Source organism: Podarcis raffonei, chromosome 2 (assembly GCF_027172205.1).
Source record: "Podarcis raffonei isolate rPodRaf1 chromosome 2, rPodRaf1.pri, whole genome shotgun sequence".
NCBI classification, from domain to species: domain Eukaryota; kingdom Metazoa; phylum Chordata; class Lepidosauria; order Squamata; family Lacertidae; genus Podarcis; species Podarcis raffonei.
The window spans coordinates 6,323,414-6,378,418 of NC_070603.1; the positions used below are offsets into that span (position 1 = coordinate 6,323,414).

A 55,005-nucleotide genomic window follows, 5' to 3' on the forward strand; every position below is an offset into this window, starting at 1 on the left:
CCCGGGCATCCAGCTGCCTGGCCAGTAGGTTTCCAAAGCCAGAGTCACACCCCGTGATGAAGACATATTTCTCCGTCAGGTTCTCCACCGTCTGTCTCTCCTTGTACCATCGGCGAAGGAAGTAAAGCCCCAGCAGGGCAGCCAGGTAGAGCCACATGGCTGAAACCAGCAGGCAATAAGCTTGCAAGAGTGGGGCACACAGGGACCTAGCAAGCCTTGGAGAAACAAATCCCAACCCCTGCTCCACCATGAAGCTCGCTGCTCTATTTATCCTCCCTCGCAGTGTTATTGAGGGCATCAGAGGTAGAAGCAGAGAAGAAATCTGAAATCTGAAACTGGTACATGCCCCCAGCCAATGGGAAAAGGCCTCCAACACTTCCGGACTGAAGGTTTAAAAGTCCAAGCATTGGTTGTGTAACATAAAGGACATCCAAGTTCAGGAACAACACCCCATCAACTGCCAGCAGTTGAAAGTTCTACAGAGGGGGTAAGAAACTCATAAAAATAATTGTTCAGTCTTTGATTTTCCATTGCTATGTTTAAAGGCATCTTCTGACATCTGTGCAAGGACCAAGGTTTGTGCTTGTCCTCCAGCACACTCTTTCAGGGCAGCGATGATGAACCTATGGCTCAATGGCTGTGTTGCTTAATCTTGTACAGTCATACCTCGTGTGGAATGCGCTTCGTGTTGAGCACATTCGAGTTGCGCTCTGTGGCAACCCGGAATTAACGGAGCTCATTACATCCGTGTTTTGCCGCTTGCGCATGTGCAGAGGCTCAAAATGACATCATGCGCATGCGCAGAAGTGGTGAAAAACGGTGTGTGCGCAGACGTGCCATCACTAGTTATGTTTGATTCTAGATGCAAACGAGGTACTTTCTATCACCTTTGGTGGACGTGCCCAAGGATTAAGGCCTTCTGGGAAATGATTTATAATGAAATTAAGAAGGTGCTTAAGTGTACCTTTCATAAGAAACCAGAGGCTTTTCTCCTGGGCATGGTAGGCCAATTGGTGTCAAAGAAAGATAGGACGTTTTTTATGTATGCTACAACAGCAGCAAGAGTCCTCTTAGCAAAGTATTGGAAGACACAAGAACTACCCACGCTGGAAGAGTGGCAGACGAAGGTGATTGACTATATGGGACTGGCAGAGATGACGGGCAGAATCCGTGACCAAGGGAAAGAGACGGTGGAAGAAGATTGGAAGAAATTTAAATTTTATCTTAAAAATTGTTGTAAAATTAGTGAGTGTTAAAATGTCATGGGTAAAGCATAGCAGATTTGCAGAGATAAATGATTGGACAAGAGGAAAGAAAAGGGTTATAGAAAGGAATTTATAAGTAATTCAGATCAGGGGTTGCTGAAAAAGTTTAAAACAGGGATGCAGAAAATGGAGGCATGGGGAAGTCGTTGAAATTGGGCACATGAAAAAATTCAAGAAATTATACATGTTTATATGTTTGTTTGTTTGTGTTTGTTGTTTGTAATGTCTTTTAATATATGTTGAAAAGCCAATAAAAATTAAAAAAAAAAAGATTCTAGATGCAAACGGGGCTCCAGAACGGATCCCGTTCGTATCCAGAGGTACCACTGTATTGGCTTAATTTAATGTGTGCGCGTGTGCAGACACAAGTTAATGCGCAAAGCCTGAGGGAGAGGAAAGCAGACAGGGGAAATCCGGGGGGGGGGGGGGGCTGAAGTGAACAGAGAGTGAAGAGTGGAGAGAAAAGGGTGGCCAGCCCTCAGCCAGAGGGTTATGCTTTCCCTGGCAGTAATCTGGACCTACAAACCTACAGAGTCTCTCCTGTGTCAATCAGAGTTGCTTGATCCATGATCCAGGGAAGAACGAAGATGCTTCTTGAGAGCTTAGAGTGAAGAGGGGGTCCCATTGGTGTTTGTGAGCTACCCAACATTAAAAAATGTGTGGGTTAAGTATTCTGCTCCAATGTTAACCTGCAGAGAAGGGAAGGTTCTTTTTGAATGAGTGAGTTTCATAGCACTTTTATGAAACATTTATTTAAGTGACATTAAGCACTTTCCTACCATACTTGTGCATTTTTATTATGGATACTCCACAATAGAGACCTTGATTGAAAGCAACACAGGCCTGTGGATCCTGATGCTACTTCTAAATAAAAAAGGTATTGGGAGATCTAATTGGGGATTCCTCACATATGTGTCCTTGACTATAACATTCTGCATGCTTCATATTCTCCATGGAGATTTTAGCTGCCCTGCTGTTGATGCACAGGAGTGCCTTTGGCCCTTATACTCTGTCTTTTCCCACAGGACTGCCCCCTTCTGGGTGGTACAGGTTGCCAACACCCGCAGACCCCGGGCATCAAGATGCCTGGCAAGGTGGTTCCCAAGACCAGCGGAACAGCCGGTGATGAAGACATATTTCTCCGTCAGGTTCTCCACTGTCTGTCTCTCCTGGTACCATCGGTGAAGGAAGTAAAGCCCCAGCAGGGCAGCCAGGTGGAGCCACATGGCTGAAACCTGCAGGGAAGAAGCTTGCAAGAGTGAGGGCACACAGGCACCTAGCAAGCCTTGGAGAAACCAAATCCCAACCCCTGCTCCACATGAAGCTCGCTGCTCTATTTAGCCTCCCTCGCAGTGTTATTGAGGGGAAGGAGAAATTTTGCATGAAGCAATGAGCTGCTTGGAGCAGAGGCAAGCTAAAACAAGTATAAATAGCTCTAGCTAGCTGCTTATTAACTGAACAACCAAATGAAGAGGAACAGTGTGATCTTATTATATCTATAGACATAAACGACACTGAGCTCAAATATTGTGCAAGCTCAGCATCAGCATCCAACAGGTCATTTGCCTTATTTTGCCATCACTGCACCACTTGCTGAAGGTCCGATACCCAATTTGTTTTGTTTGTTAATTTTATTTTTCGAGTTTTCAGCTTAACAAAAGATATGAAATGTAGTGCATCTTCAGAAATAAAAACATAATTTGACTTCCCTCTTCCCCTTCTATTTCACCTTCTGGTTTCACTTTTATCACTGCATTTCCCCTATAGTTCCTTATAATTGTTACTGTCTGGTTTCCAAATTGGTTGGACAGTGTTCTCGAAGCTACAAACATGAGTCTGACCAAACTGCGGGAGGCCGTGGAAGACAGGAGTGCCTGGCGAGCTCTGGTCCATGGGGTCATGAAGAGTCGGACACAACTAAATGACTAAACAACAACAACAACAGTTACCAAATAAGTTATTATTTAACTTCTTGTGTTGTTTTCTTCCTGCTAATGTAGTTAAATGTTTGCAAATATTTTTTAAATAATCCATGTATTTCTCCCATTCTTTAGTGATTCTTTATTGACCTGATTTTTAAACACATATGACATATTTTGTCATGTGATGAACTGGAGAATACAATGAGAGGTACAAGATCAAGAGTTGTTTTTCCTATTTAAGCAAATCAATTGTGCGCATCAGGAAATATAGCTCCACTTTTTGCTTTCTTTCTTGCCCCCCCCTTTCTCCATTTATAAGAAGCCCATAAAAATGTCTTTTTATATTCAGAACATAAGAAAAACGTTTGTGTGTTTGTGTGTAGATGTGTGTACACACCACACCACACACACACACACACACACACACATACACAGAAGGGCAAACGTACTTGTATTTTTCCTCTTTTTTTCTGAATTTAATGAGCAAATATTCCATGCCCAGCCTAACTGGAAGGATCTACTCTACAAATGGTATTTGTTGTGTTTAAAGGATCACTCAGGTTCTGATAACATGGTGTGGTTGGTACAATATGATCCCATATAATCCTGAAATATTCTCTATTCTCCAAATGTTTTCTAGTTCATTACTCCTCTAACTCTTTCCATCAGTTTTGCTAGTTGTAAATATTCTAACATGAGTATCTGCCAATCTGTGATTGTCGGTATTGTTTCATTTTTCCACTTCCTCGCCACAAGAATTCTTGCTGTTGTGGTGGCATACATGAACAGTGGTCTTATGTCTTTCTTAATTTCTAATGGTAAAATGCCTAAAAGAAAGATCTCTGTTGTTGTTTTTTAAAGTGTGTCTGAATAATTTCTGGAATTCATTATAGATATTATCCCAGAATCCCCTAATGATTGCACAAGTTCACCACATGTGGTAGTATGACCCCACATCTATTTTACATCTCCAGCAACTCGGTGACCTTCCTTTATACATTTCTGCTAGTTTCAAGGGGGTATGATGCCATCTATATAACACCTTCATGATGTTCTCCCTAAGGTTACAGCATGCTGTGAATTTAATATCTACCTTCCACAATCTCTCCAACCCCAAACTTGGATCTTGGCATCCAGGGATACACACACACACACACACACACACACACACATTACACCAATGTGATATTCTCATTGTTGCTTGCATTGCAATCTTCTTCCCCACAAGGGAGTTTTGGCAAAACCTTTGACTGTTCCATAATTTTTTATAAAAAGAGGGCCTAGAGCCCAAGAAAACCTGTATGGTCCTGTTCCTTCCCTACAAATGGCCTGTCTCGTCCCTCTTAACAAGCAGAATGCACAGAGGCAACAGAGGATGCAGGAAGGAGGGTAAGAGGCATTCCTGCCAGGCAAGGCTCCCTCCTCTCTGTAGCAAAGGCTTTTCACCCACCTGAAGAAATAAATTCTGTTCATCATTTCTTATTAATCAATACTCTTCTATGTTTTCTGGCCACGTATGTACAATTTATTACTAAAATGGGAATTGAAGGATAAGGAAGTAAAGGAGGTCATGATTAGGTGGGGCCAGGATTTCGGTTATGCAATCGGGATGGAACAGTGGGAAAGGTTGTGGAAACAAGACATCAAATTGACTGCCTGTTATATACAGAGCCATCTTTTCCATAGGGTTTTGTGGTGCGTCGCGCCAGGGCGGTGGCCTCTCAGGGGTGCCCCAGCGAGTGGGGGAGCTGCGCGGCTTGGCCGCCGGCCTCCCCTTTCCCTGCACGCCCGCCAGCTGCGCCCCACTAACCATATGGCTGGCGGGCGTGCAGCTTCCCTCCCAAGCCTCTGCAGGGATCGCTCTCCCGCAGCAGCATGGGGGAGAGTTGTGCCTCCCCCCATGGCTGGCAGTGTGCAGCTTCACTCCCCCACTATCCGTGGTAATTTGGGGGCGCTGGGAGGATATCTGCACCCCAGCGCCACATCTGCTAAAGACGGCCCTGGTTACACAATAAAGGAAAATCGGATGAAAATGATGTACAGGTGGTATATGACCCCTGCCAGATTAGGTAAAATAAATAAATTAAAATCAAATGTATGTTGGAGATGTAAGAAGGCAGAAGGAACAATGTATCATGTATGGTGGGGATGTGAGAAAATAAAAAAGTTCTAGTGTAGTATCCATGAAGAACCAAAAAAGATGTTTAAAACAACATTCGAGAAAAGGCAAGAAGTGTAGTGACAAAAGACATCCCCAATGACAAGAAAAAAATATTCTTATACACAACAGCTGCTGCTAGAATTCCAGTTGCGAAAAATTGGAAAGCAGACTTTGTTCATTCAGTAGCGGAATGGCAAAATAAATTTTGTGAGTTTGTCAATCTGGCCAAAATGACGGCAGCGATCAGATTACAACCAAATCAGAAATTAAGGAAGGAATGGGAGTATGTAGACGAATACATGACAAAACATTGTTCCAAAATAAATTTATTGATATGCATAGACTGAAATTCGCAAAGTTAAGGTTAAAAAATAAAACAAAGATTTTATGGGTTAATATGTATAATGTATCTCTTTAACACAATATTAAATGATATAAAAATAATTAAATGATGCTAAGCACAGGTGGAGGGAAGTCACAGAGATACAAAGAAAGAAAATGTATAATTGCATACACATAAAAAAAATAATTTGGTGTTATAATAATTCAGAAGACAGTGGGGTGCAAAAAAATGAGGTCAGCTCTGTTTGTGATCTGAAGGTGGTTGCATGAATTTCCTAGAGAACTTGACTCTATTTAACTTTCCTACAGCGGAGATATAAGATTCACAATTACAGTTGTTCTTTATTTGAAAAAACTGAACATTTACTGAGAAAGGCGTGAAAAAACCTCTTAATGTGGATATATTATACATTCTTTTGAGACTTTTTGGATACCATGGGGCAGGGAGGGGGGAGAGCTTCCTGGGAACTTTTACTTTCAGTTTTGTGGAACTGCGTAGATTGAAATTAAAAACTGTTAAGGGGAAAAGAAGCCAAATAGCAGCTTTCTTTTAGCAGGACCTGCAAATGTCCAGCATAGATAGACCTATTTAAAACTTTATAAAATAGCCGTACCTCCGAACACCTTGGGGAGAAGCTGTGCGGAGAGGAGAGTGTTAGAACTCCCCCCCCGTTCCCTTGTCTTTAAGTTTTTTTTGGACTCCTGGGATTCTTCTTCTATAGTGAATAGCGACTGCGTGGAACTGTGTGGAATTAAGCCAGCAAGTGGCTCAAGATATTGTATTTTATTTTTTCTTATTAGTTTTTATTGTGAGGTTTTTTTCGGGAAAGCTTCAAAATCTGTGGATTAGCCAAACAAGTGGCGGAAGATGCCCAGCTCATTTATACTTCTTCTTAACAACGAAGTCTGGAACATATTGTTGTAAACTATTCCCTAAACCTTCCTTAGATTTAACAGATGAAGGAGATAAGTAAAAGGGTGCAAAGCTTGGAAGAAGGAATGAAACAGGCACAGCGAGAAATGAGAGAGTTGAAAAAGGAGGAAGAAAAGACCATAGGAGATGTGTCCGAAATAAGTAAGACGCAGGAAGACTTATGGGATGCTATTGCTTTAAATGAAATGAAGCAGAGATAAATGAATTTGAGATTTAGAATGGTTCCATAAACACCAGGGGGAAATATCATGAGAAAATTGATCATTGAGATTGCACAATGGTTAAGTATGGAAGCAGAGGAGGTAGCAAATACAATTCAAAGTGCATTCGGGATCAAAACAAAAGCTACTAAAGCTTAAAATTTCCCAGGTGATTGCCTGATCATATTTAAAGATAGAGAGATGAGGAATCTGATCCTGAAGAAAAACAGAGAACAAAGACTCTGTATTGATGGAACATTTATAATCATATTTAAGGACATCCCACTTTGTCTCCTGAAGAAATGCCAGCCTTACAAGACTGACACAAATACAGAGAAAAAACTATATTGAATTCAAATAGGAATTCCCAGAAGGGGTCTCATTCTATTACAAAGAAAAGTGGTTTCAACTTAAAAATGTGGATGAGACAAAGAAATTTATGAGAAGGAGACTTCCGGTCGGCGCCAGCGTTTAATGGCGGTCTCCCGCTGAGCTCTGCTCAGGGAGACTACTTCACGAGTTCGGGTCTGACCGCTACGGCGAAGCGGGGACCCCTAAAATCACAAGCGCGGAAGCCTGTGAGCAAGGAGACTCAGTGGGCACCTTAAACGCCCCCCTTTACTGCGAAGGAGCCTTTTTAAAGGCTCCGGAGCGGCATCGGGTGAGAGCGCGGTGCTGAGAGTCGCTACCCAGCCCGTGGAGTGAAGCTGCGTCGCCATAAACGGAGAGCGTCGATTCCTTCCTGGCATTGGATTTACAAAATACCTGTGAGTAGGACTGGAAAGTTTTGGGGACTTAAAGCAAAAATTTTAAAAATTTGGCCAAAAACGGGAAAGGGCAAAAATAAGGAAGTCTGCCTTTCCCGGACTGCATGACAGCTAAAGCAACGAAATACAAAGCTGCAATTTGACAGAGGATAATTTTAAAACTTATTTAACCCAGGCATTGAACTTGAGCCTCCCCCCTTAGCAGCAGGAGCGGGGGGGAAGAATTTGAACTTGGATTACCTGCTTGAATGAGGCTAAAAGAAAAGGAACTTTCTGCTGCCTTGAACCCTTGGGAAGGACTGCCCAAAAGAGAATAAGTCACCGGGACTAGAACTGTCATTTGAAACTAGCTACAAAGTTGGTGTCTTGCTTGCTTGATACAAAGTTGGGACTTTGTTTGCTATTGTTAAGAATCCTGTTGAAGATACAAACTGACAGCCTTTTTAGTGGAAATTTACTGGAATTGCCTTTTTTTTTTTGCTTCTTTGTACTTTCTACTGTGTGCTACTCCCTCTAGAGGGTTCTGGGGAAATAGCCATAAAGACAAGTCTGTAAAAAACAAGTCAGTGGAGTTTTCCATCTGGAAATAATTCCTGTGGGAACGACCTTGGGACATGAGTGGCCAAGAAGATGAGATAAAAACAAGAGCTAAAACTAAAATTGCACAAAAGAAAAGGGGTTCTATATCAGGCTCAGTCCCTGCAGGTGCAGATGGGCAGGAAAAAGTGATGGATCCAGTGACACAAGCACTAATAAAGATAAATGAGGCCTTAGAAGCTTTGACTAAGCAAGGTACAGAAAATTCTAAACAGTTGACAGAGTTATCAACGAAGTTAGATTTAAATACCAAAAGTGTTACATCCAATACAGAGACTATAAATAAATTAATTGAAGAAAATGTTACAATTCGTAAGACTGCTGATGAGGCAAAAACCATTGCGGAATCTACACAAGTAAAGCTAGTACCAGTTTGTAAAAAACTGGAGGAACATGAGGCGGCCCTGTCTTTACTGGAACTTCAGAGAAAGGAGAGGAATCTGAGATTGAGATTAGTCCCAGAAAGCGAACAGGACAATTTGGCAGATTTTCTTACAAAAGAATTTTCGGAATTTTGGCAAGTAAATTTGAAAGAGGAGGAATTCAAGATAGTCACTGCTTTTAGACTGGGCAGAAGACAAAATAGAAAGAATCCAAGGGACTGCCTGATAACTTTGAGATCTAAGGAGGAGAGAGATAAAATACTAAATTTACAATTTCAAAGATCTCTTGAGATTGAAAATTCTTTTGTGCAGATCTATAAGGACATTCCTAAATACATCTTGGAAGTGAGAACTTATTACAAGGACCTGACCACTTTGCTGAAGAAGAACAACATAATATATAGATGGGAGTTCCCACAAGGCTTGTCTTTTAATTACAAAGGGAAAAAATTTAAAATAAAAACAGTGCAAGACAAAGAACAATTTCTGGAAAGAAATGAAGAGGACCTCATGAAGGAAGTGGTGGACCTGACTACTGAGGTAAAGGATGCAACAGACATTTTGAACTTGACATTTGGACTTAAAACTCCGACAAAGGAAGAACAATTGCTTGGGGCAGTTGGAGGAGTAACTAAGTAAACAACAAGATGGCTTTACAATTTTTAAGTTGGAATTGTAATGGATTGAACCTTCCCAGAAAAAGACGTGAGGTTTTCCATATTTTAAAAAAGGAACAATTGGACTTGATTTGTTTACAAGAAACCCACGTGACCAGAATACATAGAAAATTACTTGTTAATAAAAGGCTGGGACAGGAATTTATCTCATCAGACAAAGTGAAAAAAAGAGGAGTGGTGATTTATGCTAAGGAAAAATTGGCCCCCAAATTGATGTTTAAAAATGAACAAGGAAGATATTTGGTAATTGAAATACAAGTCCAAGGAGAAAAATTATTGATAATTGGGATTTATGCTCCGAATGAAGGGAAGTCAGAGTTTTTTAAGAAATTGCATGGGATATTAATGGATTACTTGGATTACAATGTAATTATGATGGGAGATATGAATGGAGTGGTCTCTACAAATATGGACAAAGCACTAAGACAGGTGGTTTCCAAGGATGGGAGACTACCTAAGACTTTCTTTGAAATGACAGATAATATGGACTTGATTGACATTTGGAGAACAAGAAACCCTCTGGAGAGAGAGGGAACTTTCTTTTCAGAAGCAAAAATGACCTGGACTAGAATCAACCAAATTTGGGTAACTAGTGGGATGGCACCTAAGATAAAAAAAGTGGAAATCTGCCCAAAGACTTGCTCCGACCATAATGCTGTAAAGATGGAAATGAACATAACAACAGCTGGTTCTTTCAGATGGAGGATGAATGACTCCCTATTTAGAGATGAAGAGGTGTACAGAAAGGCCCAGAAAACTATCAAGGACTATTTTGAGATAAATCTGAAAACAGAGGTGGAGAAAAGAACAATTTGGGACGCAAGTAAAGCCGTTATGCGAGGATTCTTGATACAGCAGAATACTTTAAAAAAGAAGAGACAGAACGAAAAGAAAGATAAGATTTTGGAAAGAATAAAAGAAGGTGAAAAAAAATTGAGATCAAAGCCAAAGTCTCATGAAATTTTAAGAGAAATAAAGCTCTACCAGAGACAGTATATGGAATTGATGAACCAGGAGATAGAATGGAAAATAAAGCAAATGAGACAAAAGACATTTGAATCGGCAGATAAATGTGGGAAACTTCTGGCATGGCAATTGAAGAAAAGACAAAAGCTGAATATGGTCACAAGCTTAGAGGTTGAAGGAAAGAACATTTTTAGGCCAAATGAGATTAGAAACTGTTTTCAGAGTTATTTCAGAAAACTTTATGCACAAGGGCCGGTGGATGAAAAAGAGATAGAAGAATTTCTTGAAAAATATGGATTACAAAAAATATCTGAACAAAGTAAAGTGATTTTAAACCAGAAAATAACTGAGCAAGAAATAGAGGGAGCCATTCAAAACATGAAATTGGGAAAATCTCCAGGACCAGATGGCCTGACTTCCAGATACTACAAAGCTTTGAAAGATTGGTTGATTCAACCGTTTAAGGAAGTCTGCAATGAAATTTTAGAGGGGAAGAAGGCACCTGAATCGTGGAAAGAAGCATATATTACACTTATACCAAAATCTGAGACTGAAAAGAACCAGATTAAGAACTACCGCCCTATATCATTGCTTAATGTGGATTACAAAATTTTTGCAGACATTTTGGCAAAAAGACTGAAGAGGGTTTTGGTGGGTGAGATTCATAAAGACCAGGCTGGCTTTCTCCCAGGAAGACATTTATCTGACAATGTGAGAAATATAATAGACATTATGGAGTTGCTCGAAAACAATATGAATACTAAGGCAGTATTAATATTTGTGGACGCTGAGAAAGCCTTTGACAATATCTCTTGGAGTTTTATGAAAAAGAATCTCAAAGGAATGGGGGTAGGCCAAGGTTTTGAGAATGGTATAGGTGCAATCTATTCTGAACAAAAAGCAAAACTAATTGTAAATAACGTGGTTACTGAAGAAATTTCTATTGAAAAAGGGACACGACAGGGGTGCCCAATATCCCCATTACTTTTCATATCTGTTCTGGAGGTGTTATTAAATATGATTAGAGGGGACCAGCTGGTTAAAGGGATTCAGGTCGGAGCTAAACAATATAAGTTGAGAGCGTTTGCAGATGATTTAGTACTAACTTTGCAAGAGCCAGACACTAGTACCAAAAGAGCCTTGGAGATAATACAAGTTTTTGGTCGAGTAGCAGGTTTTAAGCTAAACAAACAAAAAACAAAGGTATTGGGAAAAAATCTAACAGTGGTGGAAAGAGAGAAGTTTCAGAGTGAAACTGGATTAATGGTAGCAAACAAAGTGAAATATTTGGGGGTTAACTTAACACCTAAGAATGTGAACTTATTTAAAGATAATTATGAGAAATGTTGGACAGAAATTAAGAAAGATTTAGAAATATGGTGTAATTTGAGACTTTCCTTGTTAGGCAGAATTGCGGTTATTAAGATGAATGTTTTGCCAAGAATGCTGTTTTTGTTTCAAACATTGCAGATTGTGGGCAAGATGGACTGTTTCAAGAAGTGGCAGAAAGATATATCTAGATTTGTCTGGCAGGGCAAAAAGCCCAGAATAAAATTTAAGATATTAACTGATGCAAAAGAAAGAGGGGGGTTTGCCCTGCCGGACTTAAAATTGTACTATGAAGCAGCGGCTTTCTGCTGGCTGAAAGACTGGCTACTTCTTGAGAACACAGACATTTTAGACTTGGAAGGGTTCAATAATAGGTTTGGCTGGCATGCATATATATGGTACAACAAGGTAAAAATTCACAAAGGTTTTAAAAACCATATTGTTAGGAAAGCACTATATAATGTTTGGATTCGGTATAAAGATCTGTTGGAAAATAAAACCCCTAGGTGGTTGTCACCAATGGAGGCTAAGGAAGTGAAAAAACTTAATATGGAATCTAAATGGCCAAAATATTGGGAAATTATAGAACAAGAAGGTGGAAATGTGAAATTACAGAGTTATGAGAAATTGAAGTTTAAAGTAAGGGACTGGCTTCATTATTACCAGATAAATGAAGTATTTAAACAGGACAGGAAAATTGGCTTCCAGGTGGAAAAGTCAAAGTTAGAAACAGAATTGTTAGAACCCAATACTAAGAATCTGTCAAGAATGTACAACTTGCTGTTGAAATGGAATACACAGGATGAAACGGTTAAATCAGCTATGATTAAATGGGCACAGGATATCGGACATGACATTATGTTTGCTGACTGGGAACAGTTATGGACCACCGGAATGAAGTTTACGGCATGTAATGCCCTAAGAGAGAATATTATGAAAATGATTTATAGGTGGTACATGACCCCAGTCAAGCTTGCAAAAATCTACCATTTGCCCAATAATAAATGTTGGAAGTGTAATGAATCTGAAGGTACTTTCTATCACCTTTGGTGGACGTGCCCAAGGATTAAGGCCTTCTGGGAAATGATCTATAATGAAATTAAGAAGGTGCTTAAGTGTACCTTTCATAAGAAACCAGAGGCTTTTCTCCTGGGCATGGTGGGCCAATTGGTGTCAAAGAAAGATAGGATGTTTTTTATGTATGCTACAACAGCAGCAAGAGTCCTCTTAGCAAAGTATTGGAAGACACAAGAACTACCCACGCTGGAAGAGTGGCAGACGAAGGTGATCGACTATATGGGACTGGCGGAGATGACGGGCAGAATCCGTGACCAAGGGAAAGAGACGGTGGAAGAAGACTGGAAGAAATTTAAATTTTATCTTAAAAATTGTTGTAAAATTAGTGAGTGTTAAAATGTTATGGGTAAAGCATAGCAGATTTGCAGCGATAAATGACTGGATATGTGAAAAAAAGGTTAGAGAAAGGGAATTATACGTAATTTAGATCAGGGGTTGCTGAAAAAATTTAAAATAGGGATGCAGAAAAGGGAGGCATGGGGAAGTCGTTGAAATTGGGTATAAGAAAAAAATTATGAAATTATACATGTTTATGTGTTTGTTTGTCTGTGTATTGTTTGTTTGTAATGTCTTATAATATATGTTGAAAAACTAACAAAAATTTTATTAAAAAAAAAGAAATTTATGAGGAGATACAAAGAGCTAGGCAAGGAAGAAGACAGCAGCAGCGACCCCGGACCTAGAAGAAGATAATAAGGGAGGAGGAGGAGGAGGAGGACAGGTTTAAATACCTTTTCTCTTTTCTTTTAACAAAAAGTAAAAGAAATCAAGATGGCATTAAAAGCGTGGACATGGAATGTTAATGATTTAAACAATAAAAATAAAAGAAAATTGGGCATGTTTTGTTGAAAAAGAATTTGGATATTATCTGTTTACAAGAGACTCACGTAACTAGAAAACAGAATTTTGGTTAATAAAAAACTAGGGAATGAATTTATATCTTCAGATGGAAGTAAGAAGAGTGGGGTAGTTTTGTATATAAAACACAAATTTGAAGCACGGCAAATCTTCAAGGACAAGGAAGGTAGGATGATTGCAGTACAAGTAACGTGGCAAGGCGAAAAAATTGTTGGAATTTATGCACCAAACGGCTGTAAGACTGTATTTTATAAATCTTTAGAAGAGAAATTGTTTGACAATGTTGATAAAAAAATTGTAATAATGGGGGACATGAACGGGGTAATTTCATTAGAAATGGACAGATTAAGAAGAAAAATGAAATCAAAAGAAGGAAAGTTACCCAAAACTTTCTTCTCTTTAGTAGAAAGTTGTAATCTGGTAGATGTTTGGAGACTGAGACACCCATTAGAAAAACAATTTACTCACTTTTCAGAGCCAAATCAATCAGCCGCAAGAACAGCATGCTGGTCCCATGGGCTAACTGAGAGGCAAGGTCCGAGTCCAGTCAGAGGTTGATGTTGCAGTATGGAGGTAGTCTGAATAAGTTGAAGCTGGATGCAGGGCAGGTAGTCGGGTGAGGTCAGGAGCTCCGGCAGGATAGCAGGACAGGGTTCGGGCAGGAACTGACAACCAACGAAGTTGCTCCCACAACTTGGGACTGACTTTTATCTGCCCTGAGGCACAGGGTGGCCCCGATCCTCAGGTGACTCACTTCTCCTGGCCTGGAGGCAAGCACTCCTCCTGCGGAAACATAGTTCCCTCCGCCTCTCTGCCCTGAGCCTCTGCAGCTCAGGAGAAGCTGGAGGGTTACCGGACCTAGAGGCAACCTCAGCTTCCCCGACGGGGCTGAGAGTGGAGCACCTGCAGGCAGTGGGTCCTCCACCCCCTCTGGAGCCAGAGCAGACTCAGCTGGTGCCTGCACCTGAGGATCCAGCTCAGGTGAGGACCCTTCGGGCTCATGCATAACAGATAAACTATATACTAGATAGTAGTGAATCATGAGAAGACTGCAACCGAGCAGTTACCAGTTAAAACTCCTAGCAGCAACCAACCATCCGACCAACTGACAAAACTACCTGCCACATAGAGGCAGTTAGTCGTCTGGGAACGTTGGACTAGACTGACAGCTTTATATCCCACACTTCCTTCAGAATCCCTGGGCCCACCCCTCCCACATGGTGCTCAGAATCCCCCACCCTCTTTTCCTTACTCATGGAGCTAAACAAAGACATATTACTTCCCCAGTGACTTTCTTCCCCCAAACCCAGAGGACTCTGGGCAACCCTGGTTGTTGCTGCCCGAACTGAGACAGGGCCCCACGCATTTCCAAAAGGGAAGGTAGCCAGTGCTGGAGAAGGAAAAGTCTGGTTCCCCACCAGGGAAGAATGGCAGATGAAGCTGATGGACTATATGGAACTGGCGGAAATGACCGGCAGAATCCGAGACCAGGGAGAAGAGTTGGTGGAAGAAGATTGGAAAAAATTCAAAGTATATTTACAAAAATATAGCAAAATTAATGAATGTTAGAAGGATGCTGGAATGATGTTACCTGGTTTTAGCAGAAATGTTATAAAGAATTAAGTAAAAATGGATTGTTAATGGGCCAAAGTGTAAAATTTAAGGTCAGATTGGGTTAAGGTAATTTATAGAACAAAAATTGAGAAAGATGGAAAGGATTTGCTGAAACAGCTAAATTGAATTAGAATACAAAAAAGGGAGGTGTGAGGAGGTCGATGAAACAAGTAAATGAAAGACAAAGACATGGAAATACTGGATGTGTTTTTAAATGTTTTTGTTTTTAAATGTTTTTGCTTTTTTTATCGCTGTGCTGTATTGTTTTTTTTTTAATGTATTGTATTGTAACTTTTTATTGTCTCTCCCCCCCCCCCTCTTTTTCTGTAATTGTTAAACTATTAATAAATATCATTTTTTTTAAAAAAGGAAAGCTTGGCCATAGGAATTCGTGCATGGGTTTCTTCAAGAGTGGATGATTACAATGTGCTCTGTGTGGGACTTCACTTGCACTTGGTCCAGAAGTTGCAGTTAGTGCAGATGGCTGCAGCATGGTTGCTGACAGGAGTGAGACATTGCCAGCATATAACACGTCTGCTCAGAGAACTGCAATGATTGCCTATTTGCTACCAGGCAAATTTTTAGCATATAAAGACCTTAACTGCTTGGGACCAGTTTACCTGCGAGATCATCTTATCCTATATATGCCCAATTGACCACTTCAATCTGCAGAACTGGCACCGTTACATAATACCCATTCCGTAGGTGTAGGAAATTGAACTTTGAGTGTGGCAGCACCTGCATGTAGGAACCCCCAGACCATGGGCATCAGGCAGGCACCTCCTAATTTTTTGTGTGTGTTTAGAGAAGCCTACCCATACATGTTGAATGTTGAAAGTCATAATCCATTTTTACCTTATTGCTGATTTTATTTTATTGAATGTTTTAGGTAGTTGTTTTTACAGCCTATGATATCCATAAGAATAGAATAAGAATAAGAATAGAATAAGAATAGAATACTCAATGAACTGTGTTTGGCCAAACCTTTGCTTCCTGCTTGCTTCTTCACCCACTCCGTCGCTGCCGCCACGCTCTCTGTACTGGTGACATCCAGAATGGTGGTTTTCAAGCGCTCTGAGGTGGCCTTCCTCAGCTGCTCTGCCCCCTTCTGCGTGAGAAAGGCTGCCAGCACCCACAGGCCCCGGGCATCCAGCTGCCTGGCAAGTAGGTTTCCAGGAGAGACAGACGGTGGAGAACCTGACGGAGAAATATGTCTTCATCACGGGGTGTGACTCTGGCTTTGGAAACTGGCCAGGCAGCTGGATGCCCGGGGCCTGCGGGTGCTGGCAGCCTGTCTCACGCAGAAGGGGGCAGAGCAGCTGAGCAGCTGCGAGGGAGGCTAAATAGAGCAGTGAGCTTCATGGTGGAGCCGGGGTTGGGATTTGGTTTCTCCAAGGCTTGCTAGGTCCCTGTGTGCCCCACTCTTGCAAGCTTATTGCCTGCTGGCTTCAGCCATGTGGCTCTACCTGGCTGCCCTGCTGGGGCTTTACTTCCTTCGCCGATGGTACCAGGAGAGACAGACGGTGGAGAACCTGACGGAGAAATATGTCTTCATCACGGGCTGTTCCTCTGGCTTTGGGAACCACCTTGCCAGGCATCTGGATGCCCGGGGTCTGCGGGTGTTGGCAACCTGTACCACACAGAAGGGGGCAGAGCAGCTGGACAAGGTCACCTCAGAGCGCTTGAAAACCACCGTTCTGGATGTCACCAGTACAGAGAGTGTGGCGGCAGCGACGGAGTGGGTGAAAGATCAAGTGGGGAAGAAAGGTAATTTTTTGTTGTTTTGTTTCCATGCTCTGGATCAGGCCAGGGATTATCTGTATCATCATCTGCTTATCTTTATTCCACTTTCCCACAAAATGTGGTTTGAGTGACTCCCAATACAGTGGTACCTCGGGTTAAGTACCTAATTCGTTCCAGAGGTCCGTTCTTAACCTGAAACTGTTCCTAATCTGAAGCACCACTTTAGCTAATGGGGCCTCCTGCTGCCGCTGCACCACCGGAGCGCGGTTTCTGTTCTCATCCTGAAGCAAAGTTCTTAACCCGAGGTTAGTGGAGTCTGTAACCTGAAGTGTATGTAACCCGAAGCATATGTAACCCGAAGTACCACTGTATATCAAAAATAAAATGTATGACCATTTTAAAAAGTATTAGAAACAACTAAAATCAATAAGGCAATGAATGGGGAAGGAATTCCATGGGGTCACCTTAATTCAACCTCTGTCAAGAGCTGCTAGGATTGCCAAATAACCTGAAAGATTATTGCTTTATGCCTTTGACAGCAGCTTGTTCTGTGAAGTCACACAGTGAAACTTCATTTTGTATGAAGATAAATGTTCCTGTCGGATAATGTCCACTGATCAACCTGATTCTGAAAGCACAGATATCATAATCAGTGGATATGGAAGGTATAACCTTCTGGATCAGGCCAATGTCTCTTCTCAGCCACCATTCAGTTACCAGCAGATGACTTCTCGAAAGCAGCAATCAAGCGCACTCTCCCTTCCTGTCTTGGTTGTCCAATCCACTTTTAAAACCATCCAAGTGGGTGGGCATCCCTATCTCCTGAACCTTCCAACATGCAACTTCATTGGATGTCCATGAGTTCCAGTGTTGGAGAATGAGAAGCAGTGTGGTGTAGTTCCCTGGGCCTTGGAGTTCCCTAACCTATTGGTATTGGGGGACTTCAACATCCATGCTGAAGCCACTCCCTCCTCACAGGCTCTGGACCTGGCGTCTTCCATGGCAACACTAGGGCTCTCCCAGTTTGTTTCGGGCCCCACGCTGGATTTGATCTTTGGCGTTGGTATAGATGTGATCATGTCTCCTTCGATGAAGGTGCCATGGTCTGATCACTACGCTCTGAAAGCCAGGATTGACTTTCCACCCCCACCCTGCTTAGGTGGCGAGCCGATTTGGGCTCGCCCGCAGAGGCTGATGGACCCTGAGAGATTCCACCAAGCCTTGCGGGACCTTTCTCCCCCTGGCGACTCATTGACTGAGCTTGTTGAGGGCTGGAATATCCAGCTCCTGGCAGCCATCGATGAGATCGCACCTAAGCGCCCTCTGCGACCCCGCAGAAACCGGGCTCCCTGGTTTACCAAGGAGCTTCGGAAAATGAAGCGGGATCTCAGACGGCTAGAGCGAGTATGGCGGGGTGCCCGTGATGGAGCCTCAAGAACATCTTATAGGGTTTTTATAAAAACCTATGGGATGGCAGTGAAGGCTGCTAAGAAGTCTTACTTCTCGGTCTCCATTGTATCCGCTAGCTCTCGCCCAGCACAATTATTTAGTATAATCAGGTCTTTAACGTCCCTTGAAGGACAGCCAAATTTAAATAACAATTTGACACACAGCTGTGAGGCATTTGCGAGCTTTTTTGCGGAGAAGGTCCTGTTGCTCTGCCATGACCTCCCTGCCAATTTGGATACACTAAAGGAACTGAAGGCCCCTCGACTGTCCTCGGGTCCAGTATTGGACCACTTTGACTGGATATCCCCAGCCAATGTGGACAGACTCCTCCAAGCTGGAAAGCCCACCACCTGTCCTCTTGACCCGTGCCTGTCTTGGCTGATTAGAGCGCGTCCCCTGGGGGATATCATCAATTTATCCCTTGGCACTGGGATATTCCCAGGGGAATTGAAGGAGGCAGTGGTGCGTCCACTCTTAAAGAAAACATCATTAGAACACTGAGGTAAAGGTAAAGGTACCCCTGCCCATAGGGGCCACTCTTGCCAGACTCTAGGGTTGTGCGCTCAGCTCACTCTAGGGGCCGGGAGCCAGCGCTCTCCGCAGACACTTCCGGGTCACGTGGCCAGCGTGACAAAGCTGCATCTGGTGAGCCAGAGCCGCACACGGAAACGCCGTTTACCTTCCCGCTGGTAAGCGTTCCCTATTTATCTACTTGCACCCGGGGGTGCTTTCGAACTGCTAGGTTGGCAGGCGCTGGGTCCAAATGACAGAAGCGCGCCCCACCGTGGGAATTCGAACCGCCGACCATGCGATCAGCAAGTCCTAGGCGCTGAGGTTTTACCCACAGCGCCACCCGCATCCCATGCCACCCTTAGATCTATCCAATTACCGCCTTGTTTCGAATCTTCCATTCCTGGGTAAGATGATTGAGAGAGCGGTTGCTGAACAGCTTGGCAGGTTTCTGGATGAAACATCGGCTCTGGATCCATTCCAGTCCGGCTTCTGCGCTGGTCATGGGACCGAGACGGCTCTGGTTGCCCTAACAGATGATCTCCGCAGGCAGCTGGATCGAAGCGGGTCGGGGCTGCTGATTCTTCTAGACCTGTCAGCAGCCTTCGACATGGTCGATCATGAACTCCTGGACCACCGCCTTGCCGACGTGTGGATCCAGGGCACAGTCCTTCAATGGCTGCGCTCGTTTCTCTCTGGTCGGGGACAGAGGGTGGCGCTTGGGGGGGAATTGTCATCGTGCCACTCCTTGGTGTGTGGAGTGCCTCAGGGTGCGATACTCTCTCCAATGCTTTTTAACAGCTTTATGCGCCCCCTCACCCAGCTTGTCCGGAGTTTTGGGCTGGGTTGCCATCAGTATGCCGATGACACCCAACTCTATACTATACCAGCTGCACTGGCTCCCGGTGGAGTACAGGATCAGGTTTAAGGGGCTGTTTTTAACCTTTAAAGCCCTATACGTCCTAGGACCCTCGTACCTATGGGACCGCCTCTCCTGGTATGTCCCACAGAGGAACCTTCGGTCTGCAAATAAAAACATCCTGAAAGTCCCAGGCAACAGAGAGGTTAGGCTGGCCTCAATTAGAGCCAGGGCTTTCTCGGCTACGGCTCAATCTGGTGGAACGCTCTGTCACAAGAGACTAGGGCCCTGCGGGACCTGACATCTTTCCGCTGGGCCTGCAACACAGAGCTGTTCCACCAGGCCTTTGGTCAGGGCGCAGCCTGACTCCCTCCTCTGGCAATCTGCACAGAATTTTGCTTAACGGTTGCCATCAATTTGATTTTAATTAATTTTTATAATGTAATGTTTTTAGAATGTGGGATTATTTGATTGTTGTTAGCCGCCCTGAGCCCTGCTTCGGCTGGGGAGGGCGGGATATAAATAATATTTATTATTATTATTATTAGTGGTTAGAGTTTCAGACTAGGACCTGGGAGACCTGGGTTCAAATCCCCACTTGGCATACTGCTCATTGGGTGACCTTGGGCAGTCACTGCCTCTCAACCTAACCCACCTCACAGGGTTGTGAGGATTCAATGAGGAAGGTGAGAACCATGTGGGCCACTTCAAGCCCCTTAGAGTGGGGAAAAGATGGGCTATAAACATGCCCACTTCATGCTCCCCCTAATTCTAGATCAGTTATGAATAAGATAAAAGCCACAGGTCCCAACACTGATCTTTGGAGAGTTCCAGTTTCTACATCTCCCCATCTAGATATTCCATTTATTCCTCTACTCTGTGTCCTGCTTCTTAACCAGTTTCATGACTGCTCAGCTTCTTCAGGAGTTGGCAGTCTAAGTACACTAGGTCAACTGGATCAGTTTTATCCAACAGATCTACTTTGGATAAGCCTTCATGCTCTTTGCTAAATTTCATGTAAAGGCCTCCCAAAATGGCCCCCAGAGGTCAGTGGTTGGCCTTCCCTTTAAAACTGTGTGAATCCCTGGGGAAATATTGGCTCTCCAGCAATATTAAGATCAAATGCAAGAGCAGGGACGCATACTGAACTCTCTCTATATATGTATATAACTCCAGAGATAAACCTTTGTTGGAAACCTACTGGCCAGGCAGCTGGATGCCCGGGGCCTGCGGGTGCTGGCAGCCTGTCTCACGCAGAAGGGGGCAGAGCAGCTGGGCAAGGCCACCTCAGAGCGCTTGAAAACCACCATTCTGGATGTCACCAGTAGAGAGAGCGTGGCGGCAGCGACGGAGTGGGTGAAAGAACAAGTGGGGAACAAAGGTAGCTTTTTGTTGTGTTGTTTCCATGCTCTGGATCAGGCCAGGGATTATCTGTATCATCATCTGCTTATCTTTACTCCACTTTCCCACAAAATATGACCTGAGTGACTCCCAATACAGTGGTACCTCGTGTTAAGTACCTAATTCGTTCCAGAGGTCTGTTCTTAACCTGAAACTGTTCTTAACCTGAAGCACCACTTTAGCTAATGAGGCCTCCTGCTGCCGCTGCACCGCCGGAGCACAATTTCTGTTCTCATCCTGAAGCAAAGTTCTTAACACGAGGTACTATTTCTGGGTAAGTGGAGTCTGTTACCTGAAGCATATATAAGCTGAAGCATATGTAACCCGAGGTACCACTGTATATAAAAAATAAAAAGTATGACCATTTTAAAAAGTATTAGAAACAAGTAAAATCAATAAGGCAGTGAATGGGGAAGGAATTCCATGGGGTCTCCTTAATTCAGCCTCTGTCAAGAGCTGCTAGGATTGCCAAATAACCTGAAAGATTATTGCTTTATGCCTTTGACAGCAGCTTGTTCTGTGAAGTCACACAGTGAAACTTCATTATGTATGAAGATAAATGTTCCTGTCTGATAATGTCCACAGATACAAGAGACCATAATCAATGCTGCAAGATTTTAATTTTAAAAAATTTAATTAAAAATGATCAACCTGATTCTAAAAGCACAGATGCAAGATATCATAATCAGTGTTGCAAGATTTTAATTTTAACTGACAAGCAGCTGCAGGACCTCAAACTGATTAGCCAGCATTTGCAGTGTAGGAGAAGCCTCTGGAGTCATTTGGCTGATCTACACTGAATTTTTCCTCCTCATAGCAGCTGGGAAAGGAGGCAATTTAGATGGGGGGAAATACTTGGGAGAAGAAGGGAGCAGAGCAGTTATATTGCAATATCTTTTAAGATGCTTCCCATTTAAATGTGTTTGGGGAGCCCAGAGCAGAGAATATGGAAGGTATAACCTTCTGGATCAGACCAATGTCTCTTCTCAGCCACCATTCAGTTACCAGCAGATGACTTCTCGAAAGCAGCAATCAAGCGCACTCTCCCTTCCTGTCTTGGCTGTCCAATCCACTTTTAAAACCATCCAAGTGGGTGGGCATCCCTATCTCCTGTGGCTGTTAGATCTATATTTTAATTAAGAGAAGTACTTTCTATTAGCTGTCCTGGACCTTCCAACATTCATTAGATGTCCATGAGTTCTAGTGTTGGAGAATGAGAAGCAGTGTGGTGCAGTGGTTAGAGTTTCAGACTAGGACCTAGGAGACCTGGGTTCAAATCTCCACTTGGCATACTGCTCATTGGGTGAGGTCCCATTGGCTGGGGGCATGTACCAGTTTCAGAATTCAGATTTCTTCTCTGCTTCTACCTCTGATGCCCTCTAGGTGGTAGTAGGAGGGAACAGATGCTTCCAGTTAGGCTGGGCATGGAATATTTGCTCATTAAATTCAGAAAAAAGAGGAGAAATACAAGTACGTTTGCCCTTCTGTGTGTGTGTGGTGTGTACACACATCTACACACAAACACACACACATTTTTCTTATGAATATAAAAAGACACTTTTATGGGCTTCTTATAAATGGAGAAAGAGAGAGGGCAAGAAAGAAAGCAAAAAGTGGAGCTATATTTCCTGATGTGCACAATTGATTTGCTTAAATTGGAAAAACATCTCTTGATCTTGTACTTCTCATTGTATTCTCCAGTTCATCACATGACAAAATATGTCATATGTGTTTAAAAATCAGGTCAGTAAAGAATCACTAAAGAATGGGGGAAATACGTGGATTATTTAAAAAATATTTGCAAACATTTAACTACATTAGCAGGAAGAACACAACACAAGAAGTTAAATAATAACTTATTTGGAAACCAGACAGTAACAATTATAAGGAACTATAGGGGAAATGCAGTGATAAAAGTGAAACCAGAAGATGAAACAGAAGGGGAGGAGGGAAATCAAATTATGTTTTTATTTCTGAAGATGTACTGCATTTCAGATCTTTTGTAAAACTGAAAACTCGAAAAATAAAATTAACAAACAAAACAAATTGGGGATTGGACCTTGAGCAATATGTGATGCAGTGATGGCAAAATAAGGCATATGACCTGTTGGATGCTAATGCTGGGCTTGCACAATATCTGAGCTTAGTGTTGCTTATGTCTAGATATTTATAGGATGATACTGTTTCTCTTCATTTGGTTGTTCAGTGAATAAGCAGCTAGCTAGAGCTATTGTTTATACTTGTTTTAGCTTGCCTCTGCTGCAAGCAGCTCATTGCTTCATTTCTCCTTCCCCTCAATAACACTGCGAGGGAGGCTAAATAGAGCAGTGAGCTTTTCCCAATGGCTGGGGGCATGTACCAGTTTCAGATTTCAGATTTCTTCTCTGCTTCTACCTCTGATGCCCTCAATAACACTGCGAGGGAGGATAAATAGAGCAGCAAGCTTCATGGTGGAGCATGGGTTGGGATTTGGTTTCTCCAAGGCTTGCTAGGTCCCTCTGTGTGCCCCACTCTTGCAAGCTTATTGCCTGCTGGTTTCAGCCATGTGGCTCTACCTGGCTGCCCTGCTGGGGCTTTACTTCCTTCGCCGATGGTACCAGGAGAGACAGACGGTGGAGAACCTGACGGAGAAATATGTCTTCATCACGGGCTGTTCCTCTGGCTTTGGGAACCACCTTGCCAGGCATCTGGATGCCCAGGGTCTGCGGGTGTTGGCAACCTGTACCACACAGAAGGGGGCAGAGCAGCTGGACAAGGTCACCTCAGAGCGCTTGAAAACCACCGTTCTGGATGTCACCAGTACAGAGAGTGTGGCGGCAGCGACGGAGTGGGTGAAAGATCAAGTGGGGAAGAAAGGTAGTTTTTTGTTGTTTTGTTTCCATGCTCTGGATCAGGCCAGGGATTATCTGTATCATCATCTGCTTATCTTTATTCCACTTTCCCACAAAATGTGACCTGAGTGACTCCCAATACAGTGGTACCTCGGGTTAAGTACTTAATTCGTTCTGGAGGTCCGTTCTTAAACTGAAACTGTTCCTAATCTGAAGCACCACTTTAGCTAATGGGGCCTCCTGCTGCCGCTGCACCGCCGGAGCACGATTTCTGTTCTCATCCTGAAGCAAAGTTCTTAACACGAGGTTAGTGGAGTCTGTAACCTGAAGTGTATGTAACCCGAAGCGTATGTAACCCGAAGTACCACTGTATATCAAAAATAAAATGTATGACCATTTTAAAAAGTATTAGAAACAACTAAAATCAATAAGGCAATGAATGGGGAAGGAATTCCATGGGGTCACCTTAATTCAACCTCTGTCAAGAGCTGCTAGGATTGCCAAATAACCTGAAAGATTATTGCTTTATGCCTTTGACAGCACCTTGTTCTGTGAAGTCACACAGTGAAACTTCATTTTGTATTAAGATAATTGTTCCTGTCTGATAATGTGTCCATTAAACTTTAATTAGTTTAATGTTAAGTGAACGTCCAGTGCGCTTCCAACGCCATAAATCATATCTCAGCAGAGAATTTCGTGCAGCGGTGAAGAAGGCAGGAGAGTCAGTACCTTTCAATGAAGAATCCTGGAGCAAGCACTTTGGAACTCAGGAAAAAACTTTATTTACAAAAGAAAAAACCCTGGCGATAAAGCACACATGCTCTTATCTCCGGCATAAAGAAAACTTTACTCTAAACCTAACTCATATCAGCCCACCGGCCACAAACTGAGTGAACTGACTATTTATACAAACTAACTCACATTCTTGGATGCTTAATGACTTCCAGCTGCTCAGTGATTAGAGCGACTTGTTACCTCTTAACCCTTTAGTACCAACACCCCCTCTCGCTCGTAACACTGAGCTGTACCAACCTTAATTCAAATTTAAACCTGAACAGAAATATTTATGAGATTGCGGACTCAAAGCTTTTGTAAAACCGTCTGTGAGATTTTCTTTGCTTGGACAATACTTTAGTTCAATTAAACCTTGTTTTACACTTTGGCATACATTTTGATAATGGATATCCAAGTGTTTTGTGAGTGCCTTGAATTGACCTGATTTAGCTAGTTTAATACAAGGTTGATTGTCTTCCCACACTCTGATTGGTAGGGAACATTCTCCAAACAATTCTTGTACCAGTTGCTTATAAAATTCCAGTTCTCTACATACATCTGATAATGCATTGAACTCAGATTCAGTTGAACTTAAAGCTATAAGTGATTGCTTTCTTGATCTCCAACCAATTAGTGCATTTCCAAATTTTATCGCCATTCCTGACACTGATTTTCTATCTGGTCCAGCATCTGCCCAACTGCTGTCGGCCCAACATTCAAGTTGTGTGCTGCTCTCTGCTGATAGTTTTAAGCGAAACCTTTTGGTAGTTTGGAGATACCTTAAAACTCTTTTTACTCCTTGCCAAGCATGCATTGATGGTTTTTCAGCTTGTCTACACAGCATGTTGACAGCATATGTTATATCGGGCCGAGTCCACTGTGCAATGTGCAGTAGACTGCCTATCGCTGACTGGTAAACCCCGGGATTACTGAACTCTGCCTGTTGCTCGGCTTGAGCATCCTTTGTGTAACTTAACTCCATTGGGGTTTTAACACCAGCACAGTTGTCCATTTTAAACCTTTCCAGCAACTGCTGGATCTTAGCTTCTTGGCTGAGCCAATAGTTCCCATTTTCATCTTGCTGAATTTTAACTCCTAGATAAACAGATACAGTGCCTAGTGATTTTATCTGAAACTTTTCTCCAAGCTTTGTGGCAAATTGTTGTGCAAGTTTATCGTCCTTTCCACTGTATAATAAATCGTCAACAAATATCAAAACTGCTTCTTGTTCACATCCAGAGCCTTTTAGATAAAGACACGCATCTGCTGCGCTCTTTCTGAACCCCATGCTCTCTAGAGCATCGTTTAAACAGGAATTCCAATTACTGGCGGACTGTTTCAACCCATAAATGGATTTGTGTAGGCGCCAGACCTGGTTTGGCTTGTCTCCTTCAAAACCTGGTGGTGGTGTCATATAGACTTCCTCCTGTAAGTCTGCATTTAAATAAGCCACGTTGACATCAAAATGAAACAGCTTATTTCCCTTCTTAGCTGAAGAGGCTAAAAGCATTCTTAATGACTCCGATCTTGAAGTAGGGGCATAGATTTGAGAATAGTGAACACCTTTGCGCTGCGAAAAACCTTTTGCAACTAGTCGGGCTTTATATTGCAACTCCTCAGTAGTTGTGGGCTTTAAACGATATACCCATCGACAACCTACAGCTTGTTGCCCTTTCGGAAGCTCTGTACTTGTAAACACACTGAGAGACTTCATTGAAGCCATCTCCTTTTCCATTGCTTCCTGCCACTTTACGGCTTCTGAGCTTGGAAGCTGTTGTACCTCTATATAGCTATCTGGCTCACACTGTGCCATATTTACGTATACACCTGTCACCTTAAACCGCTCTGGTGGTTTGCCCTTTGTGGCACGTTTTGATCTGCGCAATTGTTCCTCTTGTGCCCCCTCTGACCGTTGGCTGTCAGAATCTGTTTCAGACTTTATATCTGGGTGCACCCCTAGGGATAAAGACCTCCGTTTAGATACCTCCCTTGGGCTTGGTGTTGCAGGCGACCTGCTTCGCTTTTGCTGTCTGCTAGGCCTACTGACTGGCGATGTTGGAACACTCCTAGATTCTGGCTTTCCTACCTTAGGAGAAGAACCTTGTGCCTGGTCAGAATCTGCATCTGAACCATGTGCACCATCCCCTTCTGGCTCACTATCCTCTGGACTTTCATTCTCAGCATAAATGCCTAAATCATCTCTCAAAATGTCAGAGTTAGCATGTAAGTGAGTCCATCCGGATTGCTCACAAAATTCAGCGCTCCTACTGATGACCACTCTTGTAGTATCCCCATCTGGGTTCACGAACCTCCAAGATTTGGCGTGTGGTTCGTACCCACAAAAGATGAGTTTCCTAGCCCTTGGACTTCCCTTTTTCCTTAACGCTTTTGGGATAAGTACATAGGCTTGAGATCCAAACACTCGAAAGTAATTAACTTTGGGCTTCTTCCCATATAAAGCAAAATATGGCATAGTATCAATTACTGAATTATATACTCGGTTCAGAATATGAGTAGCCGTCTGCCAGGCTTCCGCCCAGTAACTTTGAGGGAGTTTAGAATCAAACAACATAGAGTTTGCCAACTCTTGCAGAACCCTGTTTTTACGTTCGGCCACGCCTCCTTCTTGGGGGGAATAAGGTGTAGACAGACGGTGCTTAATTCCCTTTTTCTTAAAGAAATTCTGCAACACAGACCCGGTAAATTCTGACCCTCTGTCTGTCTGAAAAGCAAGTACTCTAGTACCGAATTCAAGTTCTACTGCATGAACCCAATTTTTAACAGTTTCTGCAGTATCTGCTTTTGTTTTGAGAGGAAAAAACCATGTGACTTTTGTTTTGTCATCCGAGAGACACAGTGCATACCTCGAACCTCCCATGCTGGCAACAGGCATTGGGCCACATAGGTCCATATGCACAAGTTGGAATACTTTGTCAGATTTCCTATCTGAACTGGGATAGCTGCATCTATGAACCTTCGCCCTTTTGCATGCAGTACAATCCAAATACTTAGTACATTTGTTCATTTTGCACCCTTCTGATAATTCAGGTTGCCTTTTAACATACTGAAAATTAATATGTCCCAAACGGCGGTGCCATAAATGAACACAAGAATTATGGGTAGGCGAGTTCACACAACCAGCATGAACCTGTTCAACTTCATCTGGACTTGTCTCAAAATAATATAACCCATTTCTGCATTCCACCTGCAAAAGAGATACGTTATTCTTTGAAATAGTGCAAACCCCATTTTCAAACACAGTTTTAAACCCATCTCTATCAAGTTCTGACACAGACAAAATACACCCCTTCATTCCCTTTAGCACGTAGGCATCAATTTCTGTATGCAAACAATTCAAGAACACTGTGCCTACGGTCTTTAAGGAACGTTTAGTTGAATCTGCCATTGTCACAACTTTAGGGGTTTGCAAATGCCTGCAATTCTGCAAACGGACACTAGATGGCGCCACCAGGTGGTGAGATGCACCACTGTCGATCAACCAGCGTAGATTGCTGCCTTGGCCACGCCCTTGCATCAACGCCATTGCTGAAGCCATGTGCTGTGTGCTGTGGGAGTAGCCACGACCTCCTCCTCTTCTTCGACGTCCCCTGGAACTCCTTGTCTGGTAACTAGGGGTAACGGCCTTGGTGCTGTCTTGACCAGGTTCACGTGTGCAGTTCTTGATTAAATGGGAAGAGGAACTACAGCGAAAACAGTGTCTAGCTGCAAAAGCATTTACTGTGTTCTCAAACTCAGCATCCCCACTCTTAGGCATAGCACAACTCCCCTTTGAAGGCAAACCTCTTTCTCTTTGCCTTTTATCCTGTTCATCTGCATGGATCTTGGCCCCCGCAGTGTTTCTGGAATTTAGCCGCTGCAGAACCGTCCAGACCTCATGCGTGTTCTTTAACTCAGAAACATAAGGCATTTGCTCTGGTCCCACTGCCAAAACTAATAGACCTTGGGCTTTCCTGTCGCGTTTCTGTGAAGCTGCTGCTGCTGCTTTGTCTTCTGCAGACGCGTCTGCAGCTGCCTGTAAAGGCGGTGCTTCAGTACAACTCCACAACTCTTTTGCTTGCAACCAAACCCTTACTCTAGCCTTCCAATCTTGCCAATTTTTCCCATTGAGTCGCGTAAACGGGACAGCAAAACTTTCCTGGGACTCTGCCATCCTCCCTGGGGCTTAGAAACGATACTCACACACCTGTAGACCGTCTCCCAGCTGCTGAGGTGGCTCCTTGAGGAATAAGACGTCTTCCAGCGAGTACAAACTGCGCAGTGCCTGTTTAAAACTTTTTCTAGGCACGTTGCAGGACTCAAGCTGCTTTGAAGGCTTTCGTTGTCGGCAACCGCTTCTGTCTTCGCTCCAGTCCTTTCATAAATCACTCTGAACTGCACTCCTTATCTCCTTTTTGACGTACAAACAGCCATAACCTGTCCATTAAACTTTAATTAGTTTAATGTTAAGTGAACGTCCAGTGCACTTCCAACGCCATAAATCATATCTCAGCAGAGAATTTCGTGCAGCGGTGAAGAAGGCAGGAGAGTCAGTACCTTTCAATGAAGAATCCTGGAGCAAGCACTTTGGAACTCAGGAAAAAACTTTATTTACAAAAGAAAAAACCCTGGCGATAAAGCACACATGCTCTTATCTCCGGCATAAAGAAAACTTTACTCTAAACCTAACTCATATCAGCCCACCGGCCACAAACTGAGTGAACTGACTATTTATACAAACTATCTCACATTCTTGGATGCTTAATGACTTCCAGCTGCTCAGTGATTAGAGCGACTTGTTACCTCTTAACCCTTTAGTACCAACATAATGTCCACTGATCAACCTGATTCTAAAAGCACAGATATCATAATCAGTGGATATGGAAGGTATAACCTTCTGGATCAGGCCAATGTCTCTTCTCATCCACCATTCAGTTACCAGCAGATGACTTCTCGAAAGCAGCAATCAAGCGCACTCTCCCTTCCTGTCTTGGTTGTCCAATCCACTTTTAAAACCATCCAAGTGGGTGGGCATCCCTATCTCCTGAACCTTCCAACATGCAACTTCATTGGATGTCCATGAGTTCCAGTGTTGGAGAATGAGAAGCAGTGTGGTGTAGTTCCCTGGGCCTTGGAGTTCCCTAACCTATTGGTATTGGGGGACTTCAACATCCATGCTGAAGCCACTCCCTCCTCACAGGCTCTTGACCTGGCGTCTTCCATGGCAACACTAGGGCTCTCCCAGTTTGTTTCGGGCCCCACGCTGGATTTGATCTTTGGCGTTGGTATAGATGTGATCATGTCTCCTTCGATGAAGGTGCCATGGTCTGATCACTACGCTCTGAAAGCCAGGATTGACTTTCCACCCCCACCCTGCTTAGGTGGCGAGCCGATTTGGGCTTGCCCGCAGAGGCTGATGGACCCTGAGAGATTCCACCAAGCCTTGTGGGACCTTTCTCCCCCTGGCGACTCATTGACTGAGCTTGTTGAGGGCTGGAATATCCAGCTCCTGGCAGCCATGGATGAGATCGCACCTAAGCGCCCTCTGCGACCCCGCAGAAACCGGGCTCCCTGGTTTACCAAGGAGCTTCGGAAAATGAAGCGGGATCTCAGACGGCTAGAGCGAGTATGGCGGGGTGCCCGTGACGGAGCCTCAAGAACATCTTATAGGGTTTTTATAAAAACCTATGGGATGGCAGTGAAGGCTGCTAAGAAGTCTTACTTCTCGGTCTCCATTGTATCCGCTAGCTCTCGCCCAGCACAATTATTTAGTATAATCAGGTCTTTAACGTCCCTTGAAGGACAGCCAAATTTAAATAACAATTTGACACACAGCTGTGAGGCATTTGCAAGCTTTTTTGCGGAGAAGGTCCTGTTGCTCTGCCATGACCTCCCTGCCAATTTGGATACACTAAAGGAACTGAAGGCCCCTCGACTGTCCTCGGGTCCAGTATTGGACCACTTTGACCGGATATCCCCAGCCAATGTGGACAGACTCCTCCAAGCTGGAAAGCCCACCACCTGTCCTCCTGACCCGTGCCTGTCTTGGCTGATTAAAGCACGTCCAGACGAGGTGCGGGCCCCCCTGGGGGATATCATCAATTTATCCCTTGGCACTGGGATATTCCCAGGGGAATTGAAGGAGGCAGTGGTGCGTCCACTCTTAAAGAAAACATCATTAGAACAGTGAGGTAAAGGTACCCCTGCCCGTAGGGGCCACTCTTGCCAGACTCTAGGGTTGTGCGCTCATCTCACTCTAGAGGCCGGGAGCCAGCGCTGTCCGCAGGCACTTCCGGGTCACGTGGCCAGCGTGACAAAGCTGCATCTGATGAGCCAGAGCCGCACACGGAAACGCCGTTTACCTTCCCGCTGGTAAGCGGTCCCTATTTATCTACTTGCACCCGGGGGTGCTTTCGAACTGCTAAGTTGGCAGGCGCTGAGCCATTCCTGGGGGGTCCGGCATGCTTCCTCTGCACGGCTCTGATTTCCCCAGGGACCTCCGACTCCAGCAGAACGTAAACACAGTGGAACAGAAGCAGGGTCGCCGTGTGTGCGTAATAACTCTGGCTGAACGCAGGCTGTCTCCTTATCTTTGTTTTAAGTCTTTATTCCTTAGCAAAACACAACAGTTATAAATCTCCTGGCGACAATGCGCTCATCGCTGCTCTCTCGCAACGGAGCAAAACACACACTGACTGAGACACAGAAAACACTCCCCTCAGTATTCTAAAACCACGCCTCAGAATGTGAGACGTCACTCAGAACTTCTTAACCCTGTGAGTTCTGAGCCTCTCTCCACACCCCCTCTCGAATCACGTTCTGAGAGGAGTTGTGAACACACATTTATAGACTTCTGAGTGTTCAACACTTTCCCCATTGCCTTCCGCCCCTTCCTGGCATCGTTGTTAGGCACCTGTTGAACCTCCTCACAAATCTCAGGTTCGCACTGTGCGAAACCAACCCATGCATTTGTGACCTGAAACCTCTCAGGTGGAATTCCCTTTGTAGCCCGAGATGACCGCCTGGGCACAAACTGGGGTGCTCCTTCTGACCCACTGGGGCCAGCAAGTGCGTCTTCCTCATCAGAAGATTCCCCCTCTGACTTGACACATCTGTGAGCTTTCTCCATTATGCGGACAGGAGATGAAGGCTCACTCTTGGACACTCTTTTAACAACCTGTGGAGACGCCCTACTCTGTTCAGGGACCTGGTCTCCACCAGCAGGTTCAGGCTCTGGCTCTCCCTCCTCCTCAGAGTCAGACAGACAATCTGAGTGAACATCAGGGCTCGCTTTGCGCCTTGCCCAACCATCCTGCTCATAGAACTCAGCCTGTTTACTGACCAGAAGCTTGGTCTGATCACCTTCTGGATATGCAAACCTCCATCCCTTTGTCGTAGGTTCATACCCACAGAAGATCATTTCCTGGTACCTTGGGCCACCCTCCTGCTGTTGAAACTTTGGTACAGGCACCATGGCTCTGCTACCGAAAGCACGAAAGAAATGCACAAGCGGCCTCTGTCCGTGAGCAGGAAATACGGGGTGTCACCTACCACTGAATTGTAGCACCTGTTCATCGTGAAATTGGCTGTCTTTACCGCCTCCCCCCCAAAACTTTGAGGCAAACCAGAGTCATCCAGTAGAATCTCTGATGCTTGAACCAGAGCTTTACTCCTAAGCTCTGCCACGCCACTCTCCTGAGGAGAAGTCACCTTGTGACGTATCCCTCTCTGGCGAAAGAAACTCTTTAGAGCAGACCCAGTGACCTCTGAACCTCGGTCACACTTGAACCCCTGCACCTTGGTGGAGAACCTTAGTTCCACCTCAGCAACCCAATCTTTGATCAGTTGTGTTGCCTCCTCCTTAGTTCTCAGCGTGTACGCCCATGAGTTCTGCGTAAAATCATCTGTCAGCACCATCAGAACCTTGGCTTTGCCCAGACTTGGCTGTGGCATACCAAAAAGGTCTGCATGTACAAGCTCAAAAGGCTTAGTGGTTACTCTCTCCACCCTGGGATGATTAAATCCCTTGTTCCTGGCTTTTCTGCAAGCTCTGCAATTCAAAGGTTGACCACATTCCTTTACCCGGCACCCTTTGGTGCACTCTGATAACATCTGAATGTCTTCACAGGAACCATGTGACATTCTCTTGTGCCACACGCAAGCACACGACACATGAGTGTGATCAGTGGCTTTCCCAGCATTCCCCTCACCCTCCAGAGGTGTTTCCAGAACAAAGAGGTTGTTCTGATTTTTCTCAATACGTGCTAGCTGCCTTCCCCCTCTGGAAATTGTACAAACATTTTTCTCAAAACACACCACAAATCCCTCCTGTAAGAGACAAGGTACAGATAAAAGACAATGTTTTATCCCCGGCGACACGTAGACATCCAGCTGCGCCTGTAAGAAAGAGACAAACACATTTCCAACAGTGGTTAAATGTCTCTGTGACCCATTAGCAAAAACAACTGTTTTCCCAGTTGAAACAGCTCTGCAGTTCCTTATCTCGACACCAGGTGTCTCTGTTACCAGATGAGTGTTGGTAGCAGAGTCCACAATCCAACGCAGCACTCCCTCCTCACTGGAGTTGTCCTTCTTTGTTGCCTTAGCAACGGACTTCCTGCTGCCCCCGACCTTGCAGGTGATGTTTTCCAACACTGCCATTGAAGCAGTCAGCTGATAAGCGTTTCCTTCCCCCTCTGGAGCATGCTGCGGTCTCCCACGCCTGCCTCCTCTTCTGGACTGGTCGCCATGGAAACCCGGCTGGTTCCCATGGGAAGCAACCTTGGACACATCCTGCCCTGTCTCCCTTGCTCTCTGTGGGCAGCTGCGACACAGATGGTCAGAAGAATTGCAGACAAAACAACGCCGAGTGGAAAACTTTGCAAACTTGCCTTTGGTCTTCTCTGCCCCCCCAACCTTTCCAGCAGCGCTCCTTGAGGCTTTTCTGCTTTTGGGGACGTGGCTTTTGGCTTCTGCTGTGGTTTCTCTGCAAACCCCCTCCAGCTCCTGCCAAACAGCCTGGGCACTCTCAAGACCCTTGGAATGACCTGCACCCCCACTCTCAGGTGCAAAGTTCCCAGTGGAACAGATTGCCACTGCATTTCTCTTCTCTTCTCTCAGCCGCTCTCCAGCACACTGCTCATGTGTGGAAGCATTGCAACAGCCTTCCAACACAGTCCCAGCCCCCTCTGGGCTTCTTGGGCGTCCCTCAGCCCCTCCTGGGCTTGGTGCCTCCTCAGAGCAGCTCTCAGCCCCCTCTGGCCTGGCTCCCACCGTCTTCTGTGCCTGCCACTCGACCCAGGGCTTGCTCCCGTCCACCTTATCAAAAGGGACTGACGATTCCTGGCTGTCTGCCATCTTCGCCCAGCCTACTTACGTACAGTAGTAGCACCTCCCGGTCCAGCAGATCAGATCTTCCCAGTGAGCTCCCCTCTGCCTCAAACGTTAGGCACAGCTCCAACTGGCTTTTGGTTGCAGTCTTCTCCTCAGCCGGCTTCTCCCACACGCACGAACGTTGCTTATCTCTGCTTCAAAGCGTTTGCTGATGACCCCATAACCTGAGCCATTCCCGGGGGGGTCCGGCACGCTTCCTCTGCGCGGCTCTGATTTCCCCAGGGACCTCCGACTCCAGCAGAACGTAAACACAGCGGAACAGAAGCAGGGTCGCCGTGTGTGCATAATAACTCTGGCTGAACGCAGGCTGTCTCCTTATCTTTGTTTTAAGTCTTTATTCCTTAGCAAAACACAACAGTTATAAATCTCCTGGCGACAATGCGCTCATCGCTGCTCTCTCGCAACGGAGCAAAACACACACTGACTGAGACACAGAAAACACTCCCCTCAGTATTCTAAAACCACGCCTCAGAATGTGAGACGTCACTCAGAACTTCTTAACCCTGCGAGTTCTGAGCCTCTCTCCACAGGCGCTGGGTGGAGTGCGCCCCACCGCGGGAATTCGAACCGCCGACCATGCGATCAGCAAGTCCTAGGCGCTGAGGTTTTACCCACAGCGCCACCCACATCCCATGCCACCCGCGTCCCTTAGATCTATCCAATTACCGCCTTGTTTCGAATCTTCCATTCCTGGGTAAGATGATTGAGAGAGCGGTTGCTGAACAGCTTGGCAGGTTTCTGGATGAAACATCAGCTCTGGATCCATTCCAGTCCGGCTTCTGCGCTGGTCATGGGACCGAGACGGCTCTGGTTGCCCTAACAGATGATCTCCGCAGGCAGCTGGATCGAAGCGGGTCGGGGCTGCTGATTCTTCTAGACCTGTCAGCAGCCTTCGACATGGTCGATCACCAACTCCTGGACCACCACCTTGCCCACGTGTGGATCCAGGGCACAGTCTATTATAAACGAGTTCCCAACATCTGGCGTGGTTCCTTTCACCATCAAAGCCTTTGCAGGTTTCACCGAAGACTTGGTATGACCTTTGCCTGACGCCTCAGGCTTTGCTGAGCGGCCCTTAGCTCCTTTTGGCTGGCGTGGCTTCTTACAGTTCCGCTGAAGATGCCCAGCCTGTCCACAATTATAACATCGGACAACGTTCAAAGCTACAGCATTCTCTCCAGTAGCCACATAAGCGGGGGAATTAGAACTCCGTTCCTCCCTCCCCCTGTCCTTTACTTCCAGTGCAGCAAGCCTGTCCTGTTCGTTCAGAACTACGGCAGACACCCTCTCCGCGGTCAAATCTTGAGCCAGAAGGGAACCAAGCTGACTGGCAACGGTTTTGTAAGTCCGATTTAGGCTGTTTATCATCATGAAGCAAAACACTTCCTCCTGCAGACGGAAATTGCGTTCCACCATCTGTTGGCGCAGATATTTCATTTCCGTCAGGTGCGCTTGAACATCTCCATCAGGCGCAAGCCTCAGATTGGTCAGCTTCTCAAAATACAGCAACGCTGAAGAACCAGCATCCCTCTGATGTGTTCTACGCAGCGTCTCCCAAATCTCTCGTGCATACTCTAAATTCTGAATATGCACCAATTGGCTATCTGAGACACACAGAATTATAGCCGTCCTGGCTTTCAGATTCTGTGATTCCCAACCTCGCGTTGGTGCTGCAGGGATTGGGTTCTCAATCACCTCAAAGATCCTCTGATTCTGCAGCAGGGCCTTCATCTTTATAGACCAAGATGAATAATTGTCATTAGTCAGGGGAGGTGGATAAGGTAAACCTCCCCCCTTCTTGGCATCCATTCTGAATCCAAGTGTCTGCTCTCACTTTCGAGCCATTAAAATCCAAAAGCACTTTTGGGATGTTTTTCTGCCTTCTCTGGCAGGAAAGCTGCACGCTGTTTAAAGCTCTTGCCAAGATAGACAAAACAATTCCTCTTCCCAGGCTCTTTGACTGAGCCAGTAACTTTCCAAGCTTACTGACTGTCGTTCCCTAGCAACTGTGCATACCTCTTCCTCGGACAGGAAATCTTATCAACCACAAGAATTCCTGGTATGCAAACCTTTGCTTTCAGAGCTGTTTTTCCAAACGCAGCTCTCGTGAACCAGAGAATGAATCAATCTGCGTTCACACTTTTTAGCCCGAAATTCAGCATACCTTTTGGGGCTCCGTTGCCTGGAAAACACCCCTCTCGGTGTCCAGCTGTCTGTTCAGCTTCTGGCTGCACGCAGACGTTATCTTATCTTCTTAGGTGCAGAGGATGGCAACGATTCATCGACCTCTCACCTCTCATGCTGATTCCCATGGATCAGATAACCATCGGCATATGCTACCAGTTGTTGGTTTTCAAGCCAAAAGTCAGAGGAATTGGCCACCCTCCAGGTGCCCGGCTTGAAACCTTGTTGACCTCCCTGTCAGCGACTCCCGGCAAGACCAGGTGAGGTCTCCAATCGGCGATTCTTCTCAACGTGAGAAGAACACACCTCCCCTCTCATCCCCAGGGAGGGGAAAGAGACAGACAGAAATGTATTTACATGCCTTTATTTCTGTCCTTCCAGCAGTACAGAGAAACGTGACTGCTCTCTCTCATCACCAACAGCAGAGAGAGAAAAAACTCCTCCCATGTACTTCCAGTACAGGGTCATGTGACACTCTGAGCTAACATCCGGTGCTCAGTGCACTGAATAGACTGTCCCTTGTTCCCACGGTACAGTCCCATAACGTCAACATCCTGTTTGGCTTTCCAGCCATCTGGAGCACTCAGCTGCATTGCTCCTTTTTCGTAACAGTTTCCATGCTCTGGATCAGGCCAGGGATTATCTGTATCATCATCTGCTTATCTTTACTCCACTTTCCCACAAAATGTGGTCTGAGTGACTCCCAATACAGTGGTACCTCGTGTTAAGTACCTAATTCGTTCCAGAGGTCTGTTCTTAACCTGAAACTGTTCTTAACCTGAAGCACCACTTTAGCTAATGGGGCCTCCTGCTGCCGCTGCACCGCCGGAGCACAATTTCTGTTCTCATCCTGAAGCAAAGTTCTTAACACGAGGTACTATTTCTGGGTAAGTGGAGTCTGTTACCTGAAGCATATATAAGCTGAAGCATATGTAACCCGAGGTACCACTGTATATAAAAAATAAAAAGTATGACCATTTAAAAAAGTATTAGAAACAACTAAAATCAATAAGGCAATGAATGGGGAAGGAATTCCATGGGGTCTCCTTAATTCAGCCTCTGTCAAGAGCTGCTAGGATTGCCAAATAACCTGAAAGATTATTGCTTTATGCCTTTGACAGCAGCTTGTTCTGTGAAGTCACACAGTGAAACTTCATTATGTATGAAGATAAATGTTCCTGTCTGATAATGTCCACAGATACAAGAGACCATAATCAATGCTGCAAGATTTTAATTTTAATTTTAAAAAATTTAATTAAAAATGATCAACCTGATTCTAAAAGCACAGATGCAAGATATCATAATCAGTGTTGCAAGATTTTAATTTTAACTGACAAGCAGCTGCAGGACCTCAAACTGATTAGCCAGCATTTGCAGTGTAGGAGAAGCCTCTGGAGTCATTTGGCTGATCTACACTGAATTTTTCCTCCTCATGGCAGCTGGGAAAGGAGGCAATTTAGATGGGGGGAAATACTTGGGAGAAGAAGGGAGCAGAGCAGTTATATTGCAATATCTTTTAAGATGCTTCCCATTTAAATGTGTTTGGGGAGCCCAGAGCAGAGAATATGGAAGGTATAACCTTCTGGATCAGACCAATGTCTCTTCTCAGCCACCATTCAGTTACCAGCAGATGACTTCTCGAAAGCAGCAATCAAGCGCACTCTCCCTTCCTGTCTTGGCTGTCCAATCCACTTTTAAAACCATCCAAGTGGGTGGGCATCCCTATCTCCTGTGGCTGTTAGATCTATATTTTAATTAAGAGAAGTACTTTCTATTAGCTGTCCTGGACCTTCCAACATTCATTAGATGTCCATGAGTTCTAGTGTTGGAGAATGAGAAGCAGTGTGGTGCAGTGGTTAGAGTTTCAGACTAGGACCTAGGAGACCTGGGTTCAAATCTCCACTTGGCATACTGCTCATTGGGTGAGGTCCCATTGGCTGGGGGCATGTACCAGTTTCAGAATTCAGATTTCTTCTCTGCTTCTACCTCTGATGCCCTCTAGGTGGTAGTAGGAGGGAACAGATGCTTCCAGTTAGGCTGGGCATGGGATATTTGCTCATTAAATTCAGAAAAAAGAGGAGAAATACAAGTACGTTTGCCCTTCTGTGTGTGTGTGTGTGGTGTGTACACACATCTACACACAAACACACACACATTTTTCTTATGAATATAAAAAGACACTTTTATGGGCTTCTTATAAATGGAGAAAGAGAGAGGGCAAGAAAGAAAGCAAAAAGTGGAGCTATATTTCCTGATGTGCACAATTGATTTGCTTAAATTGGAAAAACATCTCTTGATCTTGTACTTCTCATTGTATTCTCCAGTTCATCACATGACAAAATATGTCATATGTGTTTAAAAATCAGGTCAGTAAAGAATCACTAAAGAATGGGGGAAATACGTGGATTATTTAAAAAATATTTGCAAACATTTAACTACATTAGCAGGAAGAACACAACACAAGAAGTTAAATAATAACTTATTTGGAAACCAGACAGTAACAATTATAAGGAACTATAGGGGAAATGCAGTGATAAAAGTGAAACCAGAAGATGAAACAGAAGGGGAGGAGGGAAATCCAATTATGTTTTTATTTCTGAAGATGTACTGCATTTCAGATCTTTTGTAAAACTGAAAACTCGAAAAATAAAATTAACAAACAAAACAAATTGGGGATTGGACCTTGAGCAAGTGCAATATGTGATGCAGTGATGGCAAAATAAGGCATATGACCTGTTGGATGCTAATGCTGGGCTTGCACAATATCTGAGCTTAGTGTTGCTTATGTCTAGATATTTATAGGATGATACTGTTTCTCTTCATTTGGTTGTTCAGTGAATAAGCAGCTAGCTAGAGCTATTGTTTATACTTGTTTTAGCTTGCCTCTGCTGCAAGCAGCTCATTGCTTCGTTTCTCCTTCCCCTCAATTACACTGCGAGGGAGGCTAAATAGAGCAGTGAGCTTCATGGTGGAGCAGGGGTTGGGATTTGGTTTCTCCAAGGCTTGCTAGGTCCCTGTGTGCCCCACTCTTGCAAGCTTATTGCCTGCTGGTTTTAGCCATGTGGCTCTACCTGGCTGCCCTGCTGGGGCTTTACTTCCTTCGCCGATTGTACCAGGAGAGACAGACGGTGGAGAACCTGACGGAAAAATATGTCTTCATCACGGGCTGTTCCTCTGGCTTTGGGAACCATCTTGCCAGGCATCTGGATGCCCGGGGTCTGCGGGTGCTGGCAGCCTGTCTCACGCAGAAGGGGGCAGAGCAGCTGGGCAAGGCCACCTCAGAGCGCTTGAAAACCACCATTCTGGATGTCACCAGTACAGAGAGCGTTGCGGCAGCAACGGAGTGGGTGAAAGAACAAGTGGGGAACAAAGGTAGCTTTTTGTTGTTTTGTTTCCATGCTCTGGATCAGGCCAGGGATTATCTGTATCATCATCTGCTTATCTTTACTCCACTTTCCCACAAAATGTGACCTGAGTGACTCCCAATACAGTGGTACCTCGTGTTAAGTACCTAATTCGTTCCAGAGGTCTGTTCTTAACCTGAAACTGTTCTTAACCTGAAGCACCACTTTAGCTAATGGGGCCTCCTGCTGCCGCTGCACCGCCGGAGCACAATTTCTGTTCTCATCCTGAAGCAAAGTTCTTAACACGAGGTACTATTTCTGGGTAAGTGGAGTCTGTTACCTGAAGCATATATAAGCTGAAGCATATGTAACCCGAGGTACCACTGTATATAAAAAATAAAAAGTATGACCATTTAAAAAAGTATTTTTTTTTTAATAAAATTTTTATTGGCTTTTCAACATATATTATAAGACACTACAAACAACAAACACAAACAAACAAACATAAAAACATGTATAATTTCATAAATTTTTTCATGTACCCACTTTCAGCGACTTCCCCATGCCTCCCTTTTCTGCATCCCTATTTTAAACTTTTTCAGCAACCCCTGATCTAAATTACTTATAAATTCCTTTCTTTAAACCCTTTTCTTTCCTCTTATCCAATCATTTATCTCTGCAAATCTGCTATGCTTTACTCATGACATTTTAACACTCACTAATTTTACAAGAATTTTTAAGATAAAATTTGAATTTCTTCCAATCTTCTTCCACCGTCTCTTTCCCTTGGTCACGGATTCTGCCCGTCATCTCTGCCAATCCCATGTAGTCGATCACCTTCGTCTGCCACTCTTCCAGTGTGGGTAGTTCTTGTGTCTTCCAATACTTTGCTAGTAAAACTCTTGCTGCTGTTGTAGCATACATAAAAAACGTCCTATCTTTCTTTGACACCAATTGGCCTACCATGCCCAGGAGAAAAGCCTCTGGTTTCTTATAAAAGGTACACTTAAGCACCTTCTTAATTTCATTATAAATCATTTCCCAGAAGGCCTTAATCCTTGGGCACGTCCACCAAAGGTGATAAAAAGTACCTTCAGTTTCATTACATTTCCAGCATTTATTATTGGGCAAGTGATAGATTTTTGCAAGCTTGACTGGGGTCATGTACCACCTATAAATCATTTTCATAATATTCTCTCTTAAGGCATTACATGCCGTAAACTTCATTCCGGTGGTCCATAACTGTTCCCAGTCAGCAAACATAATATCATGTCCAATGTCCTGTGCCCATTTAATCATTGCTGATTTAACCGTTTCATCCTGTGTATTCCATTTCAACAGCAAGTTGTACATTCTTGACAAAGTCTTAGTATTGGGTTCTAACAATTCTGTTTCTAACTTTGACTTTTCCACCTGGAAGCCGATTTTCCTGTCCTGTTTAAATACTTCATTTATCTGGTAATAATGAAGCCAATCTCTTACTTTAGACTTCAGTTTTTCATAGCTCTGTAATTTCACATTTCCACCTTCTTGTTCTATAATTTCCCAATATTTTGGCCATTTAGATTCCATATTAAGTTTTTTGACTTCCTTAGCCTCCATTGGTGACAACCACCTAGGGGTTTTATTTTCCAACAGATCTTTATAACGAATCCAAACATTGTATAATGCTTTCCTAACAATATGGTTTTTGAAACCTTTGTGAGTTTTTACCTTGTCATACCATATATACGCATGCCAACCAAACCTATTATTGAACCCTTCTAAGTCCAAAATGTCTGTGTTCTCAAGAAGTAGCCAGTCTTTCAGCCAGCAGAAAGCTGCTGCTTCATAGTACAATTTTAAGTCCGGCAGGGCAAACCCCCCTCTTTCTTTTGCATCAGTTAATATCTTAAATTTTATTCTGGGCTTTTTGCCCTGCCAGACAAATCTAGATATATCTTTCTGCCACTTCTTGAAACAGTCCATTCTGTCCAGAATCTGCAATGTTTGAAACAAAAACAACATTCTTGGCAAAACATTCATCTTGATAACAGCAATTCGGCCTAACAAGGAAAGTCTCAGATTCGACCATATTTCTAAATCTTTCTTAATTTCTGTCCAACATTTCTCATAATTATCTTTAAATAAGTTCACATTCTTAGTTGTTAAATTAACCCCCAGATATTTCACTTTATTTGCTACCATTAATCCAGTTTCACTCTGAAACTTCTCTCTTTCCTCCACTGTTAGGTTTTTCCCCAATACCTTTGTTTTTTGTTTGTTTAGCTTAAAACCTGCTACTCGACCAAAAACTTGTATTATCTCCAAAACTCTTTTAGTACTAATGTCTGGCTCTTGCAAAGTTAGTACTAAATCATCTGCGAACGCTCTCAACTTATATTGTTTAGCTCCGACCTGAATCCCTTTAACCAGCTGGTCCCCTCTAATCATATTTAATAACACCTCCAGAACAGATATGAAAAGTAATGGGGATATTGGGCACCCCTGTCGTGTCCCTTTTTCAATAGCAATTTCCTCAGTAACCACATTATTTACAATTAGTTTTGCTTTTTGTTCAGAATAGATTGCACCTATACCATTCTCAAAACCCTGGCCTACCCCCATTCCTTTGAGATTCTTTTTCATAAAACTCCAAGAGATATTGTCAAAGGCTTTCTCAGCGTCCACAAATATTAATACTGCCTTCGTATTAATATTGTTTTCGAGTAACTCCATAATGTCTATTATATTTCTCACATTGTCAGATAAGTGTCTTCCCGGGAGAAAGCCTGCCTGGTCTTTATGAATCTCACCCACCAAAACCCTCTTCAATCTTTTTGCCAAAATGTCTGCAAAAATTTTGTAATCCACATTGAGCAATGATATAGGGCGGTAGTTCTTAATCTGGTTCTTTTCAGTCTCAGATTTTGGTATAAGTGTAATGTATGCTTCTTTCCACGATTCAGGTGCCTTCTTCCCCTCTAAAATTTCATTGCAGACTTCCTTAAACGGTTGAATCAACCAGTCTTTCAAAACTTTGTAGTATCTGGAAGTCAAGCCATCTGGTCCTAGAGATTTTCCCAATTTCATATTTTGAATGGCTCCCTCTATTTCTTGCTCAGTTATTTTCTGGTTCAAAGTCACTTTACTTTGTTCAGATATTTTTTGTAATCCATATTTTTTAAGAAATTCCTCTATCTCTTTTTCGTCCACCGGCCCTTGTGCATAAAGTTTTCTGAAATAACTCTGAAAGCAGTTTCTAATCTCATTTGGCCTGAAAATGTTCTTTCCTTCAACCTCTAAGCTTGTAACCATATTCAACTTTTGCCTTTTCTTCAATTGCCATGCCAGAAGCTTCCCACATTTATCTGCCGATTCAAATGTCTTTTGTCTCATTTGTTTTATTTTCCATTCTATCTCCTGGTTCATCAATCCCATATACTGTCTCTGGTAAAACTTTATTTCTCTTAAAATTTCATGGGACTTTGGCTTTGATCTCAATTTCTTTTCACCTTCTTTTATTTTTTCCAAGATCCTATCTTTCTTTTCATTCTGTCTCTTCTTTTTTAAAGTATTCTGCTGTATCAAAAATCCTCTCATGACGGCTTTACTTGCGTCCCAAATTGTTCTTTTCTCCACCTCTGTTTTCAGATTTATCTCAAAATAGTCCTTCATAGTTTTCTGGGCCTTTCTGTACACCTCTTCATCTCTAAATAGGGAGTCATTCATCCTCCATCTGAAGGAACCAGCTGTTGTTATGTTCATTTCCATCTTTACAGCATTATGGTCGGAGCAAGTCTTTGGGCAGATTTCCACTTTTTTTATCTTAGGTGCCATCCCACTAGTTACCCAAATTTGGTTGATTCTGGTCCAGGTCATTTTTGCTTCAGAGAAAAAAGTTCCCTCTCTCTCCAAAGGGTTTCTTGTTCTCCAAATGTCAATCAAGTCCATATTATCTGTCATTTCAAAAAAAGTCTTAGGTAGTCTCCCGTCCTTAGAAACCACCTGTCTTAGTGCTTTGTCCATATTTGTAGAGACCACTCCATTCATGTCTCCCATCATAATTACATTGTAATCCAAATAGTCCATTAATGTCCCATGTAGTTTCTTAAAGAACTCTGACTTCCCTTCATTTGGAGCATAAATCCCAATTATCAATAATTTTTCTCCTTGGACTTGTATTTCAATTGCCAAATATCTTCCTTGTTCATCTTTAAACATCAACTTAGGGGCCAATTTTTCCTTAGCATAAATCACCACTCCTCTTTTTTTCACTTTGTCTGATGAAATAAATTCCTGTCCCAGTCTTTTATTAACAAGTAATTTTCTATGTATTCTAGTCACGTGGGTTTCTTGTAAACAAATCAAGTCCAATTGTTCTTTTTTTAAAATATGAAAAACCTCACGTCTTTTTCTGGGAAGGTTCAAACCATTACAATTCCAACTTAAAAATTGTAAAGCCATCTTGTTGTTTACTTAGTTACTCCTCCAACTGCCCCCAACAATTGTTCTTCCTTTGTTGGGGTTTTAAGTCCAAATGTCAAGTTCGAAATATCCGCTAAGTCCTTTGCCTCAGTAGTCAGGTCCACCACTTCCTTCACGAGGTCCTCTTCGTTTCTTTCCAAAAATTGTTCTTTATCTTGCACTGTTTTTATTTTGGTTTTTCCCCCTTTGTAATTAAAAGACAAGCCTTGTGGGAACTCCCATCTGTATATTATGTTATTCTTCTTCAACAAAGTGGTCAGGTCCTTGTAGTAAGTTCTCGCTTCCAAGATGTATTTAGGAATATCCTTATAAATCTGCACAAAGGAATTTTCAATCTCAAGAGATCTTTGAAATTGTAAATTTAATATTTTATCTCTCTCCTCCTTAGATCTCAAAGTTATCAGGCAGTCCCTTGGGTTTTTCTTATTTTGTCTTCTGCCCAGTCTGAAGGCCGTGACTATCTTGAATTCCTCCTCTTTCGAATTTACTTGCCAAAATTCCGAAAATTCTTTTGTGAGGAACCCTACCAAATTGTCCTGTTCGCTTTCTGGGACTGCTCTCAATCTCAGATTCCTCTCCTTTCTCTGAAGTTCCATTAAAGACAGGGCCGCCTCATGTTCCTCCAGTTTTTTACAAACTGGTTCTAACTTTACTTGTGTGGATTCTGCAATGGTTTTTGCCTCTTCAGCAGTCTTACGAATTGCAACGTTTTCTTCAATTAATTTATTTATAGTCTCTGTATTAGATGCAACACTTTTGGTATTTAAATCTAGCTTCTCTGATAACTCTGTCAACTGTTTAGAATTTTCTGTGCCTTGCTTGGTCAAAGCTTCTAAGGACTCATTAATTTTTATTAATGCTTGTGTCACTGTATCCATCCCTTTTTCCTGCCCTTCTACACCTGCAAGGGCTAAGCCTGATATAGAACCTCTTTTCCTTTGTGCAATTTTTGTTTTAGCTCTTGTTTTCATCTCATCTTCTTGGCCACTCATGTCCCAAGGTCGTTCCCACGGGAATTATTTCCAGATGGAAAACTCCACTGACTTGCTCTTTACACACTTGACTTTATGGCTATTTTCCCACAACCCTCTAGAGGGAGCAGCTCACAGTTCAAGGTACAGAGAAACAAAGAGAAAAATGGCTACAACTCTCCCAATAAGTTTCCACTAAAAAGGCTGTCAGTTTGTATCTCCAACCAAACTCCTAACAATAGCAAATAAAGTCCCAACTTTGTATCGAGCACGCAAGGCACCAACTTTGTTTCCAATTTCAAATGACAGTTTCCAGTCCCGGTGACTTACTCTTCTTTTAAAGCAGTCCTTTCCCAAGGGTTTAAAACGGCAGAGAAATCTTTTTCCTTTCACCTCTTTCAGACAGGTAATACAAGTTCAAAATTCATCCCCCCCCGCTCCTGCTGCTAAGGGGAGAGGTTCAAGTTCAATGTCTGGGTTAAATGGTAATAGAATTATCTTCCGTCAAATTGCAGCCTGTATGTCGTTACTTTAGCTGTCATGCAGTCCGGGAAAGGCAGACTTCCTTATTTTAACTCTTTCCCGTTTTCGGCCAAATTTTTAAATTTCTTGCTTTAAATCCCAAAAGTTTTCCAGTCCTACTCACAGGTAATTTGTAAATCCAAATGCCAGGAAGGAATCGGCGCTCTCCGTTATGGCGACGCGGCTTCACTCCACGGGCTGGGTAGCGACTCTCAGCACCGCGCTCTCACCCGATGCTGCTCCGGAGCCTTTAAAAAGGCTCCTTCACAGTAACGGGGGGCGCTTAAGGTGCCCACCGAGTCTCCTTGTTCACAGGCTTCTGCGCCTGTGATTTTAGGGGTCCCCGCTTCGCCGTAGCGGTCAGACCCGAACTCGCGGAGTAGTCTCCCCGAGCGGAGCTCAGCAGGAGACCGCCATTAAACGCTGGCACCGACCGGAAGTCCCCATTTAAAAAAAAAAAAAGTATTAGAGACAACTAAAATCAATAAGGCAATGAATGGGGAAGGAATTCCATGGGGTCTCCTTAATTCAGCCTCTGTCAAGAGCTGCTAGGATTGCCAAATAACCTGAAAGATTATTGCTTTATGCCTTTGACAGCAGCTTGTTCTGTGAAGTCACACAGTGAAACTTCATTATGTATGAAGATAAATGTTCCTGTCTGATAATGTCCACAGATACAAGAGACCATAATCAATGCTGCAAGATTTTAATTTTAAAAAATTTAATTAAAAATGATCAACCTGATTCTAAAAGCACAGATGCAAGATATCATAATCAGTGTTGCAAGATTTTAATTTTAACTGACAAGCAGCTGCAGGACCTCAAACTGATTAGCCAGCATTTGCAGTGTAGGAGAAGCCTCTGGAGTCATTTGGCTGATCTACACTGAATTTTTCCTCCTCATGGCAGGTGGGAAAGGAGGCAATTTAGATGGGGGGAAATACTTGGGAGAAGAAGGGAGCAGAGCAGTTATATTGCAATATCTTTTAAGATGCTTCCCATTTAAACGTGTTTGGGGAGCCCAGAGCAGAGAATATGGAAGGTATAACCTTCTGGATCAGACCAATGTCTCTTCTCAGCCACCATTCAGTTACCAGCAGATGACTTCTCGAAAGCAGCAATCAAGCGCACTCTCCCTTCCTGTCTTGGCTGTCCAATCCACTTTTAAAACCATCCAAGTGGGTGGGCATCCCTATCTCCTGTGGCTGTTAGATCTATATTTTAATTAAGAGAAGTACTTTCTATTAGCTGTCCTGGACCTTCCAACATTCATTAGATGTCCATGAGTTCTAGTGTTGGAGAATGAGAAGCAGTGTGGTGCAGTGGTTAGAGTTTCAGACTAGGACCTAGGAGACCTGGGTTCAAATCTCCACTTGGCATACTGCTCATTGGGTGAGGTCCCATTGGCTGGGGGCATGTACCAGTTTCAGAATTCAGATTTCTTCTCTGCTTCTACCTCTGATGCCCTCTAGGTGGTAGTAGGAGGGAACAGATGCTTCCAGTTAGGCTGGGCATGGAATATTTGCTCATTAAATTCAGAAAAAAGAGGAGAAATACAAGTACGTTTGCCCTTCTGTGTGTGTGTGGTGTGTACACACATCTACACACAAACACACACACATTTTTCTTATGAATATAAAAAGACACTTTTATGGGCTTCTTATAAATGGAGAAAGAGAGAGGGCAAGAAAGAAAGCAAAAAGTGGAGCTATATTTCCTGATGTGCACAATTGATTTGCTTAAATTGGAAAAACATCTCTTGATCTTGTACTTCTCATTGTATTCTCCAGTTCATCACATGACAAAATATGTCATATGTGTTTAAAAATCAGGTCAATAAAGAATCACTAAAGAATGGGGGAAATACGTGGATTATTTAAAAAATATTTGCAAACATTTAACTACATTAGCAGGAAGAACACAACACAAGAAGTTAAATAATAACTTATTTGGAAACCAGACAGTAACAATTATAAGGAACTATAGGGGAAATGCAGTGATAAAAGTGAAACCAGAAGATGAAACAGAAGGGGAGGAGGGAAATCCAATTATGTTTTTATTTCTGAAGATGTACTGCATTTCAGATCTTTTGTAAAACTGAAAACTCGAAAAATAAAATTAACAAACAAAACAAATTGGGGATTGGACCTTGAGCAAGTGCAATATGTGATGCAGTGATGGCAAAATAAGGCATATGACCTGTTGGATGCTAATGCTGGGCTTGCACAATATCTGAGCTTAGTGTTGCTTATGTCTAGATATTTATAGGATGATACTGTTTCTCTTCATTTGGTTGTTCAGTGAATAAGCAGCTAGCTAGAGCTATTGTTTATACTTGTTTTAGCTTGCCTCTGCTGCAAGCAGCTCATTGCTTCGTTTCTCCTTCCCCTCAATTACACTGCGAGGGAGGCTAAATAGAGCAGTGAGCTTCATGGTGGAGCAGGGGTTGGGATTTGGTTTCTCCAAGGCTTGCTAGGTCCCTGTGTGCCCCACTCTTGCAAGCTTATTGCCTGCTGGTTTTAGCCATGTGGCTCTACCTGGCTGCCCTGCTGGGGCTTTACTTCCTTCGCCGATTGTACCAGGAGAGACAGACGGTGGAGAACCTGACGGAAAAATATGTCTTCATCACGGGCTGTTCCTCTGGCTTTGGGAACCATCTTGCCAGGCATCTGGATGCCCGGGGTCTGCGGGTGCTGGCAGCCTGTCTCACGCAGAAGGGGGCAGAGCAGCTGGGCAAGGCCACCTCAGAGCGCTTGAAAACCACCATTCTGGATGTCACCAGTACAGAGAGCGTTGCGGCAGCAACGGAGTGGGTGAAAGAACAAGTGGGGAACAAAGGTAGCTTTTTGTTGTTTTGTTTCCATGCTCTGGATCAGGCCAGGGATTATCTGTATCATCATCTGCTTATCTTTACTCCACTTTCCCACAAAATGTGACCTGAGTGACTCCCAATACAGTGGTACCTCGTGTTAAGTACCTAATTCGTTCCAGAGGTCTGTTCTTAACCTGAAACTGTTCTTAACCTGAAGCACCACTTTAGCTAATGGGGCCTCCTGCTGCCGCTGCACCGCCGGAGCACAATTTCTGTTCTCATCCTGAAGCAAAGTTCTTAACACGAGGTACTATTTCTGGGTAAGTGGAGTCTGTTACCTGAAGCATATATAAGCTGAAGCATATGTAACCCGAGGTACCACTGTATATAAAAAATAAAAAGTATGACCATTTAAAAAAGTATTTTTTTTTTTATAAAATTTTTATTGGCTTTTCAACATATATTATAAGACACTACAAACAACAAACACAAACAAACAAACATAAAAACATGTATAATTTCATAAATTTTTTCATGTACCCACTTTCAGCGACTTCCCCATGCCTCCCTTTTCTGCATCCCTATTTTAAACTTTTTCAGCAACCCCTGATCTAAATTACTTATAAATTCCTTTCTTTAAACCCTTTTCTTTCCTCTTATCCAATCATTTATCTCTGCAAATCTGCTATGCTTTACTCATGACATTTTAACACTCACTAATTTTACAAGAATTTTTAAGATAAAATTTGAATTTCTTCCAATCTTCTTCCACCGTCTCTTTCCCTTGGTCACGGATTCTGCCCGTCATCTCTGCCAATCCCATGTAGTCGATCACCTTCGTCTGCCACTCTTCCAGTGTGGGTAGTTCTTGTGTCTTCCAATACTTTGCTAGTAAAACTCTTGCTGCTGTTGTAGCATACATAAAAAACGTCCTATCTTTCTTTGACACCAATTGGCCTACCATGCCCAGGAGAAAAGCCTCTGGTTTCTTATAAAAGGTACACTTAAGCACCTTCTTAATTTCATTATAAATCATTTCCCAGAAGGCCTTAATCCTTGGGCACGTCCACCAAAGGTGATAAAAAGTACCTTCAGTTTCATTACATTTCCAGCATTTATTATTGGGCAAGTGATAGATTTTTGCAAGCTTGACTGGGGTCATGTACCACCTATAAATCATTTTCATAATATTCTCTCTTAAGGCATTACATGCCGTAAACTTCATTCCGGTGGTCCATAACTGTTCCCAGTCAGCAAACATAATATCATGTCCAATGTCCTGTGCCCATTTAATCATTGCTGATTTAACCGTTTCATCCTGTGTATTCCATTTCAACAGCAAGTTGTACATTCTTGACAAAGTCTTAGTATTGGGTTCTAACAATTCTGTTTCTAACTTTGACTTTTCCACCTGGAAGCCGATTTTCCTGTCCTGTTTAAATACTTCATTTATCTGGTAATAATGAAGCCAATCTCTTACTTTAGACTTCAGTTTTTCATAGCTCTGTAATTTCACATTTCCACCTTCTTGTTCTATAATTTCCCAATATTTTGGCCATTTAGATTCCATATTAAGTTTTTTGACTTCCTTAGCCTCCATTGGTGACAACCACCTAGGGGTTTTATTTTCCAACAGATCTTTATAACGAATCCAAACATTGTATAATGCTTTCCTAACAATATGGTTTTTGAAACCTTTGTGAGTTTTTACCTTGTCATACCATATATACGCATGCCAACCAAACCTATTATTGAACCCTTCTAAGTCCAAAATGTCTGTGTTCTCAAGAAGTAGCCAGTCTTTCAGCCAGCAGAAAGCTGCTGCTTCATAGTACAATTTTAAGTCCGGCAGGGCAAACCCCCCTCTTTCTTTTGCATCAGTTAATATCTTAAATTTTATTCTGGGCTTTTTGCCCTGCCAGACAAATCTAGATATATCTTTCTGCCACTTCTTGAAACAGTCCATTCTGTCCAGAATCTGCAATGTTTGAAACAAAAACAACATTCTTGGCAAAACATTCATCTTGATAACAGCAATTCGGCCTAACAAGGAAAGTCTCAGATTCGACCATATTTCTAAATCTTTCTTAATTTCTGTCCAACATTTCTCATAATTATCTTTAAATAAGTTCACATTCTTAGTTGTTAAATTAACCCCCAGATATTTCACTTTATTTGCTACCATTAATCCAGTTTCACTCTGAAACTTCTCTCTTTCCTCCACTGTTAGGTTTTCCCCCAATACCTTTGTTTTTTGTTTGTTTAGCTTAAAACCTGCTACTCGACCAAAAACTTGTATTATCTCCAAAACTCTTTTAGTACTAATGTCTGGCTCTTGCAAAGTTAGTACTAAATCATCTGCGAACGCTCTCAACTTATATTGTTTAGCTCCGACCTGAATCCCTTTAACCAGCTGGTCCCCTCTAATCATATTTAATAACACCTCCAGAACAGATATGAAAAGTAATGGGGATATTGGGCACCCCTGTCGTGTCCCTTTTTCAATAGCAATTTCCTCAGTAACCACATTATTTACAATTAGTTTTGCTTTTTGTTCAGAATAGATTGCACCTATACCATTCTCAAAACCCTGGCCTACCCCCATTCCTTTGAGATTCTTTTTCATAAAACTCCAAGAGATATTGTCAAAGGCTTTCTCAGCGTCCACAAATATTAATACTGCCTTCGTATTAATATTGTTTTCGAGTAACTCCATAATGTCTATTATATTTCTCACATTGTCAGATAAGTGTCTTCCCGGGAGAAAGCCTGCCTGGTCTTTATGAATCTCACCCACCAAAACCCTCTTCAATCTTTTTGCCAAAATGTCTGCAAAAATTTTGTAATCCACATTGAGCAATGATATAGGGCGGTAGTTCTTAATCTGGTTCTTTTCAGTCTCAGATTTTGGTATAAGTGTAATGTATGCTTCTTTCCACGATTCAGGTGCCTTCTTCCCCTCTAAAATTTCATTGCAGACTTCCTTAAACGGTTGAATCAACCAGTCTTTCAAAACTTTGTAGTATCTGGAAGTCAAGCCATCTGGTCCTAGAGATTTTCCCAATTTCATATTTTGAATGGCTCCCTCTATTTCTTGCTCAGTTATTTTCTGGTTCAAAGTCACTTTACTTTGTTCAGATATTTTTTGTAATCCATATTTTTTAAGAAATTCCTCTATCTCTTTTTCGTCCACCGGCCCTTGTGCATAAAGTTTTCTGAAATAACTCTGAAAGCAGTTTCTAATCTCATTTGGCCTGAAAATGTTCTTTCCTTCAACCTCTAAGCTTGTAACCATATTCAACTTTTGCCTTTTCTTCAATTGCCATGCCAGAAGCTTCCCACATTTATCTGCCGATTCAAATGTCTTTTGTCTCATTTGTTTTATTTTCCATTCTATCTCCTGGTTCATCAATCCCATATACTGTCTCTGGTAAAACTTTATTTCTCTTAAAATTTCATGGGACTTTGGCTTTGATCTCAATTTCTTTTCACCTTCTTTTATTTTTTCCAAGATCCTATCTTTCTTTTCATTCTGTCTCTTCTTTTTTAAAGTATTCTGCTGTATCAAAAATCCTCTCATGACGGCTTTACTTGCGTCCCAAATTGTTCTTTTCTCCACCTCTGTTTTCAGATTTATCTCAAAATAGTCCTTCATAGTTTTCTGGGCCTTTCTGTACACCTCTTCATCTCTAAATAGGGAGTCATTCATCCTCCATCTGAAGGAACCAGCTGTTGTTATGTTCATTTCCATCTTTACAGCATTATGGTCGGAGCAAGTCTTTGGGCAGATTTCCACTTTTTTTATCTTAGGTGCCATCCCACTAGTTACCCAAATTTGGTTGATTCTGGTCCAGGTCATTTTTGCTTCAGAGAAAAAAGTTCCCTCTCTCTCCAAAGGGTTTCTTGTTCTCCAAATGTCAATCAAGTCCATATTATCTGTCATTTCAAAAAAAGTCTTAGGTAGTCTCCCGTCCTTAGAAACCACCTGTCTTAGTGCTTTGTCCATATTTGTAGAGACCACTCCATTCATGTCTCCCATCATAATTACATTGTAATCCAAATAGTCCATTAATGTCCCATGTAGTTTCTTAAAGAACTCTGACTTCCCTTCATTTGGAGCATAAATCCCAATTATCAATAATTTTTCTCCTTGGACTTGTATTTCAATTGCCAAATATCTTCCTTGTTCATCTTTAAACATCAACTTAGGGGCCAATTTTTCCTTAGCATAAATCACCACTCCTCTTTTTTTCACTTTGTCTGATGAAATAAATTCCTGTCCCAGTCTTTTATTAACAAGTAATTTTCTATGTATTCTAGTCACGTGGGTTTCTTGTAAACAAATCAAGTCCAATTGTTCTTTTTTTAAAATATGAAAAACCTCACGTCTTTTTCTGGGAAGGTTCAAACCATTACAATTCCAACTTAAAAATTGTAAAGCCATCTTGTTGTTTACTTAGTTACTCCTCCAACTGCCCCCAACAATTGTTCTTCCTTTGTTGGGGTTTTAAGTCCAAATGTCAAGTTCGAAATATCCGCTAAGTCCTTTGCCTCAGTAGTCAGGTCCACCACTTCCTTCACGAGGTCCTCTTCGTTTCTTTCCAAAAATTGTTCTTTATCTTGCACTGTTTTTATTTTGGTTTTTCCCCCTTTGTAATTAAAAGACAAGCCTTGTGGGAACTCCCATCTGTATATTATGTTATTCTTCTTCAACAAAGTGGTCAGGTCCTTGTAGTAAGTTCTCGCTTCCAAGATGTATTTAGGAATATCCTTATAAATCTGCACAAAGGAATTTTCAATCTCAAGAGATCTTTGAAATTGTAAATTTAATATTTTATCTCTCTCCTCCTTAGATCTCAAAGTTATCAGGCAGTCCCTTGGGTTTTTCTTATTTTGTCTTCTGCCCAGTCTGAAGGCCGTGACTATCTTGAATTCCTCCTCTTTCGAATTTACTTGCCAAAATTCCGAAAATTCTTTTGTGAGGAACCCTACCAAATTGTCCTGTTCGCTTTCTGGGACTGCTCTCAATCTCAGATTCCTCTCCTTTCTCTGAAGTTCCATTAAAGACAGGGCCGCCTCATGTTCCTCCAGTTTTTTACAAACTGGTTCTAACTTTACTTGTGTGGATTCTGCAATGGTTTTTGCCTCTTCAGCAGTCTTACGAATTGCAACGTTTTCTTCAATTAATTTATTTATAGTCTCTGTATTAGATGCAACACTTTTGGTATTTAAATCTAGCTTCTCTGATAACTCTGTCAACTGTTTAGAATTTTCTGTGCCTTGCTTGGTCAAAGCTTCTAAGGACTCATTAATTTTTATTAATGCTTGTGTCACTGTATCCATCCCTTTTTCCTGCCCTTCTACACCTGCAAGGGCTAAGCCTGATATAGAACCTCTTTTCCTTTGTGCAATTTTTGTTTTAGCTCTTGTTTTCATCTCATCTTCTTGGCCACTCATGTCCCAAGGTCGTTCCCACGGGAATTATTTCCAGATGGAAAACTCCACTGACTTGCTCTTTACACACTTGACTTTATGGCTATTTTCCCACAACCCTCTAGAGGGAGCAGCTCACAGTTCAAGGTACAGAGAAACAAAGAGAAAAATGGCTACAACTCTCCCAATAAGTTTCCACTAAAAAGGCTGTCAGTTTGTATCTCCAACCAAACTCCTAACAATAGCAAATAAAGTCCCAACTTTGTATCGAGCACGCAAGGCACCAACTTTGTTTCCAATTTCAAATGACAGTTTCCAGTCCCGGTGACTTACTCTTCTTTTAAAGCAGTCCTTTCCCAAGGGTTTAAAACGGCAGAGAAATCTTTTTCCTTTCACCTCTTTCAGACAGGTAATACAAGTTCAAAATTCATCCCCCCCCCGCTCCTGCTGCTAAGGGGAGAGGTTCAAGTTCAATGTCTGGGTTAAATGGTAATAGAATTATCTTCCGTCAAATTGCAGCCTGTATGTCGTTACTTTAGTTGTCATCCAGTCCGGGAAAGGCAGACTTCCTTATTTTAACTCTTTCCCGTTTTCGGCCAAATTTTTAAATTTCTTGCTTTAAATCCCAAAAGTTTTCCAGTCCTACTCACAGGTAATTTGTAAATCCAAATGCCAGGAAGGAATCGGCGCTCTCCGTTATGGCGACGCGGCTTCACTCCACGGGCTGGGTAGCGACTCTCAGCACCGCGCTCTCACCCGATGCTGCTCCGGAGCCTTTAAAAAGGCTCCTTCACAGTAACGGGGGGCGCTTAAGGTGCCCACCGAGTCTCCTTGTTCACAGGCTTCTGCGCCTGTGATTTTAGGGGTCCCCGCTTCGCCGTAGCGGTCAGACCCGAACTCGCGGAGTAGTCTCCCCGAGCGGAGCTCAGCAGGAGACCGCCATTAAACGCTGGCACCGACCGGAAGTCCCCCATTAAAAAAAAAAAAAGTATTAGAGACAACTAAAATCAATAAGGCAATGAATGGGGAAGGAATTCCATGGGGTCTCCTTAATTCAGCCTCTGTCAAGAGCTGCTAGGATTGCCAAATAACCTGAAAGATTATTGCTTTATGCCTTTGACAGCAGCTTGTTCTGTGAAGTCACACAGTGAAACTTCATTATGTATGAAGATAAATGTTCCTGTCTGATAATGTCCACAGATACAAGAGACCATAATCAATGC

The 55,005-nt window shown here is 43.0% G+C and overlaps 4 protein-coding genes across 4 annotated transcripts; all 4 read left to right on the forward strand.

Annotated features, from left to right (window-relative positions):
* The first annotated feature begins 16,545 nt into the window (after window positions 1-16,545).
* LOC128409635 (17-beta-hydroxysteroid dehydrogenase type 6-like) lies at window positions 16,546-22,767 on the forward strand. Its single transcript, XM_053380200.1, has 4 exons — window positions 16,546-16,859; window positions 17,422-17,500; window positions 20,862-21,021; window positions 22,756-22,767. The coding sequence occupies exons 1-4, from the start codon at window positions 16,547-16,549 to the stop codon at window positions 22,765-22,767; spliced, it is 564 nt and encodes a 187-aa protein (XP_053236175.1). The 5' UTR covers window position 16,546.
* Window positions 22,768-23,594: 827 nt separating this feature from the next.
* On the forward strand, window positions 23,595-24,490 carry LOC128409636 (17-beta-hydroxysteroid dehydrogenase type 6-like). Its single transcript, XM_053380201.1, has 2 exons — window positions 23,595-23,910; window positions 24,426-24,490. Exons 1-2 carry the CDS (start codon window positions 23,598-23,600, stop codon window positions 24,488-24,490), a joined length of 378 nt encoding a protein of 125 aa, XP_053236176.1. The 5' UTR covers window positions 23,595-23,597.
* A 14,802-nt stretch (window positions 24,491-39,292) lies between these two features.
* LOC128405431 (17-beta-hydroxysteroid dehydrogenase type 6-like) lies at window positions 39,293-39,875 on the forward strand. Its single transcript, XM_053372048.1, has one exon. It carries the CDS (start codon window positions 39,293-39,295, stop codon window positions 39,701-39,703), a length of 411 nt encoding a protein of 136 aa, XP_053228023.1. The 3' UTR covers window positions 39,704-39,875.
* An 8,187-nt stretch (window positions 39,876-48,062) lies between these two features.
* LOC128405435 (17-beta-hydroxysteroid dehydrogenase type 6-like) lies at window positions 48,063-48,645 on the forward strand. Its single transcript, XM_053372079.1, has one exon. The coding sequence runs from the start codon at window positions 48,063-48,065 to the stop codon at window positions 48,471-48,473; it is 411 nt and encodes a 136-aa protein (XP_053228054.1). The 3' UTR covers window positions 48,474-48,645.
* Window positions 48,646-55,005: the final 6,360 nt, after the last annotated feature.

Excerpts from the sequence above, each read along its gene's own strand:
- LOC128409635 (XM_053380200.1), top strand. The coding sequence starts at position 16,547 with ATGTGGCTCTACCTGGCTGCCCTGCTGGGGCTTTACTTCCTTCGCCGA. Across the intron at positions 16,860-17,421 it reads AGATCAAGTGGGGAAGAAAG|ATAAATGTTCCTGTCGGATA; the intron begins GTAATTTTTTGT and ends TTTTGTATGAAG. Across the intron at positions 17,501-20,861 it reads ATAATCAGTGGATATGGAAG|GCAGCTGGATGCCCGGGGCC; the intron begins GTATAACCTTCT and ends CCTACTGGCCAG.
- LOC128409636 (XM_053380201.1), top strand. The coding sequence starts at position 23,598 with ATGTGGCTCTACCTGGCTGCCCTGCTGGGGCTTTACTTCCTTCGCCGA. Across the intron at positions 23,911-24,425 it reads AGATCAAGTGGGGAAGAAAG|CACCTTGTTCTGTGAAGTCA; the intron begins GTAGTTTTTTGT and ends TGCCTTTGACAG.
- LOC128405431 (XM_053372048.1), top strand. The coding sequence starts at position 39,293 with ATGTGGCTCTACCTGGCTGCCCTGCTGGGGCTTTACTTCCTTCGCCGA.
- LOC128405435 (XM_053372079.1), top strand. The coding sequence starts at position 48,063 with ATGTGGCTCTACCTGGCTGCCCTGCTGGGGCTTTACTTCCTTCGCCGA.